Below are 72,089 nucleotides of genomic sequence, written 5' to 3' on the forward strand. Positions count from 1 at the left end.
GTAATGCATGCTGGGAGCCATGGTTGACACTTGTGTGCTGCACCCAGAATGCATTGCAGCATGAATCATGTCACCGTTGTTGAGATTCATACACTGATTCTTGATGTCTGTGTGTTTGCGAGGCAGGAGCTCAAAGCATTTCGTGAACAATATATTTTAAAATTCTTCCGCACTGTTGCACGTATACGTGTGCACTCCCATGTCAAGTGTTATTAATGTGAAGCTGTTATCACCTCAACTGTACCATTAGAAGTCAGTTTCTAGAATCAGGCCATTACTTGATGACTATATTTACATCACAAATTTTTCTTGCTTGTCTTGCCATAACAAACACAGCTAAAGCAGCCAGAGAAAAACTAAAGTTTGAACATTAAAGGTCAACCACCCAACTAAAACAAACGCTATTCTCCATAATGGTGACAGATATACTTTTCAATAAAACCAACATCTGAACCTCTGTATTTCTCAATAAGAGCTTCTCCAGACAATCTGACAGAAATAAAGTCTGGTTAGTAATAATGATGCTAGTAATGCTGTTTGTGGAGTTGTTTAATCCTCCTCTGCTGAGATCTTCAGAGATTTAATGTCTTTTATTTGCAGTTGTTTTGCAGGCTGTGGCTGGAAGTCAATAGTAGTTGTTGTGTTTCTGCTCGTCTCTTTTTTCTTTAGCAGGTGTTCGTCACTAATGCTCAATCAGTACTAGATTAATCACTTAATTATCTAATGAACTGCAGTGCTGCTTCAGTCTTATTTTTAGCACTCTGTAGTATGCATACTGAGCAGAGTTCATTTCATTGTTTCATCTGGGCTGACCCATGTGGGGCCCTCATGGAAACCAAGGACAAAACTGGCTGGGGCCAAGTTAGATAGCCCAGGAGCCACCCATCTGGGCCCCACATAAGTTTGCTGGCTGGGTGGTCACCTTTTTTTTTTTTTTCAATGTGGGAAATACTTTTTGAGAGTCTATTACAATAATGATCAAACAATGCAGGAGCGACAATTCAGGACATACCAACTGCATATTCATGGTAAATTCAAAACTAATCAAAGCATCAGCATGTGCTTTCTGGTTTTCCTACTATTACGTTTTTATTTTCATTTGGTCCCCCAATCATAAATATGTGCTTATGCTTTGATTGATTATAATGATGATTAACGTATCTGTTTCTCCTCAGATAAGATTTCAGTGAGGAGCTGAAGATGGATGTTCTGTTGCCCAACGCTATTCAAGTACACTGTAAAAAAAAAATCGTAATTTTATGGAAAATAACTGTGATTTTTTTCAGGTTGTCTTCTTTTATTTTGAATTGCAGTAAAAACTCTGTAAAATTATCTCTGAATTAACTACTTGATGTCATACACAGAAAGATCTGTGCAGTGCTGCTTCAAGTCCAACACCTGTTGTGTTTTATTAGGAGACGCACAACAGTTCTTCTGTGGCTTTATAGGTAATATTTTCACTTACATAATTTAGCGAAATCAGACAATATTGTGTTTAATATATACTACAATATTAACTTCTTCCTTATTTGTTCATCCTGAATGTTTAAAAGTGGTTAATTAGTAGATGAGTTAATGCAAACAAAGTATTATTTATGAATTCTAGACCAGGGCTGCAGGTTATGAAGCCATATTTAAAATCATATTTGGATACTTGTTAACAATTAACTACAGAAAAAAATAATAATAATTTCATGCCTCCTTTTAAAGTTTTTTTTAGCAATTGTGAATTGTATGTAATGTTTTTGTGAACCATATGGAATAGATAAAGCATTGGATCAGCTTTATTCTCCAAGTGTGTGCAAACACAAGGAATTTGTTGTGGTTTTTCAGGAGCTCTTGGTACATACACATACCTGCATACATATATGACATGAGAACAGAAAATAGCAAATAAATAAGACTAAAGAAAAACAAAAAAATAAATAGTAATAACAATAATGTGGTATAAATCTGGAACACAAGATTTATGTACAGATTTCTGCATTATTTACTGTACAGCTGTATGAAATATGCATATGTATTTACATAATACTTCAGAGACAGGCAATAGCTAGAAATGCAGAAATTAATTACAGAAAACGGGTAGTAATTTCTGTGTTAGCTGTTTAAAAGCGTGAAAGGTTTTTAGATGTTATAGTGCACAGAGATCTGTAGCGTCTGCCTGAGTGGAGAAGTGCAAACAGGTTGTGGCCGGGATGATGGCCAATGGCTCCGTAATCAAAACGTGAATGCAAACAAAGTCATGCCTTTGAATCGTTCTCTGGGTACTTTGATGCGGTTTCGAGTCAAACACACCAAAGTCTTTTTAATTCTGGGCTAGGACTGCAGGTAATGAAGTCATATTGCTTGCAGGGGCTAAACTAAAGAATAAGTAAAAAAAAAAAAAAAAAAAAAATACTATGCCTCCTTTTAGAGGCATAGTATCTAAAATCTTTTTATTGTGTTTGCCGGTTTTTGCTGTTAAGATTCAGTAATTGATGAGTTTCAGTGTTACTGTTTGTGTGCGTGTTTACTATAGCCTATGTAGTTTTATGCACTATTTTTATTCATTAAATGCACCCTTTTATTTAAGTTGTAAATTGTTTGTACAATGTTTCATTTCTTATACACACTTTGTATACCATTTGTATTTTGGGTGTTGTATTAAACGTTGTTTAACGCGGTGTAGCCAATCAGCGCTGTGATAGCCAAATGCTGTTTCATGCCAGACTCAAACAGAAGGCTGTATCCTCCGGAGGTCGCATTTGCAGGCTGCATACATCATCAAGCCTGTTTTTTTTTTTTTTTTTTCAGTTTACTGAGCATTACATTCTCGAGTCATAAGCATATTACAACAAATTACGCTTAACTAAGAATAATGGTAAAATGTATAACTGTTAATATTCTAAAATAAAATCTTCTTTATGACATATGCAGCATACAAATGACCTCCGGAGGATGCAGCCTTCAGTTTGAGAAACGGCCTTTATTATAAGGTGCGTTCGACTTTAAGCAGCGCTGCACAGGATGGTCAGTGTATGACCTCAAAGTACCGCGAGAGCCGCTCCAAAGCATAGGATCCGTCTGCTCTCTTATCGCTCTCGCGGTACTTTGATGTCATACACTGAAAGGTCTTTGGCTCTGTGCTAAATTTGACACGCCCTAAAGCAGTGGGAACAGCGTTAATAGTGGATTTTTGCGCAGATACTTGGTTCATCACCTCGTCTCATCTGTTATAGTTGTGATTTCGAATTTTTGATGCCTGAACCTAAGATACACGCGGAACATGCACCATGTAAGTTTTTTATTTTATTTTTTTAAATATAATACAGAGCCATGTGTTTTGTTCTGTTATACCAGTAGTTTTGTTTGTTTGTGAAAAACTAAACCTATGAAGGCGAGTCCAAGTCTCTGTTGTACGTGACCATTACTGTGGATACGATAATGATTATGTTTTTATAGTGGGATTATTATTTTTATAATATAATAATAATATTATTATAATTATAATATCAAGTTTTTCTACCATGATTGGTTGGTCGCAGGAAAAATAATTTCTAAAAGCGTTTGCTTGTATTGGAACTTTGGGTTTGACTGAATCTGGATCATTTTGGTCCGGATAATCCATTAGTATTTCTATATATGTGTGTTAAGTAATGTAAAAAAAAAAACTGCATTAGGCCTATTCAAAAATTATTTTTAAAGTTTTTCATGAGCAAGATGATTGTTGACACCATGGCTTCACTCGAGCTGCGCGAAGCGACAAAATACAATAGAAACACTGATCAATATAAATGTTCTCTATTATATGTCAGTGAATATAACATCAGTAATGCTGTCTGCACTGGCTGCTATGCCCCGCCCATTCGCGAGAGCCCTAGCTGCTGTGAATCTCTCTGAATAGGACAACACCGGAAGCAGCTTTTTAAACTTTAAGGAAGAATCCATTAAAAAAAAGAAAAGAAGAAGAGGTTTTATGAATGTGTATTTACCCAGTTGTAAATCGATACTGAATATCTAATATTTAAATTTAGATTAAATATTCAACTCTCTGGTAAAGACATTTTTGTTGCATATAAATAGGATTTTGAAGCAAAATTTGGTGATTAATTTGAAGGTGAAATACCATGTACACAAACAAAATAGACTAATAAAACTAACATTAAAATTGAACTAAAGCATTACATTGATTGAGGCTTTAAAAGATGTAAGAAATAAAAAAGCAAAAAGCATCTATACATTTTTTTAATCCTTTTCTTTTGGAAATTTCTGAAAAGTTATCCCCTGTATAATCTTCAAATAAAATGAAAGTGAACGTTGAGAGTTTGCCGTAACGTTTTATAGTAAGCTGTATGTCACATAACGTTTTGTGTTTTCTCTTCAGGTTAAAGCTGCTGCTGCTGGGCTTTGTCAATTACAGCGGTCAGTATCATTTATGTTCATAAAAACATTTTATTTTATTTTCAGTGTCAGCTAGAGTTTTTCTAGTCCATTGTTTCTCTGTTGTGTCACTCAAGTGATTTGGTGGTTATTCGTGGACTGATGGTGGAAATTTCCAATTATATTACATAAATAACACACGCTGGCATCACTGGTTTATGCAGTTCATTCTTTAACTGCTTAATAAACATTGTCATCAGCATTTGAAACATTTGTAATGTGCCACTTCTAATATCACGGGCTACTTGTTGCCTTCATTTATATATTTTTAATCCAGCTGACTAAAATAACTCTACTAGAATATTTTATGATGACCTTGATTACAGACAATAAACAGAAACAAAATATTTATTTTTCAGTATTGATACTTTGTATTGAATGAATATTTACTGTCTGTATTTGCAGGAACCGTCCCTGTATCTGTGTCAGGAGAAAAGAGAGGAAGAATCACGCTGACATGTGAATCTGAGGCCAGAGAGATTTCTGATATTAGTTTAAGCAGTCGGTCAGAAATCATCCCCGTGTGTCCGACTGAAGACTGTAGTGGACGAGTATATAAACAAGGAAACTGTGACGTCGTCTTCAAGAATCTGAGCTTCAGTGATGCTGGGACATATTTTATGAGAGTCTATTACAGTAATGATCAGACAGAGCTGGAGCGACAAATCAGGACGTACCAACTTCATATTCAGGGTAAATTCAAAACTAATCAAAGCATCAGCACGTGTTTTCTGGATTTCCTTTAATTATGTGGTATTGTATGGCTGCTGCTTTCTCTCGTAGTGGAAGTGTTTTGTGTGGTCTCAGGGCAGACATTGCCATAGTTGCATAACGTAACATAACGGAAATTTAGTATGTGTGTTATTTGCTATTTCTCATTTCATGGGACTAGCTAGCGTAGTTTTCATGTCAGACACAATTAACTATGACATTTTACACGTAATTGTATTTTTACCTGGCAAACCAACTTGGTGGAAACATGATTTTTACTGAGGGGAACGCTAGAGCCCTGCATTTGCGCCCAGGCCTGATGGCCCTGAGTTTTTTACGCCTCTAGGGCCGGGCTTCAATCGGGCCAATTTTCACATCATAGTTCAGACGCGGGCCGGGCCTCGGGCCTGTTTTAGGCTTCTCCTTACTTTTATATTTTAGACATCCATCAATTAGTGATAAAAAATTGCAGCGCTGGTGGAAACAACACGAGACCGTGCCGCGACTGTGAAGAGCGGCTCGATGGTGTTCAGAGTCCCGCAGCAGCACGCGCGTATTATGGCGTATTTTAACCCCTTAACTGTCACCCACAGTTTTGAACAGAGACATTATAGTGCACTATCCAAACTTAATTTTTTATAATTCATGAATGAAAATATTTTGTAACATGATTTTAATGTACCATTTACATGGTAATGCAGTGTCTGATTTTAAAATGGGTTTCAAAGGATGAATTTTGAAATTTTAAGTTTTCTACTGATAAATAATTTCTTATGATTTCTAATTCGTGATAGAGAAAAAGGCAACTAAGAAGACTTTCTGTGACAAAGGTCAGAATTCATGTCATGATGTAGATTTTTTTCAGGTGCACTCTTGTCATAAACAGAGGTGTCAAATCCAGGGTCAGAAAGTAAAAGTCCTGCCATGTGTTTATTCCACCCATGAACTCAGCAGCTGATTTCACCAGAGGAGGAACCAAGTCATTCCTTTCAAGTCACAAGCAAGTTTCGAGTCAAATCCCAAGACCTCAATGAGTTGAGGTAATTAAGAGATAATTGAGAGACTAATTAAATGATGATTGTGCATTAGTGATGAACACCTGCTGTTATTGAGAATTACAGAGGATCAGATGTTGATGTTTTATTGGTTAAAATGATATCACCATCATGTAGATCAGTGTTTGCTTTAGTTGGGCTCTTGACCCTTGACTCCTGTGTTAGATCTCTCTGTAGCAATGCATGTGCTGTTGTAAAGCGGAGAGATCAGTGCTGTGCAGTGAGCAACTGTTAGTTGTTTTCATACGATGAGGTAATCATCAGGTGCTTACCTGTTTGCATCCAATATACTGTGTGTGTATATATATATATATATATATACACACATACAACATTTTCATTTTTTAATTTATGTTCTGCTTTTGAATAAACAACTCTGGGAAACCACAGTACGCAATGAATTTACTGCTGTAGTAGTTATAGAGAAAGAATTTTAAATCTAATGCATTTAAATATTTAAACTCCAGTCCTACTCAGACACACACAGACATCAAGAACCAGCGTATGAATCTCAACAATGGTGACAATCAACAAAATGCTTCATGCTGCAATGCATGCTGGGTAACACCACAGTATGAATAATTATTGTCACCACTGTTGAGGATCGTAAGATAAGTGTTCATGTCTAAAAGCTTGAGCTATATAATTCTTAATTTTTTCCAATATTTAATATTATGATGGCATTTGTTTAATAGTAAATTCCTGCAGTTCTGTAACAGCTGAACGTCAGTAAATAAACCAAAGAGAGACACCTTCATGATGTTCATTCAAGTGACAAAAGCCAAAAGTATAAGCTCATCTGCTTTCTCAAGCTTTTAATTCAGCAATGTGCAAATGTTTGTTGTGAAGCAATATTGCAATTGCTTAAAAGCAATCCATTCTCAGTTACTAAAAGGGTCAAGAGCCCAACTAAAGCAAACACTGATCTCCATGATGGTGACATCATTTTAACCAATAAAACATCAACATCTGATCCTCTGTAATTCTCAATAACAGCAGGTGTTCATCACTAATGCACAATCAACATTTAATTAGTCTCTCAATTATCTCTTAATTACCTCAACTCGTTGAGGTCTTGGGATTGACTCGAAACTTGCTTGTGACTTGAAAGGAATGACTTGGTTCCTCCTCTGGTGAAATCAGCTGCTGAGTTCATGGGTGGAATAAACACATGGCAGGACTTTTACTTTCTGACCCTGGATTTGACACCTCTGGTCATAAATTAATCTATTACTTTTCCTACATAATTTTTAACAGAAAAGTGGTAAAATACCTATTTAGGAGTCTTAGACCTTTCCAACAATATATAGTTTGTCATGATTAGATTAGGATTTAATTGTAAAATAGTGAAGTAAAGGTAGGCGTCCCACAGGGTGGACGGTGACAGTTAAGAGGTTAAGGTGTTTCCATTGAGGTGTCCCCCAATTCAAACACAACACCCCAAAACCCCAACACCCCCACCCAAACAAGCTTTGATCATGTTATATGACTTACAGGAATTTTTTTAATGAAAGTTCAGTTTAAAGGAAAACGCCACCGGTTTTCCATATTCTAATATGTTCTTCCAACTTAGTCGAGTTGATACGTACCTCTCCCGTCTCAGTGCGTGCACTTAATCGCTCTAGCGCATGGCGCAACTATGTTAGCATTTAGCTTAGCACCATTCATTCCTTAGGATCCAAACAGGGATGAATTTAGAAGCCACCAAACACTTCCATGTTTTCCCTATTTAAAGATGGTTACATGAGTAGTTACACGAGTAAGTGTGGTGACACAAAATAAAACGTGGCGATTTTCTAAGTGGATAAAAATGATAACTATAATGTATGGCGGAAGACCACGGCGCAGTAATATGATCACATACGGGCGTAAATGCAATCATAAAGTCAAAACTTCATTGGCATTATTGTCAGGCGCTTACAGTATTTGCAAAATATGGTAGCATATTAATAATACTAGCATAATTATACAGAATGTTAATTAGGTGAAGCTCTACACGAATTGAAAGGAAATAAGCATATAACAATAAATATAAAAATATAGCCCTAACCAGTTAATAGAATAATCTAATTATAATATTATTATTAGCCTACAGTTTTATAATAATAATATACAAATATTAAATAAAGAGACATGATCAGTTAACGGATTTACAAGACTGTGGGATGGAGAAAGATGTTTTATCCATCTCTGATAATCCCGGGTTGCTATGGTCACACAGGTTTGTTTACGCATTAAACTCGTGGCCACGAGAAGAATATGTTGTTCCCTCAACTTCACATCACGCTCCCACGAGTTAATCCCAGTCAACACGTGAGATCACGCGATGATCACAGTGACATCACACCATTCTCATACGGTGATCCTCACAGTGTGAGTAATATATGAGCTCATTGTGAACTCAAAATGTTGAGCAGGTTGAGACGAGGCAGCTCAAATATCAGTCGCTGGGGGACATTCTACTTCCTGTTTCTCAACACTATCACAGAGATATCACAGTGCTCTCACATGATGAGCTCATGAGTGCACGCCCAGCTAACAGATTTCTGTTATAAGAACCTTCTCCAAACATACAACTGACTTCCAGACACAGCCTTAGATGAAATCAACTGAAATAAACAAATCACCAGCTTCACTCATTATTAACCAGACTGACTTAATTTCTGTCAGACATCTTCAAAAGCGCTTATTGGGAATTAACAGAGATGTAGATGATGATGTTTTATTGTTTTGTTTGATGTTACCATCATAGTGATTAGTGTTTGCTTTAGTTGGGCTCTTGACCCTTGACTTTATAACATTATATTTTTTTGGGCTGCTATAACTGTGTTTGTAAAGCACATATGTTATGGCAAGGAAACCCAAAAACAGACTGCAACCAGGTGGTTTGTTATTGATGACAACAACACAGTCATCACCTAGATTCAATTTGCAGTCTTGGTCTTGGGAAGTTGTGGCCTAATGGTTAGAGAGTCGGACTCGTACTGTAATCCAAAGGTTGCGAGTTTGAGTCTTGGGCGGCAGGGATTGTACTACGAATGAGGTGCCCTTGAGCAAGGCACCAAACCCTAACTGCTTCCCAGGCACTGCAGCATAAATGGCTGCTCACTGCTCTGGGTGGGTGTACACCTTGGATGTGTTAATTGCAGAGCACAAATTCCGAGTATGGGTCACTTTCATAATCATTCATGAAGAGCTACAACAGCATAAGACACAAACATTATTAACTACTCTGATTCTTGATGTTTCTCTTTGTGTTTAAATGACAGTGTATGAATCTCAACAATGGTGACAATCAAAAGCTTCATGCTGCAATGCATGCTGGGTACCTAGTCTCTGTGCAGTGAGTGCACTTTGACCTCACATTACTATGAGCTCACAGTAAGGGCGCTGTGAGGTTACACTTTTAGCTCACTGTTACTTCACATTGTGACCTCATCACAAGTATCCTGTGAGCTCATGGTGAGATCACTGTGAGATCAAATTGTTGACTGGGATATGTTGTGGCCAGGACAAAACTTGCCTAAGTGAGCCGAACATGTCCTCCCGGTCGCAGTAAATGCTTCGTTCGACTTTTCGGAGATCATCTACTCTTCCCTGTGGATGACCTCTGACCTACTTTCTGTACGATCTGAATTTCTGCGCTTTGAATTTTAAATATTGAATTTGATTTTCCAAATTTCTTCTACATCTTGAAAACATGAAGCTGTATTTTTTAAAACTGGATATTTGCAGTCAAAGAATTCAGAACAAAAAATCTGCTGTTATAAAATATTATGCCATAAAAAATATTCAGTTTTGTTAAATTTCAAATGTTCAACATTCAAGATAAAAAATAAAAGATAAAAATCAAATTCAGAACCATGTTAAATGCCACATAATATTAAGTTTTGTTGAATGACACTTGTCAATAAATATGTGCTTCTGTCCTTGATCGGTTGACACTATTATAATAATGATTAATGTCTGTGTTTCTCCTCAGATGAGGTTTCTGTGAAAACAGGTGAGGAGCTGAAGTTGGATGTTCTGCTGTCAATCGCTGATAAAGTGCAGCATCAGAGCAGAAGAAGCACAGAGTGGATGAAGGTCTGGAGCAGAACTGATGGAGTTCAGAGCGAACGGATCACCATCAGAGATAGAAACCTGATCATTAATGAGTTTACAGCCAGAGACGCAGGATCATACAGAGTTCTGGGCTCTGAAGAAGAACCTTTGATCACAGTGACAGTCACAGGTGAGAGAAACTCAGTGGATGTTTAGAAATATTATATTTAAACAGCAAATTAATACTAAACTGTGAGACTAACCTTTCAATATTCTGGACAGAATCAAAGGAAATACAAGACGACACTGATGGCACTAAACATCGTAGTGAGTAAAACAGGAGGCATTGAGAGCTTTTCAAAAATCTTAAACAGTGAATTGAAAAATTGAAAAAAAATAAATAAATAAATAAAATCGCTCTACTTTTCCCTTCCACCTGTAGGCTACTGGATTGGACTGACTCCAATCACTGTTTTGGTGGTTCTGCTGGTTCTGATTCGGATAGCTGTTACGTCACACAAGCGTCTGCACATACCTTACCTGCCGGGTGTCACTCAATGAGCAAAAGAGGGACTGAGTACAGGAGACCAGAAGCATTGAGGGCCCGTACTGATGAGGGCTCGGTGGACCCTGATTAATCTACAGGTGTACAGGACACTTAGTGACATCACTGGTTACAGCTGGAATTCACCACATGACCTTAACATATTGTTAACACTGTAAACATCACACACTTAATAACTTTATTAACGTTATAAACAATATCAAGAACTGACTCTAAATATCAAACACGTGATACCCTCAGACTGGATGAAATCAGAGTCTGAAACTAAAAAAAATATCAGTCTGTGCTCATCATACAGTACAGGATTTATTTGTGAAATCTGTCAGCTCTAAACGACTAACCAAAGTATAGCACCATAGCAATGACTGAAGGCAAATAACTTCAACTCAGGAAAAAAATCTGTACAAAAGCCACACTACTGTACATTTGCCTTCAGAGCCAACAGAAGTTGTGAAGCTGCATGACAGATTCAGACTCAATCAGAGCTAAAATCTGCTGTTTGAACTGTTGAGATCAGACTGAAATCATCAGGGATCTTGTTTAAAATGAGCTGTTTTAACATGATATGCAGTTGTAAGTGATACTCAACAGTCAGATGCAGCACAATGTTTTATGGACTTTCCCCTCTTATTATTAGCTCTTATTACCTGTCTGTATCTGGACTGTGTCGGACTCACAAATCTACACACACTGTTTTATCAGTCATATGATCTGTGCAAGCTAACAGGCCACACATCTCCTCAAGTACTCCTCGCTGCAGACTGTAGCGTGGTGACGTCAGGCACCTACGTTACCTATGTATTTACAGTAAATACGCAGGTTAAATAATGGTTCATTCACTTCCAGAACATTTACTTACTTTTGTTTTCTTAAAATGTGCGTTTGTGTTGGCTTTTAATTGTAAGGATGCTTTGGTCATAATCATAGAGAGTGTCATTGCAAATGTGTGCAATGATATGTGTTAGTATTCGAAGTGACAGGGATTCTGCTGCTGGTCTTTAAAAGTCTTATTTTGCCTAAAATTAGCCTTTAAAGATGTATTAAAATAGAGCAGAAATACATATATTAATAAAGTAATGAACTGCATGCATTGCAAAAAAATGAATAAATAAATACATACATACAGTGAGGAAAATAAGTATTTGAACACCCTGCTATTTTGCAAGTTCTCCCACTTAGAAATCATGGAGGGTCTGAAATTGTCATCGTAGGTGCATGTCCACTGTGAGAGACATAATCTAAAAAAATCCAGAAATCACAATGTATGATTTTTAACTATTTATTTGTATGATACAGCTGCAAATAAGTATTTGAACACCTGTCTATCAGCTAGAATTCTGACCCTCAAAGACCTGTTAGTCTGCCTTTAAAATGTCCACCTCCACTCCATTTATTATCCTAAATTAGATGCACCTGTTTGAGGTCGTTAGCTGCATAAAGACACCTGTCCACCCCATACAATCAGTAAGAATCCAACTACTAACATGGCCAAGACCAAAGAGCTGTCCAAAGACACTAGAGACAAAATTGTACACCTCCACAAGGCTGGAAAGGGCTACGGGGAAATTGCCAAGCAGCTTGGTGAAAAAAGGTCCACTGTTGGAGCAATCATTAGAAAATGGAAGAAGCTAAACATGACTGTCAGTCTCCCTCGGACTGGGGCTCCATGCAAGATCTCACCTCGTGGGGTCTCAATGATCCTAAGAAAGGTGAGAAATCAGCCCAGAACTACACGGGAGGAGCTGGTCAATGACCTGAAAAGAGCTGGGACCACCGTTTCCAAGGTTACTGTTGGTAATACACTAAGACGTCATGGTTTGAAATCATGCATGGCACGGAAGGTTCCCCTGCTTAAACCAGCACATGTCCAGGCCCGACTTAAGTTTGCCAATGACCATTTGGATGATCCAGAGGAGTCATGGGAGAAAGTCATGTGGTCAGATGAGACCAAAATAGAACTTTTGGTCATAATTCCACTAAACGTGTTTGGAGGAAGAAGAATGATGAGTACCATCCCAAGAACACCATCCCTACTGTGAAGCATGGGGTGGTAGCATCATGCTTTGGGGTGTTTTTCTGCACATGGGACAGGGCGACTGCACTGTATTAAGGAGAGGATGACCGGGGCCATGTATTGCAAGATTTTGGGAACAACCTCCTTCCCTCAGTTAGAGCATTGAAGATGGGTCGAGGCTGGGTCTTCCAACATGACAATGACCCGAAGCACACAGCCAGGATAACCAAGGAGTGGCTCTGTAAGAAGCATATCAAGGTTCTGGCGTGGCCGAGCCAGTCTCCAGACCTAAACCCAATAGAGAATCTTTGGAGGAGCTCAAACTCCGTGTTTCTCAGCGACAGGCCAGAAACCTGACTGATCTAGAGAAGATCTGTGTGGAGGAGGCCAAAATCCCTCCTGTAGTGTGTGCAAACCTGGTGAAAAACTACAGGAAACGTTTGACCTCTGTAATTGCAAACAAAGGCTACTGTACCAAATATTAACATCGATTTTCTCAGGTGTTCAAATACTTATTTGCAGCTGTATCATACAAATAAATAGTTAAAAATCATACATTGTGATTTCTGGATTTTTTTAGATTATGTCTCTCACAGTGGACATGCACCTACGATGACAATTTCAGACCCCTCCATGATTTCTAAGTGGGAGAACTTGCAAAATAGCAGGGTGTTCAAATACTTATTTTCCTCACTGTACATACATATATATAATGTATATGTGTGTGTGTGTGTGTATGTATGTATGTTTCTCATATTTGTCATCTTTTGCATTAACATTATCAAAAATTAATAGATACTGTAACAAATGTACTATTCATTGTTAGTTCATGTTAATTAATACATTAACTAGTGTTAACCAATGACACCTTATTGTAAAGTGTTACCTCTTAAATTTACCTTCATGTTCATATGACTTTTTAGGGACATTATCAGTGAGACGAAATTCAGAGAAGAGGCCCACTTCATGTCTAGACAGATCGTTCTTTAACTCCTTAACATGTAGTGAATACTGTAAAAAGTATTTGAGTGTCTGTCTCTCTTCTCAGCTCCCAGCCGTTCTGATCCACACTGTAAAAATTGCTGTAAAATTTACAGTAAGTTACTGGCAATTTTGGTTGCCAGTAAGACTGTAAATTTACAAGAGTACATCAATAATTACAATTGTACTGTAAAAATACAGCAAACATGCATGCTGTAAAATTGTTGTGATGGTGTAAACATTTGGTAAACTTGTTTCATTTGATTCTACTAAGAAGGAACATTTCTTAATATAAAACTGCAAACATTAAATTTATAATAGTAAAGTTACTAAAAACATGACTTTAACTCAAATCGTTGCAGTTTATCATCAGCTATAGCACACATGCATGTGGTAAAGTACTCAACAAAGAGATCATCACTGTATCAGCAACTCCACAGTTACTGTCTTTAAATAAAGCAGCAGAACATCAGTGTTTGTGGCTCATCATTGACTGAAGCACAGGCTCTACTCTCCACCACAATGGTGACCCACAAAACTACATAACAGATCTCTCTTGTGCAAAATAATACAGTTCAGTTAGATATTTACTCTCCTTATAGATAACACCTGCTGTTAACAAGCAGAATCACTGAATGAAAGAGAAACAAGAACTACAACTGACTTCAGTCACAGCCTTAGATGAACTCAACTGAAATACAAGACATCATTAAATCTCTCAAGACCTGATTAAACAACTCCACAAACAGCATTACCAGCTTCACACCATTGTGGCGGTCAGGGTTTGCTTTAGTTGGGCTCTTGACCATCAAAATTTAATCTTAGCTTTTTTCTGGCTGCTGTAACAGTGTTTGTTAAGCACACTTGTTATAGCATGAAAAGCCAGAAAAATGTGTGGTTATGTGCTTTTGATTGACTATTGATAATGATGTAATCATTCTCTAGTGGCTTGATTCACTGATCTCATTCAGAGACTGATCTTTAAAGACATGGTGTGGATTTTTTTTGTTTGTGAATTTGGTATTGTTTACAGCTGCTATACGACCCTGAATGAGATGACAAACTGCTACTGAAAAATTTTATAAATGTCTTATGCACAAAACTTTTAGTACTACGGCAGCAATTAGACACACACAGACATCAAGAATCAGTGTATGAATCTCAACAACGGTGACAATCAAAAGCATAATGCTGCAATTCATGCTGGATACCAGCACAGTACAAAACTCACCCATGAATCCCAGCATGCATTGCGGCATGAATAAATTATGCTGTTGAATTGTCCACTTATCGTCTTTAATTCTTACTATGTGCTTTTATTTTTTTATTTTTTTGTATTGAATTTTAGTAGCATGTTTTGTGATGTTCAGAGTTGATCTGTTTATTTATTTTGTTGATTGTCACCATTGTTGAGATTCATACACTGATTCTTGATGTCTGTGTGTGTCTAATTGCTGCCGTAATACTAAAAGTTTTGTGCATAAGACATTTTTTTTTTATTTTTCAGTAGCAGTTTGTCGTCTCATTCAGGGTCATATAGCAGCTGTTAACAACACACAAAAAAGATATCCACACCATGTCTTTAAAGATCAGTCTCTGAGTGAGATCAGTGAATCAGGCCACTAGATAATGATTATATAATCAATCAAAAGCACGTAATCACAAATCTTTCTGGGTTTTCTTGCTATAACAAATGTGTTCCACAAACACAATTACAGCAGCCAGAAAAAAGCTAAGATTAAAGTTTGATGGTCAAGAGCCCAACTAAAGCAAACCCTGACCGCCACAATGGTGAGGTCAAACTAAACGTTTTCAATAAAACAAATAAACTTCTGTTAATTCTCAAATAATTTGTATAGACATATGACAGAAATAAAGTCAAATTGTAATGTGTGAAGCTGGTAATGCTGTTTGTGGAGTTGTTTAATCAGATCTTGAGAGATTTAATGATCTCTTGTATTTCAGCTGAGTTCATCTAAGGCTGTGGCTGAAGTCAGTTGTAGTTCTTGTTTCTCTTTCATTCAGTGATTCTGCTTGTTAACAGCAGGTGTTATCTATAAGGAGAGTAAATATCTAACTGAACTGTATTATTTTGCACAAGAGAGATCTGTTATGTAGTTTTGTGGGTCACCATTGTGGTGGAGAGTAGAGCCTGTGCTTCAGTCAATGATGAGCCACAAACACTGATGTTCTGCTGCTTTATTTAAAGACAGTAACTGTAGAGTTGCTGATACAGTGATGATCTCTTTGTTAAGTTCTTTACCACATGCATGTGTGTTATAGCTGATGATAAACTGCAACGATTTGAGTTAAAGTCATGTTTTTAGTAACTTTACTTTTATAAATTAAGTGTTTGCAGTTTTATATTAAGAAATGTTCCTTCTTAGTAGAATCAAATGAAATAAGTTTACCAAATGTTTACACACCATCACAACAATTTTACAGCATGCAAGAGTTTGCTGTATTTTTACAGTACAATTGTAATTATTGATTTACAGTACTCTTATAAATTTACAGTCTTACTGGCAACCAAAATTGCCAGTAACTTACTGTAAATTTTACAGCAATTTTTTACAGTGCAGGACATTGGAGTTTATCAAAGAAACTAACTGTGTTTTTTGTGATTTGGGGTTTTTTTGTGGTTCTAACAGTTCTGATAGTGTTTTGGGTTTCTACAATTGAACTGATATCTGCAGGTTTTTTGTAAATTGCCTTCAGCACCAACTGATCTTCAGAGGATTCTATCAACATATTTCTGCAATATATATATTTTTTTAATTTTCAGTAAATATGAGCATTTGGGCTGCACGCCCAACAGGACTTGGTTTATTAACTGTGACCTTTAAAAATCTGGAGTGTGTTTCACGTACAATGACGTAACTCGTTGTTACAATGTAACTACCATAGTATGTTGGATTGGAGAAATGAACTAGTAGCAACTGTTTCCTAAATTTATAGTAACATGGTTGGCTTTTTGGATGACAGCATGAGTCAATGATGCTCCTCACATGGCGGTTTGACTACTGAACAGAGGCACCCTCATTAAAGGAGATGGAGGAAATCAGGAAAGTCATACAAGAAGACTGCAGCAATCTTTTTACTGAGTTTGAAGAAAAGCCTCAAGAGGCTGCCTCCTTTGCTAAGGTCCACTTTTAGATGGGTAGATGGTGGCAGTGAAAGTAGAACAACCCAAAGAACCTCCTGACATTTGTCCACTGGCTGTTTCCAGATTTTGTCATTATTTGACTGGTGTAAGAGGCCAAGAAGAACATGCCTCTGGATTTGGACTTCCTCAGTGAGAGATAAAGCGCTGAGAAAACAGCAGACATGCTCAAGTGGTTCAACTTTTTGAAGATCCCAAGGATTCACTGGGATCTTTCCTCCAAACTCATTCTAACCACGAACTTTGTGGAGAATGATCAAGTCATCAACTAAGAGTGCATGATGAAACACAGCATCAATGTCAGCGAGATCTCCAAGAACCTGGGCAAGATATACATACAGTGAGATGATATTCAGTTTTCTGCACTGCGATCCTCACCCTGGTACACTGAAAAAAGTGATCCACTATATTTACTCAATAAAATTGAGTAATACACTATATTTACTCAATCAAATTGAGGTAACAATTTGCACTTAATTTTTGAGTAGATTCTATCCTATATGTTGAGTAAAGAGTACCTAAATTTTACAGCTATGACAAACTAAAAGAAATTAGGTAATGTCTACCTAATATTTTTCATTAAATTACATAACTAATTACTTATAAAAATTGAGTAACATTAACTCTATTGTTAGTAGGCAACAGTTCATCGCTGTAAAACCCAACAAGTTAGGGTAACAAACCGTTTGAGTAAACCGATTACCTTAAAACATTTAAGTTTTTAAAACTAACAATTATGAGTGCTCTGAACTTATTTCAGTCAGACATCTACAGAAGATCTTATTGAGAATTAACTAAGGTTTAGATGTTGATTTATTGTTTCAATTGAAGCAACCATGTTAGAGATCAGTGTCTGCTTTAGTTGGGCTCTTGACCCTTGACTTACGTGTTAGATGGGGTTTTTTTTTTCCTCTGGTTGTTGTAACTATGTGTTCCTCAAACATGTTTGTTACAGCTCAAAAGCCCAGAACAAATGATCGGTAGTTGGTTGTCATATATTTATAATGACAATCATCTGTAAGTGAACTGATCTCATTGAGAGTGAGCACAGACTCGTTGTGTGTCTAATCTCTGGTTAAATGAATGTTGCATTGATTATAGTAAAAGTGTTTCTGTGACAGCCAGTTAACACAGGAATTTCTAAACAAAAATAAAATAAAAATCATGCTGCAATGCATGCTGGGAGCCATGGATGAGTTTTGTACTATGCTAGTACCCAGCATGCATTGCAGCATGATTTTTATTTTCTTTTAATGGTCACCATTGTTGAGGTTCACAAGCTGATTCTTGATGTCTGTGTGAGTCCAGATACTGCCATAGATTGAAACTTTTTGTGGACAAACTGTTTAGAAATTCCTGTGTTAACTGACTGTCACAGAAACACTTTTACTATAATCAATGCAACATTCATTTAACCAGAGATTACACAACGAGTCTGTGCTCACTCTCAATGAGATCAGTTCACTTACAGATGATTGTCATTATAAATATATGACAACCAACTACCGATCATTTCCTCTGGGCTTTGGCTGTAACAAACATGTTCGAGGAACACATGGTTAAAACAACCAGAGAAAAAACATCTAACACAGAAGTCAAGGGTCAAGAGCCCAACTAAAGCAGACACTGATCTCTAACATGGTTACTTCAATTGAAACAATAAATCAACATCTAAACCTTAGTTAATTCTCAATAAGATCTTCTGTAGATGTCTGACTGAAATAAGTTCAGAGCACTCATAATTGTTAGTTTTAAAAACTTAAATGTTTTAAGGCAATCGGTTTACTCAAACGATTTGTTACCCTAACTTGTTGGGTTTTACAGCGATGAACTGTTGCCTACTAACAATAGAGTTAATGTTACTCAATTTTTATAAGTAATTAGTTATGTAATTTAATGAAAAATATTAGGTAGACATTACCTAATTTCTTTTAGTTTGTCATAGCTGTAAAATTTAGGTACTCTTTACTCAATATATAGGATAGAATCTACTCAAACAAAGTAAGTGCAAATTGTTACCTCAATTTTATTGAGTAAATATAGTGGATTACTCAATTTAATTGAGTAAATATAGTGGATCACATTTTTCAGTGTAGGCAACGTCTATATGTGTTCAGAATGGGGAAACACATATGGGGCCCTCTTTGCCAAACCATATGAGTAAAACATGGGCAAACACAATCATTCCCATATAGGCTGCCTACACTGGCCCAAGGTAGTACCCACAAAGGCAAACTCTATATGGGTTCTGAATGGGGAAACACGTACGGAGCCCTCTTTGCCAAACTATATGGGTCAGACATGGGCAAACACAATCAGTCCCATATAGGTTGGCTACATGGGCTAAAGGTAGTACCCACATGGGTAATCTCTGTATGGGTTGTGAATGGGGAAATACATATGGGGTAGTGATGGGTCATTCATGAATGATCTGTTCATTATGTCTGTCATGTGACAAATGAATGAAAGACTTTGAAGGTAAAGTAATTATTTATCTTCCCCATAAAGTATATTTGCCTGCATTATAATGATTTCCTAATTTGGAATATGATCTAGATTGTGTAGGTGGATGTGTTCGGGAATTTGGCTGGTAAAACTATAATATGTAACGCCACTTAAATGATTGAAACGACTTAAATAAAGATTTGTTAATTTTGATGAACGAGATCAAAGGAAAGAGTCAGTAAGATCCGAACTATCGAAGATCACTAATATGGGGCCCTCTTGGGTAAGACATAAGCATTCTGGATAAGACATGAGCAAACATAATCATAATCAACAAATCATATATAGGCTGACTACATGGGCCCTATAGGCTGTACACAAATAGGTACAGATTGGGCAGTGTGTTTGGGATCTATGTGAGTACAGTATTGACTTTATTCTCCAGATAAACAAGCGCGTCACCATCTTCAGAATATTGTCTTTGAACTTGTGCGGTAGCTCTGTATATTTCTATGGCATCGCTGTGTAAGTTATTTAGCTGGTAAAGTGGTTTTATGTATTGTAGAGTTAACGAAAGTTATCGTAAACATTGTAATGTTTAAAGCAAATGTCTTGACAAATGTCAGTTGACCAGGAAGATTTTAAAACAAGCGGTTCATTTATAAATCTGTCTGATCACAGAAGATGGCAAACACAGCACTAAAAAGGGGCGGGGCTACATAAGGTGAAAAGGCAACTCCAGACCTGGAGGGCCGTTGTATAGCATACTTTAATTTCAACAAACACACCTGTCTATAATTCACAAATAATTTTGAACACTGTGATTAGCTTGTTTGGTGTGTTTGGTTAGAGATAGAACTAAACTCAACAGTACATTTAGGATTGTTGGAAGAGTTCATGATCGAGTCAGGAGTTGAAGAGCCCTGGAATATACAAACCAAATTAAACCCATAAACCCAGTGTGCCATCAGCAATGGCCTGCAAAGCACATGCTTATCTCCATATAGTTATTTCAAAATCTAAATGGTTCAAAATATCCAGAAAACGGTCATTGTGCTATATGAAGAATGGGTTAAAGAAGGCTAATTATCTATCAAAATAATGGGATTATAATGGCTTTGAGATGCAGAACTCAAACCCCTAGCAACAGCTGCCTGATTCCACAGAAGAACTCCAGAGTTTTATGGTCAGTTGGTTAGTAACAGATAATGAAATATCCCAAGCGAAGAAAGATAGAATGGAAATTCATGTTTCTGATGGGAAAATCCAATGTAAATCCAGAAATTGTATTTGCAGCATGATACAGGAGTTCAGAATAAAGTGCTGTTTCATTCAGTTAGCATATTGTGTTTTGTGTTGAGTTTTCTTTTTGGACCAACAGTACAGACTTTTCTTTTCAGTCTAGTCGGCACATGACCGACCTTCAAAGTTGAAATAGGATTGCAATAGTCAGTTGCTGTTTTAACGTTGACACAATGTTGATATAAAGTTTATTGCCAAATCATTGAAAAATGATTTTAACAAAAACAAATCATTACACACACACACAAAAAAAAAAAGACAATTAAAATATCTGTTGAATCAATGTCATGTCATTAACAAGAAATATCTGCCTTGAATTATTATGATCATTAATATGTTATTTATTATCATTTTATGATATTTTTATCAAAACACCTCTTCAAAAATCCAAATGTAAATGTACAAATATAATTATTATCATTAGTAACAATAATTATAATGGATGCAGTTTTAATCTCAAAAGAGCAGTGAGATTTTGTGTGGATTTACAATTGTGTGTGTGTGTGCCTACAGTTTACCATGCATTATTGAACTTTTATTCATACACTGTCATCAGAACACTATTTGACCAACTTATCAAATAATACAGCCTAAAAAAATAAAACAATGCACATGTTTCTTTAATAATAATAAAAAAAATAAAAATAAACAAAAACCTCTTTACTTTCGTTACCACTCTGAAACAATTGCAATTGGTTGTTTCACCTGGTTGCTCTCATCATGATTGGTTAATCTGACTGTCATCCATGAAACTGGCCAATGACAAAAGTGCACGCCTTCTTACTAGTACATTTGAAAATACGTCAGTTTGGTGATGTGTTTGACTGCGAGATTACTCGGTCAGTTCCGGTTATGTGCCTGTTAAAGTCTTATTTTAAAGGGGTGGTTTACTGCTTGTTTATGGGGTGCAATATAACATGTCTTCGTGTTTCGTTTGTTAAAAAACGCCTTATTTTTCATATATTTCACGTTTATTGTAAGCCGCTTTCTCCTCTGTCATTTGAACGACCGGTTGACTTCCTGGTTCTGTGAAACCACGCCCTCAGAAACAGGCGATGGGCTCAGATTGGTTAGTTGGGCCGGTGTGTTGTGATTGGCTAAACTGCGTACTGCACATTGTTCGGAAACGTCACGCCCATCACCTTCACGGGCGACAGCTGCATGTGCTCCGGTCAAATGTAAATAATGGTGTCAATATTGCCGTATCAGTTTGAGCCAGAATCAGACCCAGAAAGCGGTAATGAAGAAAGTCAAGCAGAACTTCTGCAAGCACGGCTCTTACAAACGTTTCTGAATGAAGTTTGCTGTTGTGATTACATATCGTTTTTTGAAGTTTGTACACGTTTGTCTTATACACACAAAATAGCATCGAACTAACTGGTTACTATAACCAAACAGCGTTGGCTTGTGTTTACGGTCTTGATCAAATTGAAAAATTACATCATAAAGTATACATGGAAAATACATTTACAAAATTAGTACATAATTACAAATTCGGGTCCAAAATGTTTGTACGCGTTTGTCAAAGACACACGAAATAGCATTTAACTAACTGGCTAAAGCCAGCATTGGCATTTGTTTACGTCCTTGATAAAACTAAAACATTACGTCTGAAACTATACATGCATACATTTAAATTTATGAAATCTTACTTACAGGTTGTGGCCCAACAACTGCTGCCTCTGTTTTTAAAGTTGTAACTGCTCCATGTTTTAGTAATAGATTCTGTGTGAATCCGGCATTGAACTCGTGTAGATTCTGGAAGCTGTCTTCCGTAAAATGCGCAGCACAGAGAGCTAAATTACGATTGTAATTGTCAGGAACATAATCAAACATAAATTTTAACCATTGTTGACGAACTACAGTCCGTAGGAAGCCCGAACACAGAAGACCTGACAGCTGGGTGAAAATAACACCGTTTCGACGGCATGACTACAACTCTCCACTATAACTCTTCCTCTTCAACAAAGCTGCAGAACATGGCCTTGCCCCCTCTTTGGCATGTTCCGGAGGGAGGGGTTTGATGGGTTTGTTACGTATGCAACCCAGGAAGTATCTCGTTGTAGTCCCGTTTGAGTCGTTTTTGTAGGCATTAAACTTCCTGATTTTTAAAAGACGATATCTCCGCTTACGTTGAACTTTCAGAGCAGCAACTTTGCAGATACTGTTCATGCACCAACAGCAACATTACACACTATTTAAAATGAAAAAAGTGAAATCGCAGTAAACCACCCCTTTAAATTAATTTGAGTTGTGGCATGTCAATGGAGAACAGAAGCTGGAGTGTGAACTCAGAGGGGCAGACTGGATGTGGTCCTGCAAACATGGCGATATCAGGTAACAAAACATTTTCCAGTCAAACCATAGTAACGTTATGTTTTGTGTCCATAATTTATGTGAGTGAGAAGAAATCAAAGTGAGAGTCTATAATTGGGATTAGTGTATTAGCGCTGGCTATTAAGTTATGTATGTCAATGCAGCGTCTGAGTTTGCTGTGTGTTTGTATTAATGACAGCTAAGTTAGTTTAAAACTCAAACTCGTGAGAAGTAAAGGAGCATCGGAATAAGTAAAGTGAATGAGAAAACAATTTACACTCAGAAACACTGGAATCTATAGGATATTTGGTTATATTTGTTGTGTTGATGACCGTTTCTGAGTAATTTGTTTTTCTTTTCACGTCTTCAAATATTGATAACTGCTAATGATAAGATATTGGTTTACATTTTAAATCAATCACACATTTTTCAGGGGAAACAGACACCCAACACAGAGACTACAGTAAGATGTTATTCAGTTTTAACCGTTTCTAGACCTCACATTGGGATTAATATCTGTAGTATTAAGTATGATTCTAATCATTATAAGTACATTTGTAAGACATTTCCCCACTGGTGATAGAAAATGTGAGTAACTTTTTTCCTCCTGTTGTCTTTCTTCCACAAAAATATAAATATATCAATGATTTTTTATTCTTGTGCATTCAGCCAATGTATTACACAGCTAATGGCTCTATCAAAACAAATAATAATGAATAAACTTTTTGGGGGGAAAACGCAACTTTGCTACCTCAACATGCTTCCTCAGATTTGATGGTGAACTTTTGAACCCAGACATTTACCTGATGAAAGCCATAACTGAAGTAGAACTGTGTGTGTGCTTGATGTGTGAAAACAATGATCATTGGTTCTCATGTTAGCATGTTTGAGCTTCTGTTTCCCTTATTTAATGTGTATAAGATAACATAAAAATGTAATGTACTTTTTAAGTTGAAATAAAATTGTAAGGAGTAAAAAGTACAGTTTTTTTTCTTCAGAAATGTAATCAAGTAAAAGTACAAGTAGTCAGTTTAAATTGTACTTGAATAAAGTAAAAATCTCACAAAATAATACTTAAGTACAGTAATCAAGTAAAATTACTCAAGTATTTTACACCTCTGTTTTTTTTTTCATACTGTGGAGGTCAATGGTGCCTCACAAAAAAAAAAAAAAACTTTATTATGCATTATTTTGTCGATCTATTCCGTCCATGTCAGAGAATCTGAACATGAGAAACTACCTAACAGAAAAATATCTAAAATGCATATGCATACATTATAAGCTGCTTTTGTGATTACAAATTTAAATCAGAATTGTCTGAATAAATAAACAGTAATTCTCTATTAATTTGCCCTTCCAGTGATATTCCAATACATTGATCATTCCAATTGAAGTTTTTTCTTATCCTTTGTATAAGTTATTTCATATGGTATTTTAACCATATGTTATGTTTATGGTAAGTAGCATAATATTTCACATTTAATAAACGCATCCTAAAAAAGTTGAATGGCATAAACACTTTGGTTTTTACTCTGTTGTTTTCCTTACTGTAGGGGAGGGCAGCATCCTCATACATCATCTTCCTGAAAAATTTTAAAATGTCCTTTCTTTTTCTTTTTTTTTTTTCTTTAAATCATTTTAGTATAACGAAGATTCAGCTAAGCACAAAAGTGCTAATTTAATGTTATCTTATATAGCTGTATATCTAAAAAAATAAATATTTGTTTTGCAGAGGCTCTTAAGAAGACTGCACTGATGTCAAGAACCGGCAAGAAGCTGAGGGGGAACTCTCAAAATTGGTACAAGAGACAGAGGAGGACTGAGGGTGTCTAGAATGCACAAATGTCTGTCTGCAGTGTAAGCAGTACTGAAAAATGTATAGTTGCTGCTGCTTCTAACTGTCCCCAGTTTTTTTTTTCTTGTGCAAATGTTCAAAGCTTTCAGTAAACACTGGTTCAAATACAGGTTCAAAATGTGTGTTAACTTTAACAGTTACATTATTTTTAACAATTAGGTATCAGAATATAGCATAATATGATGGGTAGTTTCAATAAATTTGAAATTTTAAGCATATTGTCTTGTTGGGCCCACCCTAAAGCCCAGGGAAATCCTGCATAAAACCCACTTGGGTATGTTGCACGGGGCCAACATGGAACCAGTGGACAAACCCACTTACAACCCACATTTCGGCCCATGTAGTAACCTTGTAGTACCCACATAAACCAAGATGGGTCTTGCACATGTTGCCAAGTTGGGGCCCACCTGTTGGCAAGTATAATCCCACATGAAATCCATGTGGGCAATTGGCATTGGGCCATTATGGAACCCACGGACAATCCCATTTTGGGCCCACTTTTTCAGCCCATGTAAAACCCACATGGGCCCCACACACAAATGTTGGCTGGGATAAGATGGTGCAGTAATACAATGCTGCAATCTCAAGACTGTCAGCTGTTTGTTTACAGAGTATACAATTGCATCAAACACAGCTGAGCCAATTATAATCAATAACTGGAAGCGTCTGTTTTTATAAATGTGTTTTGATATTGGCTATAGCATGAGAAAACTGTAGCATAACGCTGCCATCAAGGCAAAGTTTTCGTCAGGGAGGTCCCTGCTTATTTCAGCAAGATTCATTCTGCACGTGTGGCTTCATACTAGACTGACCTGCCTGTAGTCCAGACCTGTCTACTATTGAAAATGTGTGGTGCATTATGAAGCAAAAAATATGACAACACAGTCTACTTAAAGTCTACTTAAGGTACCAAGGAAGAATAAGAAAGAAACTTTAACTTTAACTTTCCTTCTGTTGTTAGAAGAAGAGGTGATGTGTCACACTTGTTATGTTTTATGTTCTTTAATAAAGGACATCAAGACTCTCATACTCGGATACCAGCGTAACACCTTTATTCTACTTCCTGCACTCTTTTAACCCCGCCCCCTAATATTCATGATAACTATGGATGCCCCGAAGGCACACAATGCAATTACATGTACACATACATGACATCCCTCTTTTTTTTCTTTTTTTTAACAGAGCATACATGTAGTTTGTAAACAATCAATCAAAATAACTTTTACTCTAACAACAAAGTGATAAACTGATAGACAAATATGTTCTCTGAATGTATTACTTGCTAAAACTTTAAACACTCAGAGCCTTGTAACTTGAAACTCAGTCTCTGTATCTATCCGGAACTCTCACTACTCTCCCAGATCTGGTACGGTATGGATGCTCTTGGACTTCATGAGAGTTTTCCTCTATACAATACTCAGGTTTTTCTTTGTCATGAGTATCAGAAACATATTTTTGTAACTGTTCAGCCTCTTGTTGTCCACTTGTCTCCATGAGCATACTCTTGTCAAATACTGATTTGTCAGTTTCTTTTGTTATTCTCAGATGTTTGCGATTTCTTCTGAACAGGTTACCATCTGTTTTTTTGACCACAAAGGATCTGGGATGCTCATGTCTCCGTTGGACTACAGCAGGTTGCCAAGACTCTCCTCTCTGCATTCTGATCTTCTCTCCAGGTTTCAGATCCGGTAAGAGCTTTGCCTGCCTGTCATAATAAAACTTTTGCTTACTCTGCCGTTATTTGAGCTTCCTTTGCACTTGTTTCATGGCATGGTAAGCAGCGCAGATGATGTTGGCAGCTTTGTCCTGAGACGACGCCCCATCAACAGCTGTGCAGGAGACAAACCTATCCCTTCGACTGGTGTGTTGCGGTACTCAAGTAGTGCAACATATGGGTCACTGTTGTTACTTTGAGATTTTTTTTTAACAGAGTCTTTACCGTTTGCACAGTCCTTTCCGCTTGACCATTAGATTGTGCGTAACCAGGACTGGAGGTTACATGGTTGAAATCCCACTCTGCAAAACTAGTAAACTCTGCACTTGAATATTGAGGTCCGTTGTCAGATACTACAACATCAGGAATTCCATGCCTTGAAAAAATGGATTTCATTTCAAGAATCACTCCTCGGCTTGTAGTATTTGTAAGCTTTCTTATTTCTGGATACTTTGAAAAGTAATCAAGTCAAGTCAAGTCAAGTTGAGCTTTATTGTCATTCCGCTACATGCGGGGGCATACAGTGGAACGAAATGTCGTGCCTCACAGGACCACGGTGCTACATAAATACAGGCATACAGCAATGAAGTAAAACAATATAAACCTATACATAACTATCCTACTGATAGATTTTGACTATAAATATACTATATATATACTTTTTTTTTTTACCTACACATAAACTAAAAAATACAAACTATACGAGTGCTTCAGATTAGGGCTGCAACTAACGATTATTTTAATAATCGATTAATCTGTCGATTTTTTTTCTCTCTCTCTCTCTCGATTAATCGATGAATCGGATTAAAAAAACAAAAACAAGAAAAGCATTAATTTCCAACCCTTTATTCAAAAACAGAACTAAAATCTTTAGAAAGTGCACAAACATGTTGCTCCTTGAACATCCCTGAGCTGTTATAATAATAATAAAATAAAATAAAAATGGACTAACACAAAAATCTGCCAAATATATACTTTTTTTTTTAAATAAAGTGCCACCTTAGCTGCCAGAACAATAAATAATTTATAAAAAATAAAGAACAATACAAATCAGAAAATTTAACAGGATTTGTTTGAATGTCAGAACTTGTTCTCTACACTACACTGCAGACGCACACACTCGCAGACGCACACACTCACAAACTCTCACACTGACACACACACACACTCTCTCTCTCTCTCTCTCAAGTTCACTTGAAGCTTATTCATTAAATTATTACCATCATTGTAGTAAGTGCAAGGTTCATTTATACACCACATTTAAACACAGCTTAAGATGACCAAGTGCTATAAATGAACTTTAAAATTAAATTAAAAAGTACAACACACACAAATATATTTGTCAATAATAACCTATATGGGACAAAGCACAGAATATACACTGCAAAAAGTGCTTTTCTGACTTAGTAGTTTTGTCCCGTTTTCAGTCCAAATATCTAAAAAATCTTAAATCAAGATACATTTACTAGACACATGAAATAGCATAAGAAATTATGTCTTGTTTTCTGAAAAAACACCTCAAAATTAAGTGATTGTTTGCTTAAAACAAGCAAAATGATCTGCCAATGGGGCAAGAAAAATAATCTTAATGAGATATAATCTCAAACAGAAGTTTTAAGCATCACTTAATTTTCTCATGCATTTTTTCTTGTCTTGTAATCTTGATTTAAGATTTTTTTAGATATTTGGACTGGAAATGAGACAAAATTACTACGTAAGAAAAGCTTTTATTACAGTGTAGCTATACATGAAAACAGATTGAAAAATGAATGGTCCAAAAAAGGCGAGTGAATAAAAACGTGTCTTTAGTCTTGCAATGCAAAACTGTAAGAATCCACCCGCTAGCCCAAACAGCGGAATCCAGCGGATCGAAGGAGCTCTGCGTGTATGTCTTTCCTTGCGCTTCTGAAAAGATCACTTGATTTATTAAAATGTTGGTTTCTAATTTAATTCTGACTCTTTTCTCGTTTAAATCTGACTCCAATTTAGAATAGTTATTGAATACAAATTACAATGATAATTTAAAAACTGATCCTAACGTCCGTTGTGTTACAATTTGAGTATCCGATTATTCTGGACTTGCTATATTTTCAATTATCCGTTCACTGGGGACCTAATGCCTCTTTTGAGCCTAGCGTCGGCCGAAGGCGCCGGACTCACGATCACAAGCTCGCCAGTCTGATGTTAGTCAGAGGGTGTAGGTAGACTAATACCTAATTGTCGGCCGCCAACTGCTTGCTTATGACAAAAAGTGTAATTTCTTTAGTCTTCTCCCGTACAACTTGCTAGCATTAGTGATAGACAGAAATCTGAGGTCTCCGATGACGTGCTTACTGCTCCGTTCATTCATGAGTCTTCAGTTTGACCGATCCTGGCCATAGATTTGCGGTAACAAAAGCCTCCTCACAGTCTAATAGTCATAATGATTTCAGCAGAGTCTGGAATAAATCAAGAAATAACATTTATTTTGCCAGGCATAATAAAACATCAATAAAAAGAACAAATTCAATTAGTAAAACGCAGGCCCTATCTAACCTGTGGTATAAAAACAACATTTGGCAAAGACCTTATCAGGAGCACAACCCATACCAGAAGAACAGAATTTCTCTCAGGTTTGAGATCTTTATTTTTGGTCTGTTCTATTGATATGGGACTGAGATCCTATTTCCAATCGCATCGAGATTGTAAAATTGATACCAAACATGAAAAGTTTATGCTCATGAATTCTGAAGATATAGTTCTTGACATTTATTTGCCAACTTTTAATGGCTAGGACCATGTGCTCAGGGGGAAGGATAGGTGTAGGGATCGATGAGCAAATGGTCTTTCTCCCAGATCCTCTCATCTGATTAGAGAGTTTATTGTTTTGTGGCATGACATTTGCATTGCGAGAGTTCCTGAGAGACTGGCTTCCCGAGGAGATCAAAGCCCCCCTACACAAAGTGCAAAGTAACTACACCACCCATGCTTTACTACTGTTATTAACGAGCTAACGCTAACTTGTCATGCTTGTCAAGCTGGATAATGAGTAAACACCAGCACCAGGGACATTACGTTCCTCACTTCAAAACGGAACAAAAGTAGGATTCTGTAGTGATTTATGCTGCATTTACGCCATGTTGTAATTACCGTGATTCCGAGATGACAACACGTGATGTTCAACTCGGTACTGTTCACGTCCTCAGACTGAGGATTATCCGTTTCTATAGCGACAGTCAACAAAATGAACCCCCAACCGCGTAAAAATGTTATTGGCAGCTGTAAAACACTACATTTGTATGCTACTGCTAAATACTGCAGAACACAGAAACCGTGTCAGGCAAACAATAATTACAAACCGTGTGTTTGTTTGTTTGTTTGTTATTATTAATGACGGCGATAAATATTGCTAACCTAAACAAACAACAACAAAATAATAACAGTATGAACACTTACGTAATATTTTTATATTATAGTACATTATAGTAGCCTATCTATATATGTATCTATTTTCCCCTTTTTTAGAGCAGTATAGCTTACTTTGAAAGCGCCGCCATTTTTCGCTGGTTCAGCTCAGGTGCAGCGGTCACGTGGTACAAGCCGTAGCTCTCAGAAACTAATTACGACTTCTATGAGGACGTGAAGGTGTTGGTTCATTGCCGTGGTGCTGCCATGCCATGTCGCTTTTGCATATTTTGCAGTTAACACACTTTTTCTGTTTATTTAGTGTGAAATGCTCCCACACCTTGGATGACTTGGGTCACACGGATTTCTCTGTCTCCGCCATGTATCTTTCCTCTACCTCTGCTCATTTTTTTAATTTATTTTTTTGCTCCGCCCTGTCTATGAGGTGCCGAACTCTGCTAGCATCAGTGCGCGAGAGATACCAAGTGTGTTCACTCCGCGCTCAACTAAATTTTTTTTTTTATTATTAATCAAACGTCTCCGCGTCGCGCGACACAACGAATCAATTATGAAATTCGTTGCCAACTCTTTTAGTAATCGATTTTTATCGATTTAATCGATTCGTTGTTGCAGCCCTACTTCAGATAAATACTTTACATGTGCGAAGAGAAACATTGTGAGTCAGCAGCTGGCTGGGGAACAGTGCAGGATGATTTGTAGTGCATTAGCATGTAAACATACATATATTACTGAGTCTTTTTGTGGGATTTGTATACACACAGCAGTGTGTGTGAAAAGTGACTAGTGCGCATAGAGGAGGAGAGTGTGCTACTACAGGTGGTTTGTACAGGCCCACTCACCTGTGTGTAGCACACTTCGTTTGCACAAAAAAAGTTCCATAAGTTTCAGATGGTCCATGTTTCAGGAGGTAGGGGGTTTGTATGGGGTTTCAGAGAGGGGTGGGGTGATTTGAGTTCAGGGCTCTCACAGCCTGGGGGAAAAAGCTGTTGAGCAGTCTGGCAGAGCGGGCTCTGATGCTCCGGTACCGTCTTCCTGATGGTAGGAGCTGGAAGAGACTATGTGAGGGGTGTGTGGAGTCCTTCACGATACTGTTGGCTTTGCTGGAGCATCGTGTGAGGAAAATGTCCAGGATGGAGGGGAGAGGGGCACCGATGATCCTTGCAGCGGTGTTCACTGTCCGCTGGAGGGTCTTGCGGTCTGCTGCAGTACAGTTCCCGTACCAGACAGTGATGCAGCTGGTCAGCACACTCTCAATGGTGCCCCTGTAGAAAGTGGTGAGGATGGGTGGAGGGAGACTTGCTCTTTTCAGCTGGCGGAGAAAGTGTAGGCGCTGTTGTGCCTTCTTGGAGAGTGACATGGTGTTGGTGGTCCAGGTGAGATCCTCTGTGATGTGCACCCCCAGGAATTTAGTGCTGCTGACTCTCTCCACAGTCGAGCTGTCGATGGTCAGTGGGGGGTGGTCAACGGAGTTTCTTCTGAAGTCCATCACAACCTCCTTTGTTTTACTCACATTGGGGGACAGGTTGTTAGTGCCACACCATTTCTCCAGCTGTGCCACTTCCTCTCTGTAGTGCGTTTCATCGTTGTTGCTGATGAGACCTACCACTGTTGTGTCATCAGCAAACTTGATGATGTGGTTGGAGCTGGACTTGGCAGTGCAGTCGTGGGTCAGCAGCGTGAAGAGCAGCGGGCTGAGAACACAGCCTTGTGGGGCACCTGTGTTCAGTGTGGTAGTGCTCGAGGTGTTGTGGCCGACACGGACTGACTGAGGTCTTCCGGTTAGAAAGTTCAGAATCCAATTGCAGAGGGAATTGTTAAGGCCCAGCAGGTTTAGTTTATTTATGAGCTGTTGTGGGATTATTGTGTTGAATGCTGAGCTGAAGTCAATGAACAGCCTTCTAACATAAGAGTCTTTGTTTTCTAGGTGGGTAAGAGCCAGGTGGAGGGTGGAGGAAATGGCATCGTCCGTAGAGCGGTTCGGACGGTATGCAAACTGGAGCGGGTTGAGTGTGTTGGGGAGGCTGGTTTTGATGTTGTGCATGACTAACCTCTCAAAGCACTTCATCATGATTGGAGTCAGTACTATGGGACGGTAGTCATTTAGACAGGACACAGGTGATTTCTTTGGTACCGGTATGATTGTTGTGGATTTGAGACATGTGGGGACGACTGCCTGGCTCAGCGAGGTGTTGAAGATGTAGGGAGTGAAATTATTTCCTTTATGAAATGAACTCAGGAACTCACAGATGTCATGCAATAAAGCCATGAAACTAACCTGGAGAAGAGATCTCCATAGACAACAAAAGATCTCCAAAGAGAACAGACAACACCACCCTAACCAAACTTATCTTCTTTGTTCATTTACGACCCCCTTCTTCACCCTGCCACCTCTGCATCTCCCTCTTTCTCCCCAAAAGGGTTCACTCAAAGTTCATTAAGAATATGCAAATACCACATATCATGTATCTTGTGAACCTGTTGTTTTTCCCTTTCATGTTTGGTATTTTAAAGGTCTTTGTGAGATTGGTAAAACGGTCTCAATTTCACAGCAGTCATTATGGGAAATATTGGAAACTTAAGTTAACTTTGTGCTTCTGTTGTGGGGGTGGTCTCCTTTCAAAACCTGATAAACATTGCTCTACAGGTGTGACCGTTTGGGGCACGAGAACAGCTCCTACTGAGGTTTCTCATACCACATACACAGATCTAATCTGTTTTGGGGCAGAGAATAAATGTTTATGGGCCTTTTGTTCTGGTAGTATTTAAGGGAGAGTTGCAAATCAGTCAGCGCGATTCTGTAGCCAGAATGAGCCCATAGTGTGGTGTGTCTCTAAACTCCTTACTATGTATTTTCTAAGGTCTGGTATGCATCATTTACTCTTAGTTTAATCTTTGAGAATTTGATGCTCTGTATTGAGATGATTTGATATTTTTTAATTTGTTATATAATTGGCGTGATACAGCTTTACCTGACCAATAATAAATTGTTATATTTGACTTATTCTGATCTCCTCTGAAATCATTTTTTCCAGTAGATTAGAGTTGTAGTCTAGTGTTTCCACAAATCTGCGTCCAGGACAGATCATACTGAAGTACCAATGATTGAAACGGGGGCTCGTCATTAGGAATCTTCTGATTTCTGTCTGTCACTGACTTAACAAGTTACAGTTTTCGTGATTATAGAAAAAATACACTTTTTATTATGTGCTAGCAGGGTGCAGCCTATTTACAGGTATTATAGTCACCCTGTATCCTCTGAGTGAGATCAACTGGCGAGTTTGTGTCGTGCGTTCGCAGTTGGCCAGTGAATTGCTAAGCGACACTAGGTCGCTAATGAACGAATAATTGAAAGCATGGGATTTTCGGAAAAATCAAATATCTAAGTTAATGTACAATCGATATCTGTGATCAGTTTAATTATAAATATTGTCTAAGTTTAATGATCACTTGAAACTGGAGTCAGATCAAGCACGGAGCTAGACTAAAATTGAAACTAAATCTAGATAAACTCAGAGGCGCAAGTAAAAGACCGAACACGCATTAAACCTTCAACCAGGCCACTGGATTCCGTTGTTTGGACTAGTGCAGTGGTTCTCAAACGGGGGTACGCGTACCCCTGGGGGTACGTGAGGTGACGGATGGGGGTACACCCCTTTCTGCTGATTGGTCAGCCAAAGATCAACCGTGTCGTCATCAGTACTTCTGCAGTTCCGTGCTGCAGAATAGTAGTCCTCCGCTGCTGCAGGTGTACGGATTTATAACCGTTTTATTGCAACTACATTTCCTCTTTTTCTCATCAAATAAGCAGACTAATGAATAGCTCGACACAACTCGTGCCGAGGCAGTCTCTAGACAAGGCTTTTTTCTGTGTAGACCAGTGGTTCTTAAAGTGATCCGCGAAATAATTTGCTATAGCCTACCATATTTTTCAGACTGTAAAGTCACTTTTTTTTTTTTTTTGCATTTAAGGCCAAATAATCTAAATGTAGACTTTTAAAAGTAGGCGCGTCAAGTATCACTGTGGATTGGTTCTTGTGGTGGCGTGCGACAGAAAGATGTTCAGGGAGACCAAGACGCGCCAAAAGTGTTGCATGCTGTTGTTTTCTTTATTTTTCAAAGGCATGACATTTTGTAGTTATTTTGAATGTACAAAAAAAAAAAAATTATAGAGTATTTAAAAAAAATAATACAAGTGAACATAAATTAATACTCAATATTAATTAAATAAACTGCTTTAAAATGACTGCTGCATATTTCCTGTGCACTGCAGTACTGGTCTGTGCTTGACTGTAGTCCCGTACGTGTGTCTGCTTATTGATTTAACCCATCGCAGTGTATTGGAACTGTGTGAACTAGGCCAACTCACCTGTTCAGGCTATAGCTACACTGTAAAAAAAAATCTGTTCAATTTACGGAAAAATACCGGCAGCTGTGGTTGCCAGAATTTTACCGTGAAAAAGACGGTAGCAACATTTTAGGATTTACAGAACTGTTTAAATTTACAGTGAAAAACCGTATCTCATTAACTGATACAATGTTAATACACAAACCTTTCAGTTAAGTCATTTTATTAGCAGAAACCGACTACGCTTAAATTATCCAACTGCCATTTGTTTATAAACTAATATTTATAATGTTTATGTAATGTGAGCATAAGAGTACTGAGAACTATTTTGTTTAAGCCCAAGAAGAAAATTGTACTGATTTATGCAAAGTCATCAATTCAACTCAAAACTCTTGCAAATAACAGCAGCACACACATGCGTGATTAAAACTAGCAAGAACATTCTCATTACATCAGTAACTGCCTTTCAACAAAGCAACATGCAGCATAACATCAGTGTCTCTCTGTCCGTCCTGACTTAAGCACAGGCTCTACTCTCCAGCACAATGGTGACCCACAAAACACAACAGGAAGTTGACTGTTAGGTTTACAGTATTTTGCTGTTTATTTTCTTGATTTTACGGTGAAATACCGGCAGCTGTGGTTGCCAGTAATCTACTGTTTTTACAGTTTGTTCCGTAAATTAAATTTACGGTATATTTCTGTTAAAATTACGTTCCACAGAATGTTTTGTCATCTCACAAATTTAACCCCTTTAATCCCACAGCAAAATCCTCAGTTTTAAAGAGCACTTCTATGTGTCCACACTACAGAGTGTTGAAGTAACACTGAAGCAGTGATGAATTAATGAGAGAATTAAGTGACTAATTAAATTAGGATTGAGCTTTATTGATGAACACCTGCTGTTAACAAGTAGAATCATTGAAGGAACGAGAAACAAGAGCAGAGAAACAAAACTTACAGCTAAAGCCAAGATGAAATCAACTGAAATAAAACACATGAAATCTCTCAAGATTTCAGAAGAGGGTGATTAAACAACTCCACAAACAGCATCTTATTACTAACCACTTTTACTTTATTTATGTCATATGTGCACAAAAGCTCTTATTGAGATTTTAGTTGTTGTACTTTCATTTGAAGTCACCATATTGGCGATCAGTGGGTGCTTTAGTTGGGATCTTGAATCATGACTCTTTAATGTTGGTTTTTGTTTGGTTGCTTTTAATTAGCTGTGTTTGTTAAGCACAATTTTTAAAGCAAAAACACCAAGTTAATCTGTCGTCATCGGAGACTGATGTTTGTGATGTCAAAACCATCATGGTGTAGTTTAATTCACTGATTGTCTTGTGTTAAGTCTCTTGTTAAACGTGATATGTTAATTGCACCATTAATTTATACAGTAATCAAATGTTGTGAAACAGTTCTAACCAGAATATGCACAAATAAATATATTGAACTACGGCAGAAATTAAACACACACAGACATCAGCAATCAGCGTATGAATCTCAAAATTGGTGACAATCAAAAACTATATTAAAAAATTTAAAAAACGGTTCAACTCTGAACATCACAAAACAGTCTACTGTAAAGTAACAACAAAAACAACACCAAAATAAAAGCAAATAAAGAAAATATTAAGAACATTCTGCTGCATAATTTATTCATGCTGCAGTGCATGCTGGGAGTTTTGTACTGGGACCCAGCATGCTTTGCAGCATGAATTGTTTTTTTTATTATTAATAGTCACCATTGTTGAGGTTCATGTGCTGATTCCTGATGTCTGTGTTTCTAGATGGTGCTGTAACTCTGAAGGTTTTGTGCATAAAAGGTTTTTAAATTCTTTCAAAATGGTGTGTCAGCTTAACTTGTCAAGTAATATTACTACCATAAACAACATAAAGTCACAAATCACCCATATTGTTCGACACTAGCTGAGATCAGTGATTCAGGTAATTAAAAGATGACCACCACTTTTAAGTTTGAACCAAAACTACAAACTCTCTTGGCTTTTCTTGTCATAATTAATGTGCTTTACAAACACAATTATAACAGCCAAAGAAAAACTAACCTTAAAGAGTCAAGGGTCAAGAGCATAACAAAAGCAACCACTGATCGCCAAAATGGTGAGATAAAACAAAACATTTGAAATAAAATATAAACCTCTGTTAATTTGTAGATATATGACAGAAATGAAGTCAAACTGGTTAGTAATAAGTGGAGCTGGTGATGCTGTTTGTGGAGTTGTTTAATCATCCTCTGCTGTTTTATTTCAGTTGATTTCATTTAAGGCTGTGGCTGTAGTTTTGTTTCTTGTTCTTTCCTTCAGTGATTGTGTTTGTTAACAGCAGGTGTTCATCAGTGTCTGAATTCACTCATATGTTCTCAATCACTCTGTCTAGTGGACTATATAGTGCAGTAATGTAGGACTAGTGATGAGGGTGTAGAGAGTGGTTTCAGACACAGTCTATGAGTGTCGACTCTGAGGCTACTTTCTCGAAAACAAAGGTTAGATCTATTACAGTTATTCACTGTATATAGTAAGGAAACTTACTCTTAATCATTTAACAGGTTATTACTGTGGTATTTTGCAGTTTTTTACTGTTAAAATCACAATCATTTTTTACAGTGTACCTTCTTTTTTCAAAACACACACACACACACACACACACACACACAAACAAACAATATCCGTGCTTAATAAACGTGCTTAAATTGTTTACGTTCAGTAGCTATTTAGAACACAAGTCACTGAAGGATAACAAACTCCTCATTCAATAAATGAAGAACTAGCCTAACCAAACACCCCTTTCAAGCCAACCAAGAGTACATATATATATAGCCTAAATAGCCTGTTGTTCTATATTGGGGTTCTGTGTGGAATGAAGGTGTGATTATATAATCTTTTCCAATACAGCAAAACCTGTTGGTGTCTTTGTTTTTTTCTTTTTGTTTTTTTCTATCTTTTCTTATCTGTGCTTCTCATCCACTCTGCACAGTGCATCACACTGATTTAACTCTGCACAGCTAAATAAAACAGGCTTGGTGCTGATTAAAATTTCTGAAATAAATATTTCTGTAAAACACTTAGATTGCACAGAAGAAAGCCCGATCTAGGACCTGCCCCGTACAGTTTAAGAATCGGTATACTGATACAGCAGCAGAGGTGTATTATTAACAAAAAAAATTACATGTATATAACAAACATTATACATGATATAACAATTACACACTAGAGGGACTGTATATACAGATTTATATAAAAAGATTAAAGCGTTTACAAACTTTCACCGTTTTAATTGCCTTTTGTTTCATAGAAAATCGTACAGTATCAATATAATGCTCAATTTCCTTCCTAAAAGAAAAGAAACAAGGTTTTTTACTGGAGAACTTACATTTGTGAATATGAAATTTTGCATATAAAAAAAGAAGATTCATCATGTAAACGTGATTGTGTTTTTCTCTGCTATTCTCTAAGATACCAAACAAAACAGTCAATATTTTGTACGATAAAATCACAGACATTTTCCTAAAATGTTTTTACAAAAGGGCAATGCCAAAACAAATGTACCACAGTTTCATGGCTACTGACACAAAAAGAGCAACTAAAATCAATATCAGATTTAAATTTGACCAAATAATATTTGGCTGGGTAAATCCTGTGTATAATTTTGAATGATACTTCCTTTACCTTATTTGTAATTAAATATTGATTAGGTATTAACCAAACCTTTTTCCAAACAATATTGTCTGTCAGGTGATTCCAATATGAATAAACATAAGGCAAAAACACAATGTCTCGTTGAAATAAAGCTCTTATGGAACTGTTGCGTGACTTAAGAGAAAAACAAATGTTACCTATATAAGAACTTATTATATTAGGCAGAGACCACTGTTGGATGTTAATTCTTGTCTGATGTTTAAATAACATACAAACTTCAGGAGAAATAGCCCCAAAAACTTTGGCATAGGACTATTATTTTCTTGAACGGAACAGAGGAGAGACTGATGACGTCACGGGTTCAGATTTGGTTGACCAATCGGCAGAAAGGGGCGTGTCATGACCGCCCACGCGAATTTTGAAGTCGTTATCCGTTTTCTACCACGTGAACCAAAAAATGAGAATCGAGCCAAAATCTTGTTTTTGCATTTCTCTGAACAAACGAAAAAACGAAAATAGGCGCCGTTTTCTCATTTTTCTACTATCAATATAAAATCAAAAAACGAATGATCAGATGATACACGGGTCCGTGTACGTTGCGTTCATTCGTTATTTGATTAAATATTGAAAATAAAACATGAGAACACGGCACCATTTTCATTTTTCGTTTGGTCAAAAAAATGAAAAAACAAGCAATCGCCTTGATTTGCCGTTTTACATTCAGGGTTGAAAATGGATAAACAGCTCGAATGTTCGATTTCCACGTGTGGCGGAATGAAACGCCCCATTTCACTGATTGGTCAAGCAAAAATGAAGCGGTGCCGTCATCATGTTGTCTTCAGTATACTGTGGAACAGAAGACGAGTCCTCCGCTGTTAAAGTGTTTATTGCAACTCCTGCATGTCATCTCTCTCTCATCAAACAACCAGACTAACAAATGAACGGGGTTTACTTCTGTGTAGGCATAAACTCTATATGGCAATTATTAGGTGCTTATTGCAGAAATATGTATGTAGCTCGGATCTGCAGCTACATTACCCTTTAGTCTATTTCTTTGGCGCACCGCACATTTTATTTAGCTGTCCAGTTATCAAAATCTGTGTGGCAAGGCTGCGTGGCGCACTGGACAACACTGGACGAATGCATTTACTTTATAGTGAGCGCAGAGCAGTATTGATTTTAGTATATCCAGCAGTCATAACTTTTATTTTAGACAGTACAGTTTCATTAATAATGAGTATAAATTGATTTAATTTTAGACACAAAACAGTCTGTTTTATTTGACTTAAAACACAGGCGTTTCGTTCTTGAATGAATCCGAGTCTTTGAATGAATCGTTTGAGTGAGTGGTTCAATGACCCATTTGCTTTGCTCCTGAATCGGTTGAATTAATGACTCTATGACTCATTCATCAACACAATGACTTGCCGCCACCTACTGGCGATCTAACCTTCATAATTCAAGTAGCCTATCCAGTTGTTTCATTTTGTCACTCATTTCATATTTCTGTAGGCCACTCAAAATGTTTTTGTTTAAAACAATCTCATTCCATAATGAAATTGTTGTGTTAATGCATTTACTACTGTCTGAGCAGCACTAATTCTGTAAATACATTAACTTAAGATGCAGCTTCTGTGCCACAGTGCAAAGTACCTTTGCCTGGTACTGATTTAATTGGTAACACCTATAATGTCATATTTTTCAAATATTGACTAAATTCAGGAATTTAATATTAAAGGTGACAGACATATTTTATAAAGTTAGAAAAATGCCCTTTTCTATAAAAATAGCATGCATTATATACATGTGTAACATGCCATTAGATAATGACAGTATCATATAAACTTCTCAATGAAAAAACTCACGCTAAAATCAATACTGGTCTGCACTTCACTATAATGTAAATGTTCACTATAATGTAAATGTCACGCAGCTTTGCCACACAGATTTTGATAACTGGACAGCTAAATAAAATGGGCTGTGAGCCAAAGAAATAGACTAAAAGGGTAACGTGGCGGCAGATCTGAGAGATACATACATATTTCTGCAATAAGCACCTAATATTTGCCATAGAGAATCTATGCCTACACAGGAGTAAAGCCCTTGTCTAGGCGCTGCCCCAGTATGGTTTGTGTCAAGCCACTTGTTAGTCTGGTTGTTTGATGAGAGGGAGATGAACGCAGGAGTTGCAATAAATGCTTTTATTCTGTTGCACAAAACTGAAGACGACATGATGACGGCACCGCTTCATTTTTGCTTGACCAATCAGTGAAATGGGGCGTTTCATTCCTCCCACGTGGAAATCGAACATTCGAGCTGTTTATCCATTTTCAACCCCTGAATGTAAAACGGCAAATCAAGGCGATTTCTTGTTTTTCATTTTTGACAAAACGAAAACGAAAATGGTGCCGTGTTCTCATGTTTCTATTTTCAATATTTAATCAAAAAACGAATGAACGCAACGTACACGGACCTACACGGACCCTCTAAGCAACAGCGGTGTTTCGTTAGTGAAGGAATCTGCAGCTTTGAACGATTCGGAGAGTCAGTGATTAATAGGGGTGCAACGGATCTTAGATGATCCATGATCCATTCGGACCAGTCCCCACTGTTCGGCACGCATGTGATTCGCGGATTAACTGTTAAATGCAAACAGTATAGACTGAAAGTTATCATTTGCACATGTTTACCAATTTACACATTCAAGCAATTTCAGACAATTCAGATGAAGGAGAAATCGAATCGGGACTCGCGCGCCGTTTTGTGTGCTCACCCGAAGCGCGCAGAGAGAGAGAGAAAGAGAGAGAGAGCGGCGCAATTCAGAAACCGTGTTTCAGACAACGCCTCAACAGATGGATACATACACACATAGTTAAGTGAAAATACCCGTTTTGGCAAATATTCTGGTAAACACAGTAGGTTATGGTTATGTCCATGTCTTAAGCTAACGTATACAGCTGACTAAGAAAAAACCGAGTGTGTGTCAGTATTTAGGTCCGTGCATTTAGTCTTAAAGAGACAGCAGCCTCAAACAACACCACAGCTTTAACAAAGATTAATCTGTATTTAATTTATGCAGTAAGCATTATTGTGTTGTTTTTAACTTAATTATTACGTTTCTGCACCTGAATACTACTGTTACTGTCTTTATATAGCCTATAATTTTATGTTGGCTGTACATCTATGCTTGGAATTTGTGCAGTTGTTCTTGTTGTATTACTGACATTAGTAGTTAAGCTAGTAGTTTCTGCTGGCGTATAGAAGTACTTAAAGTAAGCTTTTAGTAATAAATGAAAAGCAAACTTTTTTTTTTTTTTTTGCTGATCCGAAAAATGATCCGATCCGTGACTCAAAATCCGTAGTATGATCCGAACCGTGAGTTGGTCCGTTGCAGCACTAGTGATTAACCCATTCATACTGAATGAATGAATGAATGAATGAATGATGTGATGCTTCGCTTATTAAGACAGTGACTTGCTGCCACCTACTGACGATTTGAGTTTTTATTTATTGCTATATTTATTTATTATATTAATAATACACTTAATGGCATGCTAAGAATATGACATAAAACGATATACAATTAATAATAATAGCAAAACTTTGCCTCGAGGTAAAAAATGCACCTGTAAATCAATTTAAGGGGGCAAATATTGTCCCTTAATGGAAAAGATGTGACTGCGGTCTAAGTGGGGGTACTCAGAAGAATGTTAAATGCCCCAGGGGGTACGCCACAGTAAAAAGTTTGAGAACCACTGGACTAGCGGGTGGATCCTTACAAAGATATCTGTTAGGACATCTGTCAGCTGTACAGCACAGTCTTTCAGTACACGGCCAGGTATGTTGTCGGGACCCGCAGCCTTGCGTGGGTTGATCCTAGATAGGGACTTCCTTACGTCGGCTGGAGACAGACAGAGCGCCTGGTCATTGGGAGGTGTGGGCAGTTTTTGTGCAGGTGTGTCATTCTGCATTTCAAACCGTGAATAAAAGTGGTTGAGTGTATCTGGGAGGGATGTGTCGTCATCACAGGCCTGTGGCGGGGGCTTGTAGTCTGTGATGGTCTGAATAGCTTGCCACAGGCTCCGTGTGTCTCTGCTGTCTGTGAAGTGATTGTTGATTTTTTTGAGCATATGACCGTTTTGCATTTTTGATGCTGCGGGACAGATTGGCTCTTGCTGCTTTGAGGGCTGCTTTATCTCCTGATCTGAAGCTTCATCTCTGGTCTTTAGCAGCCCACGAACCTCTGCTGTCATCCATGGCTTCTGGTTGGCGTGTGGTGATGGTCTTGGTGACTGTCACATCATCAGTGCACTTTTGGATGTAAGCAGTCACAGTTTCAGTGTACTCCTGCAGGTCTGTGTGGTTGTTGTAGGTGGCCGCCTCTTTAAACATGTTCCAGTCTGTGTCCTGGAAGCAGTCCTGCAGTGCTGAGGTGGCATTGTCTGGCCATACCTTGATCTGTTTGTGAACCGGTTTGGCCAGTTTCAGAAGTGGTCTGTATGCTGGGATTAGCATAACAGAGATGTGATCCGAGTACCCGAGGTGGGGGCGGGGTTCAGCTTTGTAAGCGTTCTTTTCTGTTGTGTAAACAAAGTCCAGTGTGTTATTTCCCCTTGTTGCAAAGTTCACATGTTGGTAGAACTTTGGCAAAACTGTCTTTAAGTTTGCGTGGTTGAAGTTGACTTTGTGGTTGACTATGATGAAAAAGCCGTCGGGGTTATTTGTTTGTTGTTCGCTGATGGCGCTGTACAGTTCACGTAGCGTGTCCTTTGCGTTTGCACACAGGGGAATGTAGACCGCGACAATAACAGTGGCCGTGAACTCCCGCGGCAGATAGAACGGTCGACACGTCACAACCATAGACTCCACCAGCGATGAACAGTGTTTTGATACTAACGCAGCATTGTTACACCATTTTTTGTTGATGTACACAAACAAGCCACCGCCGCGAGTCTTACCAGACAGTGATGAATCTCTGTCCGCTCGGTAGCAGTTTAGCCCGTGCAGCTGAATGGCGGAGTCCGGGATGTTGTCGTTTAGCCATGTTTCAGTGAAAACAGACATACAACAATCCCTTGTCTCATGCTGTGTAGATCGACTGAGTTGAATTAAGTCCAGTTTGTTTTCCAGAGAACGAACGTTTGAGAGCATGAGTGTTGGAAGAGCCGGTCTTGAGGGGTTAGCCCTTAGCCTGGCTCGTATACCTCCGCGCTTACCGCGCTTCCGTCCTCTCTCACACCGCTTGCGACGCCGCCTTGTGCGGGTAGCGTCAGTAGGCGAGGCCGCGGTCTCGAGGTCCGGCTCCAGCAGTAAACAAAGGCCTCGTAGCTTCTCAGTAGCCGCCAGCGAAAGTTTGTGTTTGTATGTGTTGTCGATATCCAAAAGGCTTTGGCGATCATAGATGTATCCCGGAGTGATCTCCCGATGAATTAGCGGTAAATTGACATTGTTTGGAGACGAACAGATGACATTAAAAGACATAAAAGCACCATCTTTGGGACTCAGAGAAGCAGCTGTGTCTGACCGCGCCGCCATCTTTTTTTCATACTAAATGGCACCCACCTTCCCATTAAACCCAAAACAAAAGACATAAATTAAAGCTTAATATTTATAATGGGCTCAATCTTAGCTGTAATCAATGAGACAAAAGACAGAAACTCTACTTCAACAGTCTCAACACAATTGAGATAAAGGTACACCAAAGCACCAACTAAGGCTTCACACTAAATTCTGGCGCTTAAGGACGAGTTCTCAGCCGTCGCACACCATCCAGCCACCACCAACTGCTGGTCTGAGGGTAGCTGTAGTTTAAATACTCGCTCTCCTCTCCCATCACCCAATCACAGCAGAGCTCTTAATTAACCTCAGGTGGGGGATACAGGTTCTGCAGGGAGAGAGAGAGAAAATGATAGAAAATAAGGCACAGAATTCACACAAAAACTGAACCTTACGGATCTGGACGTAACAATTAGGAGGCAAAATTAAGATGTTTGTATGCAGAATGTTGTTCCATTCCACTGTCTGTATATTAAACATTTCTTAGTAAATGACTTTGTCTGCTTTATCATTTTTTTTTTTAAATCGTTCACTTGATTACTGGTTGTGTTGAAAGCAAACATGACTGTGACTTGTTCAAAATTGAACAAAAACGTCCTGTCTTATATTAATTTAGAAAAATTACTTCCTTTCTGTTAAAAAAAGAAAAAAAAAAGAAAAACAGAAAACGTGCATTGGTATGAAAGTTTAGCCATGTGAACACAAGACTGAACTATGATCTGTGTAAATTGTGCACTACATTAACTCGCGTTAAAATGCAAACCAGGAAGAGGCATTTTTGCATAGTGCTATTTATGTAATATGGTGAAAATAATTAATTAAAATTAATAATGTCCCAGATGCTGTTAAAAGAGCTTAATTTATGAAACCTGGAACATTCTTGTCTGGACTCAAAAAAAATCAAACACACACTGTTTTGTTGGCCAATTGTCTATGCGGGATAATAGACCACATCCTGTGTTAAAAACTACATTAGGATATCATAAGTATTTTTAATCCACAGTAAATCTGAGATCAGATTTCACCACCCATAATATAGTAATAGCACATGATCATGCTGCTCTCAGGGTAACGTGTTCCTTCAAAATAAAATTAAAGTAAATAAATAATTCCCAAAATGATGTCAGTGACTGAACACCATACAAAACTGTTCACCATCTGATAGCGTTGTCTGATTTGATAGAATAACCAGTAAAGGGCAATAAAGACTCAGACTCCTCCTTACTAGGAGGCACCTTAGTCCTGTGTGATACTTTCAGTTTTGTTTTTACTTGAATCTCACTAAACATGCTTGAAGTTTTCACACCTTTTACAATGTAAGTTTTTATGTTTTAAAATATAAATCCAGCGTGTGTTCTTGTATTTTAATACCAATAGTTGTGTTTGTGGAAACTAAACCTGCAGATGTGGAAATGAGTTGACTTGGTCATGTTGAACATATCCATTATTGTGATTATGATGATGGTTTTCATTAGTGGCGTTATTAATATAATTATTAGATTGTTCTACATTGATTACTCAGATGAGAGGATTGGTTATTAGCAGGTTACTGATTGTAAAAACACTCTGTTTGTGTCCATCAAGCCTTTTGAGTTTAATAGATCATTTCGAGTCTAACACTGAAATCATTTATAAAGTCAAAGATTAAGATAATAGTTTGATTTTTCTTATTTTAGACATATTTGTCATGTTCAAGATCCACGTTAAATCTTTTAATAAAATTTAAAAGTGAAAGTTTAGAGTAACCAATATCGCAGGCAGTTATGTAGTATTTTTAGTATGTAGTAAGTTTTTTTAAACACCCTTATATCCTTATCAGGTTTAACCGGATAAATCTGCTGCTGCTGCTGCTACTTTGCCTGGTCTATCAAAGTGGTCAGTGTAATATTCGCTTATGAATCTTTGTTTAAAAAACACATTTTGATTTTCAGTTCAAGCTGTTCTTGTCAGTTTTTTTTTTTTTTTTTACAGTCCCTCAGCCAACTGACTTTGGTGGACATTTGTGGATTGATGGTGGAATTTTTCCAGCATATTACCTCATTACATATTCAGACTTATCTTTGGAGTTCTTTTCAGCTCATTTATTACTAAACATTTTTTTTTCCAGCAATTCACTGAATATATATATATGCTGTGCTTTTTTTCAAATACACAAAATACTTAAAACTAAATAGTTTACAAGATAAACTTCCCATAGTGAGCATTTAATGTTTTTATTTTACATATCAGTCACTTTTATCCAAAATAATGTACAGTACAGTTATTACAGAAACAGTGGAGTAACCTGAAAAGCACAATGGCCAAATGGATCATGGCAGATACCTTAATCTTTAATCTATACATTAATTTGTGATACTCAATATTAGAGAAACTCCACCATCAGTTCACAGTTGTTGAAGGCACTTGGATGTGTGGTGAAATGTCTTGAGCAAAAAAAAAAAAAAATAAAAAAAAAATAATGAAATAGCTCTGTCCTAGAATATTTTATGATAACATTGATTATAGAGAATGAAGAGAAACATATTTTTCAGTACTGAAACTTTGTATTGAATTATTTCTTTGCTGTCTATATTTGTAGGAAACACTCCTAAATCTTTGACAGAAGAAAAGGGAGGCAACGCCACATTGACATGTGAATTTGAGGCCAGAAAATATTTTAAAATTGAGTTAACTAGTAAGTCAGAAAACATCCCTGTTTGTCAGGAGAAAAACTGTTCTGGCCGAGTATTTAAACAAGAAGCCTGTGACGTCATCATCAAAGATCTGAAACTGAATGACTCTGGGAAATACCTTTTGAGAGCCTATTACTATAATGATCAATCAGAGGTGAAGCATAAGGAAAGGACGTACCAACTTCAGATTCGTGGTAAATACATAGCTGATCAAACTATCAGCATGTGCTTTTTTATTTTATTTAAATGATTACATTTGGTCCCCCAATTTTAAATATGTGATTGTGGCTTTGATTGATTAACTACCACTATAATAATGATTAATCATTCTGTTTCTCTTTAGACGAGACTACTGTGAAAATTGGTGAGGAGCTGAAGTTGCATGTTCTGTTTTCCAATGCTGATAAAGTGGAGAAAAATTCCAGTGGAAAGTGGAGTGAAGTGTGGAATACAAGCCATGGGGTTCAGAGTGAACGAATGAATGTCAGTGATGGAAACCTGATCATTAATGGGTTTACGGCCCATGATGCAGGAACATACAGAGTTCTGGACGCTAAAGGAGACATCTTGATCACAGTGACAGTCACAGGTGAGAGAAACTCAGGGGATGTTTAGAGATATTATTTTAAAATCCATTTAGATCTTAATTCATCATGATTCAAACACCAAATTACTGCTAAACTGTTTGACTAACCTTTCAATATCCTGTAAAGAAACAAACAAGGAAACAAATACAGAAAGGGACACAGATGGACAACATAGTAAGTAAAACAGGAAGCATTGAGAGCTTTACAAAATCTTTAAACAGTGGGTTTAAAAATGAGAAAAATAAATGCTTTCTTCCTGCTTTCCCCTTCCATCTGTAGAGCACCGGATTGTGTATGTTTTAGTGAGTTTGGGGATTCTGGTTCTGGTTCTGGCTGTGATGATTGGTGTCGTCATATGGCGACGTCGGAACAGACGTTACATACAGGCTCCAGTACAGGAGAATCCAGAGCCCCCACAGGTACTGGGGAACCTATAATGATCTTAGCTGAACATGATTAAAGTGCACATGGCCCTGAGCACCTGATGATGCAAATTACAAAGTTACTTATGAAATTTGGCTTCAGAGCAAACAAGATTCTGTCAACATACTTCTACAGCTAGGGTGTGTGATATACCATCAGCTGTAATATTGTAATTAATGTTTTTTTGGTAACACTTTATAATAACTGCACACTGAATCATTAGGTAAGCATTAGTAAATAGTCAGTTCATCCTTTATAAAGCATTGTCCCAACATTAATAGTCATTAGTAAGCAGTTTATAAATACAGCTATAAATGCATTGTTCTTGATTTATAAGCATATCTATTACAAAGGAGATTTAAAGGCTCAGTTATCTTCCTAACAGAAAAAAATAAAATAAACAAACACAACACCGAGGGATACAGAACTTAAAAATATATATTTCAAGATAAAAAAAAATGAAAATGTCCAACTGTACACTTTAATTTTTCTTTTTAGTTGTATAGTTGTACAGTTTCCTTTTTGCATTATGAAAAAAAATTCTGTGTTCTGTATCCCTCTGTGTTGTGTTTGTTTAACTTGTCTGTTTGGAAGATAAATGAGCCTTTAAATATAATTTGTAAATGCTTTATAAGGTATAAATAGTCCTCACTTTAGATGAGCTCACAAAAATAGATGGCTGGCAACTACTAAATGTTTTATAACTTTATAATCATGAATTACAGCAGGAATATGTGTTAATAAAGCATTTATTAACACACTGAGCAACTATTATCATGTGTCTAAATAATAAGATTCATAAATGTACTGACAAATCCTAAATAACTGGTTTGTAAATAACGTAATAATTTAGAAATTATAAACTGATCATTAATAAAGTATGAAAATACAATTATTAAACATTCTAGATATGCTCAAGAACAAAATATTTATAGCTGTATTTATAAACTGCTTACTAATGCCTATTAATGTTGGAACAATGCTTTATAAATGATGAATTGAGTATTTACTAATGATTAACTAATGATTCATAGTGTGCAGTTATTATAAACTGTTACCGTTTTTTTTTTTTGTTTGTTTGTTTGTTTGTTTTTTTTTAATTGTTGAGCTGAGTGACATTTTTGAATATGTCTCTCACTTTGCAAAAAGTCCACTGTGTGATAAAGGTATATGTATCCACACACAATACTGGGTAGTAACTGATTAATTACATATACCGTAATTTCCGGACTATTGAGCGCACCTGAATATAAGTCGCACCCACTGAATTTAAAAAAAAATTATTTTGAACATAAATAAGCCACACATGTCTATAAGCCGCAGGTGCATACAGGTACATTGAAACTAATTAATTTTACACAAGCTTTAACGAAACACGGCTTGTAACAAAAATAAATAGGCTTTAACGAAACACGGCTTGTAACAAAAAAAAAAAATTAGCAGTAAACAGTAGCCTACCAAGAAAGTCATTGGTCACTATCTTCCTCCTCTTGTGCACTGAAACCTCCTTCGGTGTCGGAGTTGAATAGCCTCAGAATTGCTTCATCCGATATTGGATCGTTTTCATTGTCGCTCTCGTCACTTTCATCCGGAGGCAAATCCCCCACTGAGCCCTCTTCAACACGCAGCAGTCCAGCCTTTCGAAACCCGTTGATGATAGTGGATTTTTTGACAATGCTCCACGCTGTCAGGACCCACTGGCAGACTTGACCATAAGTTGCTTTTCGCATGCGGCCCGTTTTAGTGAAGGATTTCTCCCCACTTGTCATCCAAGCCTCCCACTGAACACGGAGCGCCACCTTAAATGCACGATTTACACTGATGTCGAGTGGCTGCAAATACTTTGTTGTGCCTCCAGGAATCACAGCTGGAATTGAGTTTATCCTCTTGATGGATGGCTTCTTTCACCGAATCGGTTATGTGGGCCCTCATGCTGTCCAAAACGAGCAATGCCTTGTTCCTGTGAAAGAATCCTCCCGGTCGCTTGCCGTAACACTCCGTATGCCATTCATGCATTAGGCCTTCCGTCATCCATCCTTTCTTGTTGACTTTCACAACAATTCCTCTCGGGAATTTTTCTTTTGGCATCGTTGTGCGTTTAAAAATCACCATCGGTGGAAGCTTTTCTCCCGATGCCGTGCAGCTCAGAACACAGGTGAAGTGCGTTTTTTCATGCCCGGTTGTTTTCAGCGTGACGGATGATTCGCCTTTCCTGTTTACAGTCCGAGTGAGAGGCAGGTCAAAAGTCAGAGGAACCTCATCCATATTTATGATGTTGTGCGGGCCAATGGAATGCTCCGCTATCTTTGCATCAGTGAATCTGCGGAAGTTTGAAACTTTTTCCTCGTAGTCGGGAGGGAGCTGCTGACACACACTTGTCCGTACCCTGATGGACAGGCCTTTACGTCTCATAAATCTGAGACACCACGATGGTCCACCTCTAAAATCCTCAAACTTCATCGCGGTGGCGATAGTTTTGGCTTTCAGTCGAATCTGCACAGTTGAAACACCTCAGTCGTCTGCTGTGTGTTGAAGCAGTCTTCGAGCTCATTTTCTAGTTCGGGCCATCTGCTTTTCTTCCCTCTGAAAGCTTTAGTTGTCTTTTTGCACCGAGTCAATTCCTCACGCTGCTGTTTCCAACATCTTATCATCGACTCATTAAGACCAAGCTCCCGTGCAGCAGCTCTATTTCCTTTTCCAACAGCCAGATCAATCGCCTTCAACTTGAAAGCTGCATCATATGCATTTCTCCGTGTCTTTGCCATGATGAGGGTGACAAAATGACTACCGTAATCAGAATGATGGGAAGTTTGAGCGTGCTCGATTTAATCTAAACAGTAAACAAAAAAGTTGTTTGACCTTAACCCGTTCGGCAATTTCATTATAGTCTAATGAAAGCTTCATGCCGCCAAAAAACTGAGCAAGTCACAGAATGTATTTTTTTGAAAAAAAAAATTTGAAAGCGGGAAAAATCCATATATTAGCCGCGTCATTGTTTAAGCCGCAAGGTTCAAAGTGCGGGAAAAAAGTTGCGGCTTATAGTCCGGAAATTACGGTAATCTGAATAACATAAAAACAGATAAAAAATACTTTTAATTACATTATATTATTGCAGATAATTTATTATGGCATGTCCCATTTGCCCTTTTTGGGTGTGAGCAAAAACGTCTACCTTTAAATGCAAGTGAGCTGCTGCTTCCCAACCCCTTTCCAAAAGAGGGCGGAGTCTTTACAGGTTTACAACATTGCTCTGCTTTCTGTGAGTACAGTCAGAGACAGTGGTAACTTTAGTCACAATAGCCGTACAACATGCTAACAAAAACATCCAAAAAAGCGATTTGAAACAGTCAGAAAATGTGAAGTGCGATACTTTCTTGTTCTGGACATGATGTTTCAGCACAAACATCTCGCATTGGTTTATCTTTCAGAATTAACATTTGCAAATCAGGGGTGATTCTATGATTTTCATTTCAGTAAGGGTAATAATAATAATAATAATAATAATAATAATAATTACATTAAAAAATAATAAAAAATGTTTGATTAATAGTGGTGGTATACTAAACTTATTGCAGTATCCCACAAGTCATTTCACTCGGTGGCCATCTTTGAAACACATTGTGTTGTCAATAAAATAGCCAATCACTAATTGATGAAGTCACATGTCACTGCAGCTGCTGTTAGAAGCTCTGGTTACTATACAAACAGTCAGCTTTCTGATATGTATATATATATATATATATGTATATAATATATTATGATATTTCTAAAATGTTAAAAATATTTCACCTTTTTAACATTTTATTTTGATTGCTGATATTTTAAAATAGTTCATTTTCTTTGTACTTTTTATGATTTAATTATTAGCTCTTCATTAAACTCACAAACCCCATTGGGAAACCTTAACATAATAACGTTTAATGCACTTCATGTTGGTTATAACAATGAATGGAATAGATTTCTTTCTCTTTTTATATCAATATGGTAAAATATTGTCCTATATAAGCTACAGTCGGAGTAGCCCAGTACCTCGTGATTCGTCATAGACATAAACAGAGAGAACTAGCTCCGGCTACAATATTCTTCCACAAGACAGAGTGCCAAGTTACGGACTGCAGCTTTAAATCAATGTGATAAACGAGTTAGGTCAAAAGTAATCAAAAATTAGTCTGATTATATTCCCTAAATGTGTAATGTAATAGGTTACTTTACCAACTACAAATTTTGTCATGGGTGTCTGACCTATATATTAGGCTATGGATTCAGGAACCAGTGATTATTTTGCACACACTCCACTAGACACTCCATCCTCGTTTTGAAATTAATTTTGTTTATTTAACAGAAAATTCTTAAATTTAAAAATAAAATAATTACAAATTCAATTTGTATTTCAAAATGAAAATTCATTTCCAAGTAATGAAGTGGTCAAAAACTGTGGTCAGGAAAGTTACTCCATTGCACATTTTTAACTTTCAAATTTTTCTACCCTGCACATATGCAGTATCGTACACATTGCTAAAACAGGTGGACAATAATCAAAACAAAGTAGTCCAAAAATACAAATACAAATATATGCACACAAATAATAAACAATAACACAAACACACAACTTACTACAAATAAATGGCTACAGTAACAGACTACAATTTCTCAGTAATCTACCAGTACTGTATATGTATGTATATATTACATATAAACATTTTCTTTTTCTTTTTTCTTTGAGTCTTTCACAGTTAGGCAATTTTTTGACAATGATAATTAAGTTTTAAAATATGCAGCTTTTTTGCTGTGATTTGATTTATTTGGAACCAAAAACAGATAATACAAATATTACACACACACACACACACACACACATGTTAGTTTTTGTGAAAAGTGGGGACATCCCATAGGCGTAATGGTTTTTATAGTGTACTTACTGTATGTGCTATTGACCTACACCTAAACCTACCCCTTACAGGAGACTTTCTGCTATTTCAGATTTTCAATACACTCCATTCTGTGTGATTTATAAGCGTTTTGAAAAGTGGAGACATGGGTCAATGTCCTGAGATGTCACCTTCACCTTGTAATATCTATGTCATACCTTTGTCATTATACACATCTATGTCCTGACTTTTCACAAAAACGTGCGCACACACACACACACACACACACACACACAGATGAATGTATGCATGTACAAACATACGAGTGATGAATTAAAGAGAAAAAAAAATCAAAGTCTAAGGCGCTGCTCCAGAACATGCTGCCAAATAAACTGCCAAGTTGCTTTGAGACTGAAGGCCATAGAATTTACATCATTTTTCATATCAAACCATTGAGTGATCCTTTGATAGATACGTTTCATCATAGGATAAAGGTGCTCACACAGAACAACTTCATGTTGATTTGCATCGACCTTTACCTCTAAGGCCAGTAGAATATGCATGTGAAGCCTACAGCGTAACAAAGCAACCAGATTTTCCTGCATTTTGTTCCTGTCTGTATGTGTGCTTTGTACAAATGTGTTTAAATATGTGTCAACATGTGGAAGAGGGCATGTAAAGCTGAATATCTGTTGCTGCCAAGTTGTTTTACCCATATTTCCTTACCACAGTTGCCTTAGATGGATTGACAGAACAACTTGTCACTTGTACCTTATTTAACCCTTAAGGGTTAGTATATATAGTATATATATATATATATACACCCTTTTGGGGTAAAGAAGGTACAAGGGTCCCTTTGAGGGTAGGCTACTGCCCCACTGACAATTTTTGCACATTTTACTGATAGTTTTGTCAGGAAAAATAATGAATTTTATTTCCTCTTTGACCCACATATAAAAATCAGATGAAACTGAAATGATTAGAGATCAAAATAAACTTCATCTGCTCTAAACATTATGCAGTAAAAATGTCGTACTAAAAGCTGTGACTGAAATTTTTTATTTATAATGTTACAGTCTTGTGAGTTTAGATATTGTTGTTTGTGACTGGAATATTGCAAATGAAGCTCAATGACTATGAATTGTTGATTATTGTAGGACTATGTGAATATCGGGGAAACTCTATATAGCTGTCCAGTATAATAGTAATCCCTTTAAAACATTAGCCAATGTTCTTCATCATTAAAGTATGCTCAAACTATCTGGTGCATTAATCAACGTTAATCAGTGACTGTTGGGACAATTTTAGGTTTATTGTCTTTTTGTTTTCTTCTAGCTGTATTCCAATCATGATTAACATTGCTTTTCTGGGTATAAGAGGGAAAATGAATTGTTCTACTGTAAAATATTTATTAATAAATGACTTTGTCTGTTTTATAAGTTTTGAGATTATTTCCTTTGATTACTGATAGTGTTGAAAGACAAAGTGACTGTGACTTCCTGTCAGGGGCGCAACAGCACATTTGCCAAGGGGTATGCAACACTCTCAGAAATAAAGGTACAGAAGCTGTCACTGGGGCTGTACCTTTTCAAAAAGGTACATGTTTGTACCTAAAGGGTCCATTTTGGTACTTTAAAAGTACATATTAGCAGAGGCGGACAATCCAGGGGTCAGAAAGTAAAAGTCCTGCCATATTTTTGTTCCACCCATGAACTCAGCAGCTGATTTCACCAGAGGAGGAACCAAGTCATTCCTTTCAAGTCACAAGCAAGTCTCAAGTCAAATCTCAAGTCCTCAAAGAGTTAAAGTTAATGAGATAATTAAGTGTCTAATTAAATGATGATTGTGCGTTAGTGATGAACACCTGCTGTTATTGAGAATTACAGAGGATCAGATGTTGATGTTTTATTGGTTAAAATGATGCCACCATCATGGAGATCAGTGTTTGCTTTAGTTGGGCTCTTGACCCTTTTAGTAAATCAAAGTAAATTGCTTTTAAGCAAGTGCACTATTGTTTCACAGCAAACATTTGTGCATTGCTGAATCAAGAACTTGATGTAGCAGATTAGCTTATGTTTTCTACTTTTAAATCATTTGTGATATTTAGCTATTACTGAACTTCAGGAAAAGAAAGTCCTATTAAACAAACGCTACTGTAGTGATTACATGTTAGGAAGAAGAACTGCATCAGCTCAGGCTTTTAGACATGAACACTTGTCATACGATCCTCAACGGTGGTGACAATAATAATTTATAATGCAGTGCATGATGGGAGTTTTTAATATGGTCTTACCCAGCATACATTGCAGCATGAAGAAATTTGTTGGTTGGCACCATTGTTGAGATTCATACATATGTATTGCTGCAAAGAGAGTTCTAACACAGGAGTCAAAGGCCAAAAGCCCAACTAAAGCACACACTGATCTCTGTGATGGTGGCATCATTTTAAACATTAAAACATCAACATCTGATCCTCTGTAATTCTCAATAACAGCAGGTGTTCATCACTAATGCTCAATCATCATTTAATTAGACACTTAATTATCTAATTAACTTTAACTCTTTGAGGACTTGGGATTTGACTTGAGACTTGCTTGTGACTTGAAAGGAATGAGTTGGTTCCTCCTCTGGTGAAATCAGCTGCTGAGTTCATGGGTGGAACAAACATATGGCAGGACTTTTACTTTCTGACTCCTGGATTGTCCGCCTCTGCTTTCAAGTCACAAGCAAGTCTCAAGTCAAATCCCAAGTCCTCAAAGAGTTAAAGTTAATGAGATAATTAAGTGTCTAATTAAATGATGATTGTGCGTTAGTGATGGACACCTGCTGTTATTGAGAATTACAGAGGATCAGATGTTGATGTTTTATTGGTTAAAATGATGCCACCATCACAGAGATCAGTGTGTGCTTTAGCAAGTGCAATGTTGTTTCACAGCAAACATTTGTGCATTGCTGAATCAAGAACTTGATGTAGCAGATTAGCTTACGAGTTCTGATCCTGTAAAGGTGTGGCTGTTTACAGAGTGCTGTATCAAAGCATATTAAATGCAAAGTTGACTGGAAGGAAGAATTTGGGTATGAAAAGGTGCACAAGCAACAGGGATGACCGCAAGCTTGAGAATACAGTCAAGCAAAGCTGATTCAAACACTTGGGAGAGCTTCACAAGGAGAGAACTGAAGCTGGAGTCAGTGCATCAAGAGTCACCACGCTCAGACGTCTTCAGGAAAAGGGCTACCAAGCCATTTCTGAACTAGAGACAACGTCAGAAACATCTTACCTGGGCTGTGGAGAAAAAAGAACTGGACTGTTGCTCAGTGGTCCAAAGTCCTCTTTTCAGATGAAAGTAAATTTTACATTTCATTTGGAAATCAAGGTCCCAGAGTCTGAAGGAAGAGTGGAGAGGCACAGAATCCATGTTGCTTGAAGTCCAGTGTGAAGTTTCCACAGTCAGTGATGATTTGGGCTGCCATGTCATCTGCTGGTGTTGGTCCACTGTGTTTTCTAAAGTCCACAGTCAACGCAGCCATCTACCAGGAAATTTTAGAGCACTTCATGCTTCCTTCTGTTGACAAGCTTTATGGAGATGCTGATTTAATTTTCCAGCAGGACTTGGCACCTGCCCACACTGCCAAAGGTACCAAAAGCTGGTTCAATGACCATAGTGTTACTGTGCTTGATTGGCCAGCAAACTCGCCTGACCTGAACCACATAGAGAATCTATGGGGTATTGTCAAGAGGAAGATGAGAGACACCAGACCCAACAATGCAGAAGAGCTGAAGGCCACTATCAGAGCAACCTGGGCTCTCATAACACCTGAGCAGTGCCACAGACTGATCGACTCCATGCCACGCCGCATTGCTGCAGTAATTCAGGCAAAAGGAGCCCCAACTAAGTATTGAGTGCTGTACATGCTCATACTTTTCATTTTCATACTTTTCAGTTGGCCAAGATTTCTAAAAATCCTTTCTTTGTATTGGTCCTAAGTAATATTCTAATATTTTGAGATACTGATTTTTGACTTTCATGAGCTGTAAGCTCTAATCATCAAAATTAAAAGAAATAAACATTTGAAATATATCAGTCTGTGTGTAATGAATGAATATAATATACAAGTTTCAGTTTTTGAATGGAATTAGTGAAATAAATCAACTTTTTGATGATATTCTAATTATATGACCAGCACCTGTATACATACATATATACACACACACACATTATTCATTTGCATCAAATGTTATTCATATTTTGCACATTTTTATATAAAATGAGAACACTAAGTAAAATTTACTTTAAAGAATGTCTGCATTTTTACTTATAGAGATAATTCATGGAAACTTGGCCATGCTAAATTGAAGATTTCTGCCAAGATTTCACCTGGCAGAAAAACAAATAGGCCTATAATTAAAATGATTGTCATGATTCCCACTATGACCACTAGATGGAAGCAGAGGATCATTTCACATGTTTTGCTAATGGATTTATATTTAGACATAAAAATCATAATTATAGCATTTAGAAATCTCCTTTTTGTCAAAATTCGGCATTGTTTTGTATTGAAGTATGAAGTTTTCAACTCATCGGATCTACTTGAATCACACAGATGGCCTACTTTGAATTCAAAACGGCAATTTTCAGCGAAAGGTGGCTAGTTTGTATTGTTTACAATCTTCTCAGTTTCTCTCAAATGTACAGTAAATCAAATGCACATTCACAAACGTATTATTATTATTATTTTTTTTTTTTGAGCAATTGAGATACTCATAAATGAACTGATATTTGTCGTCTTCGGCAGTGGCCAGGATGTTTTCATAGGGGTGGCCAGGAAGGGGCCAGCAGCCCGTCTGTGTTGGCACAGAAGTCTTCATTATTTCCGTATAGAAATGTAGCTTATTTGACTATACTGAACTGTTTTAGTGCATAAAACACAACTTGAATACAGTTAATTTGTACAGAACTGTAATTGAGAATTTGAAGTTGTGGATTAGATCAGGTAATTGAGTGAATATGAGCATTTTTCTATTATTTTTGTATTGCCTCCAGGTATTTTAATAAAAGGGCTCACTATAGGTTAATTGCTCAGTCAGCTTGCTTCTGGGTCTTGTTCTCCATCATTGCACAGGCCTACTCATGGATGAGACATGCAGATAGTTCAAAGTTTAGTCAACCTCCACTGAATTTTATATAATCAATGAACTCTGAAAAAGTAAACAGTCAATGTTTAACACTATTAGTTGTCAAAACGAATTCGTTGCAACAGTTTTGTCAAACTAAATCGAGGTTTGTACAAAGGAAAAAAAAAAAAAAGTTATCTTTTGAATCCCCATCTGCAATAATGTCAAAAAGGGTAGAAGTCAACAGCATACAAATGCCAGAATGTAAAATTAGTTTATTTTATGCATTTAAATATAATTTCATTTTCGTCCTTTACAAATTAGAAAGTACAACTACACTGTGCTCACAATTAACCTACTTGTGCGTTAAATTATAAATAAAAAAATTAAGAAATACATAGGCTATCATTTTGCGCCCAGAATATTTCAGTAGCTTTATGTAGGGTAGACTGAGTACATTTGAGACGTGTACAGTTGAAACACCTTAAATAACTTGTGTACACAAAAACCCAGAGCCGTGATTTTTGCTCCACACATGTGTATTAGTATTCTCTTTGATCGTGGGAAATTTGAAATGTGTGCGTCTTTCCACTCTGACGATATCGGCGCAAAAAAAAAATTTTCCAAGGTGAGATTTTCATTTCACCATGTCCCTTCCACAATGAATATCTTAGTATTCTTTCATGATTGTTAAACTTAACATATACAGAGGCGGACAATCCAGGAGTCAGAAAGTAAAAGTCCTGCCATATGTTTGTTCCACCCATGAACTCAGCAGCTGATTTCACCAGAGGAGGAACCAACTCATTCCTTTCAAGTCACAAGCAAGTCTCAAGTCAAATCCCAAGTCCTCAAAGAGTTAAAGTTAATGAGATAATTAAGTGTCTAATTAAATGATGATTGTGCATTAGTGCTGAACACCTGCTGTTATTGAGAATTACAGAGGATCAGATGTTGATGTTTTAATGTTTAAAATGATGCCACCATCACAGAGATCAGTGTGTGCTTTAGTTGGGCTCTTGACCCTTTTAGTAAATCAAAGTAATTTGCTTTTAAGCAAGTGCAATATTGTTTCACAGCAAACATTTGTGCATTGCTGAATCAAAAGCTTGATGTAGCAGATTAGCTTATGTTTTCTACTTTTAAATCATTTGATATTTAGCTATTACTGAACAGGAAAAAAAGTCCTATTAAACAAATACTGTAGTGATTACATATTGAGAAAAGAACTGCATCAGCTCAGGCTTTTAGACATGAACACTTATCATATGATCCTCAACGGTGGTGACAATAATAATTCATACTGCAGTGCATGATGGGAGTTTTATGGTCTTACCAGCATACATTGCAGCATGAAGAAATTTGTTGGTTGTCACCATTGTTGAGATTCATACATATGTATTGCGAGTTCTAACACAGAGTCAAAAAAGCACTAAAGCACACACTGATTTTGATTCATCATTTTAAACATTAAAAACATCAACATCTGATCTCTGTAATTCTCAATAACAGCAGGTGTTCATCACTAATGCTCAATCATCATTTAATTAGACAAATCAGTAACTTTGTCTTTAAAGGATGACTTTCAGTGAGAGAAACTGATTCCTCTCTGAACTGCTAACATGTTGCAATGGAGACTTTCTCTGGTGTTCACAAGCAATCTAAGTCAAATCCCAAGTCCTCAAGAGTTAAAGTTAATGAGATAATTAATGTCTAATTAAATGATGATTGTGCATTAGTGATGACACCTGCTGTTATTGAGAATTACAGAGGATCAGATGTTGATGTTTATTGGTTAAAATGATGACATCACAGAGATCAGTGTGTGCTTTGAATCAATGTTGTTTCACAGCAAACATTTGTGCATTGCTGAATAAAACTTGATGTAGCAGATTAGCTTACAGTTCTGATCCTGTAAATGTCTGTTTACAGAGTGCTGTATCAAACTATTAAATGCAAAGTGACTAAAAGAATTTTATGAAAATCACAAGCTATGAATGCTTAGAATACAGTCAACAAAGCTGATTCAAAACAGATTACAAAAAAACTGAATACAGTGCATCAAAAATTGAATATTTAAAAAAATCAACATTTCTGAATGAGACAATCAGAAACATCTTATCTGTAAAAAAAGAACTGGACTGTTGCTCAGTGGTAAAGTTTTTTAGATGAAGTATTTTACATTCATGAAATCAATCAATCTGAAGGAAGAGTAACGAATCATGTTGCTTGAAGTCATGAAGTTTTGACAGTGATGATTTCTGCCATGTCATCTGCTGGTGTTTACTGTGTTTCTAAATACAGTAAATCTACCAGGAAATTTTGAGCACTTCATGTTTTCTGTTGACAAGCTTTATAGATGCTGATTTAATTTTTAGCAACTTCATACATCAGGTACCAAAAGCTGGTTCAATGACCTAGTGTTACTGTGCTTGATTAGCAAATGTGATGAACATGAATCATGTTATTGTCAAAAGATGAGAACACCAGAAACAATGCAGAATGACACTATCAGAGCAATGTTCATAACACATTAAGACTGATGACTCATGAGCATTGCTGCAGTAATTCAGGTAAAAAACTGTATTGAGTGTACATGCTCATACATTTTCATACTTTTCAGTTGGCCAAGATTTCTAAAAATTTTCTTTGTATTGGTGAATATTCTAATATTTTGAGATACTGATTTTTTGACTTTCATGAGCTGTGCTCTAATCATCAAATTAAAGAAATAAACATTTGAAATATATCAGTCTGTGTCTAATGAAAATATTTCAAGTTTCAGTTTTTGAATAAATTAGTGAAATAAATCAACTTTTTGATGATATTCTAATTATATGACCAGCACCTTTATCAACAATATCACACACAGTTCATTGCATCAAATGTTATTCATATTTTGCACAAATAAAATGAGAACACAAGTAAAATTTACTTTAAAGAATGTCTGCAAACTTATAGAGATAATTCATAAACTTTAATCAAATTGAAGATTTCTCAGATTTCACATGACATAAATTGATGTCATGATTCACTATGACACTGATAACAGAATCATTTACATGTTTTGCTAATGGTTATATTTACATAAAAATCATAATTATGCATTTAAATCTCCTTTTGTCAAAATTATTTGTGATTAGTTTTCAATCATGGTTCTTGAATCACACAGATTACTTTAATTAACAATTTTCACAAATCTTTGTATTGTTTACAATCTTAGTTTCTCTCAAATGTGTAAATCAAATGACATTCACAAAGTATTATTATTATTTTTTTTTTTTTACAATTAGATACTCATAAATGAACTGATGTTATTTCTTGCATCAGGATGTTTTCATATCAAAAAAAGTCTGTTCACAGAATCTTCATTATTTTGAAATGTAGCTTATTTGACATCTGAACTGTTTTAGTGCATAAAACACAACTTGAATACAGTTATTGTCAGAACTAATTGAGATTTGAAGTTGTATTGATCATAATTGAGTGAATATGAGCATTTTTCATTATTTTGTGTTGTCAGGTATTTAATAAAGCTCACATTAATTGCTCAGTCACTTGCTTCTTCTTGTTCTATCATTGCACATACTCATGGATGAGACATGCAGATGTTCAAGTTTGTCAATACTGAATTTTTATATAATCAATGAACTCTGAAAAGTAAACAGTCAATGTTTAACACTATTATTGTCAAAACAATTGTTAACAGTTTTGTCAGAAAACTAAATGATTTTACAAAGGAAATAGTTATCTTTTGAATATCTGCAATAATGTCAAAAATGAAGTCAACAACATACAAATGCCAGAATGTAAAATTAGTTTATTTTATGCATTTAAATATAATTTCATTTGTCCTTTACAAATTAAGTACAACATGTGTACAATTAACCTACTTGTGTTAAATTATAAATAAAAAATTAAAAAATACATGTATCATTTGTGAATATTTCAGTAGCTTTATGTATAACTGTACATTTGAGATGTACAGTTGAAACATTAAATAACTTTGTGTAACAAAAACAGAGCCATTTTTGTATGTGTATTATTCTCTTTGATCTAAATTTGAAATGTGTGTTTTCACTCATGATTAAAAAATTTAATGAGATTTTCTTTTGTGTTTACAATGAATATCTTGTATTCTTTCATGATTGAAATTCACATATACAGAGGCAAATCAGGGTGAAAGTAAAAGTCCTGCCATATGTTTGTTCCACATGAACTCAGCTGATTTCACCAGGAGGAACCAACTCATTCCTTTCAAGTCACAAGCAAGTCAAGTCAAATCCCAAGTCCTCAAGAGTTAAAGTTAATGAGATAATTAAGTGTCTAATTAAATGATGATTGTGCATTAGTGCTGAACATCTGTTGTTGAATTACAGAGGATCAGATGTTGATGTTTTATAAAATGATGCCACCATCACAGAGATCAGTGTTTTAGTTGGGCTTTTGGCCTTTGACTCCTGTGTTAGAATCTCTTTGCAGCAATACATATGTATGAATTAACAATGGTTAACCAACAAATTTCTTCATGCTGCAATGTATCTTGACATATTAAAACTATCATATGCATTATAATTATTATTGTCATTAATCTTACAATGTTCATGTCAAACTGAGCTGATGCAGTTCTTCTTCAACATGTAATCACTACAGTATTTGTTTAATAGGACTTTCTTTTTGAAGTTCAGTAATAATAAATATCACAAATGATTTAAAGTGAAAACATATTAATCTGCTACATCAAGTTTTGATTCAGCAATGCACAAATGTTTGCTGTGAAACAATATGCACTTGCTTAAAAGCAATCTGATTTACTAAATCAAATAAAGCACACACTGATCTCCATGATGGTGGCATCATTTAACCAATAAAACATCAACATCTGATCCTCTGTAATTCTCAATAACAGCAGTGTTCATCACTAAAAAATCAAATTAGTCATAATTATCTCTAACTTTAACTCTTTGAGGACTTATTTGACTTGAGACTTGCTTGTGACTTGAAAGAAACTTGGTTCCTCCTCTGGTGAAATCAGCTGCTGAGTTCATGGGTGGAACAAAAATATGCAGGACTTTTCTCTGATGGATTGTCATCTGAACATATATCATTCAAATGTTATGTGTCAAAAAATACATATTTTATGACATTGTGCCATGAAGTGTTTTTTCATAATCTGAGAAATGTCACATGTCAGTGATTTTAAAATTCAGCATTGATTTTTTATTGTTCATGCTGTTTATTGACAGTTGATGTTAGAAAAAGTCACATTTAACATGTATGCAAATTCTGTTAAAAAAATTATATTTGTGATATTTCAACTGTTATTCTTAATGGACATATTTTCAACATGAATGTTAAAATTATATGCATTTTAAGAAATATACAAATGAAAATTCAGTTGAGACACAATGATACTTTATGTACTGTATGAACAGTTCAATCATAAATAAAATGCATACAGACTTTTGTTTTTAATGACAAATGTACAATGAGTAATACCAGTAAAATTCACCATAATATTTTCTTGCATGATTAAACAAACATAAATCATACAGTGAAAATGTAAAAATGCAGAAAGATTTGATGCTAATTTATCTTAAATAATATATTTTTAATGTTATTTTATGTTTGTTTACATTTATACTGTTTGCCATATATTTTTTGATGTTAAATATTTGTTTCTGTTTTTGTTTAACTGATATGAATTAAATCAAATAAATAATTTATTTTAAACTTTAATTATTTAAACTAATTTTGTAATTTATTACATTTGCTATAAATGGTTGCCAGTTTACAGCATTAAGAATTGTCAAACTGTGAAGTACTTTCAATGTGCATGAGTACAGTTGAGACAAAAAATACATGTGTTTATGAGCAATTCAAAATATGAACACTTATGGCTGTTATCAATTTATGATAATTTGACACAAACAAAAAATATGTGAAAAATCACTTCATTTACATCTGTTTTATTATGTGAAAAAAACATAAATTTTCTATGTAAAAATCATTTAAACATTTAAATGTGATGCATGTATGCACAGTTTGACTTTTAATTTTTATTTCATGGAATGATTTGTATTTCTGTTTTATGATAATATTCTTCTACATAAACAATACAACAGAAATTTGTTTTACTGACATATAACAACATTCATCAATGTCTAAATTTTTAATCAGCTATGCCTTTACGTACAAGCAATGAGTTGGCGGTTGTATGGAGGGCATATTTCAGAGTCCTCAAACGAAAACTCCGTAGCTAAATCCGCATTGCTGATGTATCAGAAATCCAGGCCTTTGTCAGATTTTAACGAAGTATTCTTCTAAGTGTAACCATACCTAGCGAATCAAATGAACTATGTACTTATTCCGGAATGGCAGTCTAACAGCTTGAACTCACCAGCTGATTTCACCAGAGGAGGAACCAACTCATTCCTTTCAAGTCACAAACAGTTTCACTGGATTCGATATTATCAACCTATTATGAATCATTCATCAAGACCTCGTGAGTGCCGTAGTTTTATGACAAATTAAGAGATAATTGCTTCAGACTAATTAAATCCAGGAACAAGTCTGCAGTCACTTGCGACCCCCATTGTGCATTAGTGATGTACAACACCTGCTGTTACTGACAAATCTGCAGAGTAAGGATATCAGATGTTGATGTTTATTGGTTAAATGATACCACCATCATGTAGATCAGTGTTTGCTAGTTGGGCTCTTGACCCTTGACTCCTCTGTTAGATCTCTGTGAAATGCATTTTCCCGCTAAAGGTAATCCAAAATGGCACATACATGCAAACTATTTTACGCACCATTATGGACCCGAAATAGACCTCTTTAGGGCACCTGAAGAACCCTGTTTTTCGCCTCACGTGATAGTGGCCTCATGACTGTTGAAAAAGGGCATTGTTCAACTCGGATCTTTCTGTCATCCTCCGATCGCCGTTTAATCATCGTGGGTTTCTGAATCTAGTGGGATAGCTCGTCAGATTGTTTAGCAGGCATCGCCTGCAATATACACGCGTTGAAGTTTGTGAGCTAGGTAAATCGTGTAAAATGCTATTTCCACTGTATGCGTACCAATAATGGGCATCTTCCCTTTCATTTTTAAATTTATGTTCTGTCCGGAGACGTTTGAATAAGCGGGTCAGTGAACTCTGTCGGACCAATTTTCGGAACCACAGTGTTTCAAGTGTCAGGCTAAAAAGTTGCGGAATGTTTACTGCTATTTTCAGTATGGTATACTGTTCATCTTATAGAGTACATTTCGGAACATTCATCGTTAAATCTAATGCATTTAAATATTTAACTCAGTCCTATGCGTCGGACGTTTACACACACAGACATCAAGAACCAGCGTATGAATCTCAACAATGGTGACAATCAACAAAATGCTTCATGCTGCAATGCATGCTGGGTAACACCACAGTAATCATGATCAGCTGTTTTCAAGTCTTGAATAATTATTGTCACCACTGTTGAGGATCGTATGATAAGTGTTCATGTCTAAAAGCCTGAACAATATAATTCTTAGAGGCAGCAATATTTAATATTACGATGGCATTTGTTTAATAAAAAATGCAGTTCTGTGTGTCTGCCAAACATTTTTTGCTGGAGCCAATCCTTGAGGCCTTCAACAGTTTTTAGGGTGTATTCGTATCTAAGGTCTCCTCATGAAGTGAATCGATCATGTTTATTAGCCCAATTCCGATTTAGTTTGACTATCCCCGTAAAGGTTTGTAAAACCAAGACCTGGTTGTGACGCTAAGATAATCAGTAGTAATTCTCAAGTAGGAAAGTCATACCTCTTATTTGACGCACCATTCATATGGGGAGGTAGAGCGCCTTTCTTGGCGGAAATTTTGCTCGACAGAAAACTTCTAAAGCTTTGGGAGTATGGACGTTGGGCCATTAGCGGTCCAGAGGTGCTCAGATCTTTCAGTCCATCAGCGCAAATTGTAGGACGGCCAACTGCCTGGAAAATCCCAGATTCGTAACAAAAGTAGGTTAGACACCCAGTAATTCGAGACCCTGAACTTTAGCCCCTCTAGGTATGTCATTTACCATAGGTTTCATTCGGAGCAATCTACAGATAGCATGTGATGGTTTGTAATTAGTCTTCGTTCAAACAAGGCGGGGATCTGATAATTTGCGCAAGCCTAATGAGCTGATTACGGGAGCCCATTTGATCGGGCGAACTGTTCCGCACGTAACCCCGTCTACGGCTACGACTTGCTGCTTCGGAAATGCCTCAGTTGTAAAGCTTAACTGCTAGGGGAGGCGTATTCGGCAATGACCCCTGATAACACGGGGGCGTGCCCCTAAGCGGTTATTGAGGATCGCTGCCACCGATAATCTTCGTATTTCAGTGACAAGTTGCTGATCTCTAACACATAGCGATGTCAAGTAAATGACGTGGAAGACACTTTTATCATGCGGATGTTCCAGCCATGAATGTCTACGTAAGGGCTTCGTTTTGAACGCGTAAGCCCTTCCTTAAGCACAGGTCTTCAGATCATTTTATGTGGGGTGACCAGATTGTCGTTGCTGGTTAGACACTCAAAATGGGGGGCATATTTTTTTTTTCATTCCTATTTTTCCTCGGGACGGCTTTAGCTTTTACACAAGGCGATTGCGTTAAGCCTGATAACCTGTCTGACCAAATCTTCGTTAGTTGACAGTCCCGCCCTACGCACCGACGCCGCATTTTGTCCCCAATCACAAATGCTGGACTACAGTTTGAGTTTCATCAGATGCTGGAGTCATAGGCTGATAGATTGACGTGTCTCACCCAGCTGGCTTGAGGTAAATTGAGCATGCTGCCCCTGACGTATAACATCGGGCATTGATTATTTATTTTGAGGGATTTTAGCGTTACTATCTATCAATCATGGGGACTTACTTCACCCAATAGCCCGCGCGTTTTTAATCGTGCAGACGTTGGGCATGGAGTGAGGTTGAAATGTTGAGAAAAGTAAGTGGCAAAAAAATATTCGAGTAATGTGTCGTGTTTGACAAAGCGACAAAACAAGCGGAGTGCTGAATATCAGACTACGTATGTGAAGAATCCACTGCGGGGCGGATCTGAAGCCAGCCGGGTTTAGTACAGCAGTGGATAAAGGCAGGACTAGATCTCAATGTCACACTTAGGTAATTAAAACGCGGCTAACTCTTCTTCACTAGCGTCAGTCAAGTGAACTTTCAGTGCCGTTTCGGAATTGCCCGTAGCCTTAGTCTAGGTTTTTTTAAGCATTTAAATCTTGAGATAGGATCTCGTGTAATCTTTCACCTGAATAGGCGACTAAATACGCAATACGTAAATCCGACATCATTTAATCATCACTTTGCGATTTTTCTTTCTAATGAGCCTGCCTGAACAATTAGAGTGGTGGTCAAAAAACTCAGGCTTCGCTTTTCCCTTGCAACCCCCTGTAATTTAACTTGCTTGTGAAAAAAGTTAAAACGGGACATGTGGAGACAAAAAAAAACTTGATGACGACGTCAAAAAATAGTGTTTAGAGGAGCCTACACTTTTTAGTGTTCGGGGTTGCAAGGCGATATAGTGCTCACAACTATCGGACAGCGAATGCCTGGTAACAAACGGTGATTAGGGGTCTAAAAAAAAAGTTTGAAGTGTTCTTAGAACTTAGTCGTTTCGACAATTACACCCAGCCCACGGGCTGCTGATTGGGTACAACGCTAGGACCTTCGTCAAATCTAAACTGTGGAAATTCACGTTCGTTTGCCAGCCCCCATGGACCATTGTGCTATGCATGACCCACCCCTGTCTTTAGCAGGACGGCCAAAAAATAAGTCAACCATTCTGCGTTTTGAGCCGCTATAAGTCACGCGTCTTGAATGACAACTGTCTTTTTTTCATGAGATAAACTGTTAAAAATGTTCCCCTGTTGCCATGGAGAAGCCGTCAAAACGAACCCGTCAGGCATACTCGCTTTCAGTATGCGGCCAAGTCCAGAAACCGACTTGCCGCAAACTCACAAAGGACTTGCAAATACTCCGATGTAGGATTACATACGCCTTAGCACTTTTACAAATAAAAGTGAACAGCCATAATCCTGACCGTTGCGTCAGACACAGAACTAGGGACTATATGGCATCGACGGATCAGCATTTACTTCTGGACGCCTTCAGTACGGAAAAACAGCTAGAAAAAATAGTCCCGGTTAACTTGCGAGACAAGAATCGATGTGTGTCTAAGTCTGCGGGTTAGGATGGTCGCATATCCAATGCCCAGTGACAGCTAAATAACGTAGAAACGAATGACAGACGCAATCACCGTGGTTGAACCACCTGAGGTTTATGTCAATGAACATTGTGGTTAGTATGCCCACACGTTTTTTGTATCATGGAAGCCACACTATGCCAGCGTAACGGTGTTCATGTGTTTCCACACTACAGAGTGTTCAAGTAGAATTGAAGCAGTGCTGGAGTTAAGGAGATAATTGCGTAAGGGATGATTGATCATTGATGAACACCTGCTGTTATAAAGAATCCAAGGAAAGACAAACACAAGAACTACAACTGACTTCAGCACAGCTGATGAAATCAACTGAAAAAGAAGACATCTCAAGATCTGATTAACATCAGACTGACCAGATTGACTTTACTGTCAGACTTCTAGAAAGCTCTTATTGAGAATTAACAGAGGTTTAGATGCTTTATTGTTTTGTTTAATCACCATCAAAGAGACCAGTGTTTCCTTTTGTTGGGCTCTTGACCCTGACATTTTGGTGTTAATATTAACTGGTTGCTTTAATTGTGTGATCATTTAAAACACACTTAGCTTAGCAAGCCAGTGAAAAAAAAGTTGTAAAGATCTTACACTGGTCACTGATCATTTCAAGTCCAATTTCTGATTATAGACATTATACTGTCTTGATAGATTTTTAACATTTCGATGGCTTAGCTATTGCATGGATGCACTAGGAGGGCGCTGTTACCTTGTAAATCACAGCCAAAAAACCATTTGAATAATTTACAAATCTTGTGCACATCAAAAAAAAAAGTTTTCATCTGTACAATGACACAAAAGACAGGATGTTGTCTAAACAGACATCAAGAATCAGTGTATGAATCTCAACAATGGTGACAGTCAAGAAAATATTATACTCTGAACATCACAAAACAAGCTACTAAAAGTCACAACTATAACAGCATCGTAAAGTCTAGGACGCAATAGCGTACCTCGCAAGTTAGAAACGCAAGATCAAATAATGCTCGGCGCAGGGGAACTACGAATTCATTTGTATCTCGACATGGTCATACCTGCTATTCGGTTATTCATGCTGCAATGCATGCTGGGCCATTCTCTGCACAACAGCCAGAAGATCGACAGTTAGTAATTTACCGCCTGATTATTTTGTATTTTCTTTGCCATCGCAGCTTGTACTCGTTTGGGGGTTTTATTTTAGTTCCGAGGAAGCTGGAAAGCATTATGCTAGATCCTACTCGATGTGCGCTCATTATGCAACAGCATTGCATAGTGCCGCGGTATATTTTCTTGACTGTCACCATTGTTGAGATTCATACGCTGATTCTTGATGTCTGTGATCTTTGCATTGCTACAGATGAAAAGTGCACAAAGTGATTTGTAAATTATTTAAATTATCTGATTTTATAAGACTATGAAGCTATATAAAATCTAAACAATGTATTACCAGATGTTGGACTTGAAATGAGATCTGATCATTGACAACTCTCAGCTTTGCTGGCTAACAGTGTGTTTATATAAACACACAATTAAAGCAACCAGTGTAATATTAACACCAACATGTCAAGGGTCAAGAGCCCAACAGGAAACACTGGTCTCTTTGATGGTGATTTCAAACAAAACAATAAAGCATCTAAACCTCTGTTAATTCTCAATAAGAGCTTCTCTAAGTCTGACAGAAATAAAGTCAATCTGGTCAGTCTGATGCTGTTTAATCAGATCTTGAGAGATTTAATGTCTTCTTTTTTTCAGTTGATTTCATCTTCAGCTGTGGCTGAAGTCAGTTGTAGTTCTTGTGTTTTCTCTTTCGGTGATTCTTCTTGATAACAGCAGTGTTCATCATTAATGATCAATCATCACATAATTATCTCATAACTCCAGCACTGCTGTTCTATAACACTCTGTAGTGTGGAAACACATGAACACTAAATTAGACCAAATCATTTTTGAGTGCAGAAACAGATAGCAGAGTCATGATCATTTAAGACATGACTGAAATCTCTGAATAGACTGTTTTGAGCAGGTAAAATGATTTTCACAATACAATAATTAAAGTATATTACAAACTTTTCATTTGACCCTGGTTCACCATCATCTCACGCACCAGTCATACAGCGTGATCTTTGCTAAATTGAGCATGACGGACTCAAGCATCTAATGATTTCTTTGCCCAGATTATCTACCAATGGTTCCAGAAAAGTCGGCTTTAAACAACTTAAAATGCATCAATATTGTGAGTTCACAACAAACATTTGCATTGCTGAATTAAAAGCTTGAGGAAACAGATGCGAGCTAAATATCGTCACAATCGATTTGGCTTTTATGTCAGGTAGTTCACCTGAACATCATGAAGTCTATACAACTGGTTGAGCTCTTGATAGTTAGAATTTCAAGTTTTGCACTTTTGCACGGGAAAACTAAAAATTGGTTTCAGCGAATGTCCCTAAAGGAGTTTAGTGTCCGCATTATCCGGGAATTTGCAATTATCGTTAAACAAATACCATCATAATATTCTAATATTGCGTAACGGACTGGAAAATTAAAATTATATTGCTCAGGCGTTTGACTTCAAGGCCATGAACACTTATCATGATACCTGCAAGTTCAACAGTGGTGACAATATTCATAACTCAACTGAGCATACGGAGCATTCCGCAACAATTATCGGACTTGTAAATTTGAGCGGACACACACTGATTTAGACCCTGTGAACGTCCCCCCCACTATGAGCATACATTGGATACCAACAGCATGCATTGCAGCATGAAACATTTTGTTGATTGTCACCGTAAAATGAGGAAGCGTTAGGGTGAGATTCATGGCCCTATGCGCCTACATTCTGGTTCTTGATGTCTGTGTGTGTCTGAGTACTGGGTTTGCATTAGATTTAAAATTCATTTCTCTAACTACTACAGCAGTAAATTCATTGCATGGAACGTGCTGTGGTTTCACAGGTTAAATTGTCCGAAAAAAAAGTTTTTCAAAAGCAGAACATATATTAAAAAATTGTGTATATATATACTGATACACATATATGAACAGAGAAGCTCTGAATACAGAAACTTGGTGAAACGGGGAGCACCATATGATGATTACCTCATCATATGAAAACAACTAACAGTTGCTCACTGCACAGCACTGATCTCTCTGCTTACAACAGCACGCATTGCTACAGAGATCTAACACAGGAGTCAAGGGTCAAGAGCTAAAGCAAACACTGATCTCCATGATGGTGGTATCATTTTAACCAATAAAACATCAACATCTGATCCTCTGTGATTCTCAGTAACAGCAGGTGTTCATCACTAATATTCATCATTTAATTAGTCTCTCATTATCTTAGTACCTGAGGTCTTGATTTGACTCATCTTGCTTGTGACTTGAAAGATGAGTTGGTTCCTCCTCTGGTGAAATCAGCTGCTGAGTTCATGGGTGGAATAAACACATGGCAGGACTTTTACTTTCTGACCCTGGATTTGACATCTGATATTGTGTTTGAAAATTGTTAATCAGAATGATTTGGTTTTCTGTCAGAAAATCAAACATGTAATTATATAACAAATAATTCTCTGTTTACTGCTGTTTATTTGAACTCAAATAATATAGCTTCCTTATCTCTATCATTAGCAACCTAAGACTCCTTTAATACCTGCGCCCAGTCCTTGAGTGACGGTAAAATAGGCTTGATCGCCACCATAATTAACCTCTTAACTGTCACCGTCCACCCTGTGGGACGCCTACCTTTACTTCACTATTTTACAATTAAATCCTAATCTAATCATGACAAACTATATATGTTGGAAAGGTCTAAGACTCCTAAATAGGTATTTTACCACTTTTTCTGTTAAAAATTATGTAGGAAAAGTAATAGATTAATTTATGACCAGAGGTGTCAAATCCAGGGTCAGAAAGTAAAAGTCCTGCCATGTGTTTATTCCACCCATGAACTCAGCAGCTGATTTCACCAGAGGAACCAACTCATTCCTTTCAAGTCACAAGCAAGTTTTGAGTCAAATCCCAAGACCTCAACGAGTTGAGGTAATTAAGAGATAATTGAGACTAATTAAATGTTGATTGTGCATTAGTGATGAACACCTGCTGTTATTGAGAATTACAGAGGATCAGATGTTGATGTTTTATTGGTTAAAATGATGCCACCATCATGGAGATCAGTGTTTGCTTTAGTTGGGCTCTTGACCCTTTAGTAACTGAGAATGGATTGCTTTTAAGCAATTGCAATATTGCTCAAACATTTGCACATTGCTGAATTAAAAGCTTAAGCAGATGAGCTTACTTTTGGCTTTTATGTCACTTGAATGAACATCATGAAGGTGTCTCTCTTTGGATTTGACCTTCAGCTGTTACAGAACTGCAGGAATTTACTATTAAACAAATGCCATCGTAATATTAAATATTGGAAAAAATTAAGAATTATATTGCTCAGGCTTTTAGACATGAACACTTATCATACGATCCTCAACAGTGGTGACAATAATTATTCATACTGTGGTGTTACCAGCATGCATTGCAGCATTTTGTTGATTGTCACCATTGTTGAGATTCATCGCTGGTTCTTGATGTCTGTGTGTCTGAGTAGGACTGAGTTTAAATATTTAAATGCATTAGATTTAAAATTCTTT

The 72,089-nt window shown here is 36.9% G+C and overlaps 1 protein-coding gene and 1 long non-coding RNA gene across 2 annotated transcripts; both read left to right on the forward strand.

Moving 5' to 3' along the window:
• Window positions 1-10,304: 10,304 nt before the first annotated feature.
• On the forward strand, window positions 10,305-11,642 carry LOC131525816 (uncharacterized). The gene is made up of 3 exons (XR_009267289.1): window positions 10,305-10,422; window positions 10,515-10,559; window positions 10,675-11,642. It is a non-coding gene; the product is annotated as an uncharacterized LOC131525816 (long non-coding RNA).
• Window positions 11,643-44,828: 33,186 nt separating this feature from the next.
• LOC131525800 (uncharacterized) lies at window positions 44,829-47,456 on the forward strand. Its single transcript, XM_058753752.1, has 6 exons — window positions 44,829-44,868; window positions 45,372-45,427; window positions 46,131-46,418; window positions 46,568-46,813; window positions 46,938-46,985; window positions 47,091-47,456. The coding sequence occupies exons 1-6, from the start codon at window positions 44,840-44,842 to the stop codon at window positions 47,246-47,248; spliced, it is 825 nt and encodes a 274-aa protein (XP_058609735.1). The 5' UTR covers window positions 44,829-44,839; the 3' UTR covers window positions 47,249-47,456.
• Window positions 47,457-72,089: the final 24,633 nt, after the last annotated feature.

Source organism: Onychostoma macrolepis, chromosome 19 (genome assembly GCF_012432095.1).
Source record: "Onychostoma macrolepis isolate SWU-2019 chromosome 19, ASM1243209v1, whole genome shotgun sequence".
In the NCBI taxonomy this organism is placed as follows: Eukaryota; Metazoa; Chordata; class Actinopteri; order Cypriniformes; family Cyprinidae; genus Onychostoma; species Onychostoma macrolepis.

Excerpts from the sequence above, each read along its gene's own strand:
- LOC131525800 (XM_058753752.1), top strand. The coding sequence starts at position 44,840 with ATGCTTGAAGTTTTCACACCTTTTACAAT. Across the intron at positions 44,869-45,371 it reads GTTTTCACACCTTTTACAAT|GTTTAACCGGATAAATCTGC; the intron begins GTAAGTTTTTAT and ends TATCCTTATCAG. Across the intron at positions 45,428-46,130 it reads TTGCCTGGTCTATCAAAGTG|GAAACACTCCTAAATCTTTG; the intron begins GTCAGTGTAATA and ends CTATATTTGTAG.